Genomic DNA, 72,089 nt, shown 5'->3' with positions numbered 1-72,089 from the left:
CCTAATAAAACATTAAGCCCGCTAATCGAATCGGATGCAGATGACCCGTACTTCCAGCGCAGTCCTTACTCCACATGAAGACATATTGAAGCTCGACAACACGCGCACACAACTTGCACATTGTCCAAACAGCCATACCCCATCAGCCATCAGATGAATTAGAGGCAAGAATCAACAAACAGCTCGTTTTCAGACATGAGCAGAAACTAGATTAAAACCATCAGTCATTTTAAATATAAACCATCTGGCTATGCTTGATAGACATTTCATACTTTTTATGGCTTCTGCCTGGATGAGTCATTATACAAACACAACAAACACAAGTCTCAGCTTTTTCACAGTTCTCACATTAAAACGCTCTTACAAACAGCTCCACTCTACTTTTTTCTTTCTTTTTTTTTCAAAACCAGTTTCAGATTCTTAGATATTCCACATGCATTCGTGATACTGTGACCACGAGTGGCAGTGTGACAGGTGTGTTTTTTGCTCCATGCCGTTGTGCCACAGTAGTTATGAGAGTAAAGCAAGCACGGCGGAACCTGCTAGACTGAACTGCTAAATGTATTCTGCTCTCAATAACCGGTCCGAGTTGAAATTCATGTAAAATGCCCGCAACTCCCGATGCTTTTAAAAGCCACATCTGATAGTAGATAATGACAGAGATTTCAGAGCCATTATAGAAGGCTATCAAATATTCCATTCTTTTTTTTTATCCACGTTCAGATTTGTAAAACATCCACAGAGAGGCTGCCACTGCTCAGTATCTGCACAACACAGAGAAAGATAAGAATGGTACCAACTGAGACCGCGACAAAGAAATAAGAAAGTGTTTTTCAAAATGAAATGCACAAAATGTATGACTTACCATGACTGAGACTTGTGAGTTTGCACCGAGCTAAAGGTCAGCATATTAAATAAACCAATGCAAAAACCATGAGCACGTTTCCATCACGGGGAAGAAAAAGTACCAAAAACTGAAAATTGGTCATCTATTAGTTATGTCGACAATACAGGTAAAGTAAGAGACCGAACGTATAGCAGCACAGTGACGGCGCTGATATAGCAGTATCAGAGTGTGTTGTTCCTGTTCCTGTTGTTTCCTGGATTAAAAACAGTTAGCTAATCAAAAATGTCTGCTAACTGCAGTCATGTTATCAAAAATTTTATTCTAAAAAATTACTTAATTAAAAAAACTTAAAGTTAAAGAAATGTGCAGTGCTACTTAAATTACTTAAAATAATAAATTGAAATGAATTCAATATTTGTATTATATATATATATATATATATATATATATATATATATATATATATATATATATATATTATACAAATGTAAAAATAAATATCCGAATATATATAATATAATATACATGTAATTTGTTCATTTTAATGAATTTATTTATTTATCTATCTATTTTTTATATTTGGCTTGAAGATAGGGAGCTATAAAAAAATCCAGCTAACAACAGTCCTGTGTATGAAAATATAATTTTTGGGTTTATTTAAATAAAAGGGCAAAATACAGATATGCGGAAACAAGAATCATTCTGACCACCGAACAACATGAAGAACAAGAGAAGAAGAAAACGAGAGGTTCAGCAGACACACATCAAAAACTTGTCTGTAATGTGCAAGCATTCACCCACTGGACCAACAGCTTTCAATTTATTAGCATGACAAAAGACACAATCATTTTGGATATGCCTGAATGCTATTTTCATTAACTTTGCAATGATTTATTAACAAAAGTGTCAGGAATGTAATAAAAGCAGCAGGACCTGGCAATATACTAAAACAGGAAAATAGAAAGAATTAAACAACATAAAACAAAAAAAGAACGCAATCAAAATCAGGTGGGGAAAAAGGAAATAAGAAAAGAAAAGACGAGAAAAGGAATGCTGGGTTTTGTATCATCAGGTGAAGAATATTTCCTAACTCCTGCTTGTCTCTTCCATCGTAGTAACCAAACTGTACAATTAGCAGAGAAACATCTTATTTTAGTGTAATTACCCTGCAGAGCAAGTGAGACAGAGGAGGCAATACCATCATCATCCAGGCCTGTATTAGCCATGACATACATGCACACACCCTGACATGTACACACACACACACACACACACACACACACACACACACACACACACACACACACACACACACACACACACACACACAGTGTATTGCATGGTATAAACTCATGCCTTGAGTGAGGAAACAGGAGGCTGTACTGGCCTTATTGACAGTTACTTCCACTTATCATGTGGCTTGTCTGCTGTTTTTGTTGGAGGGACAATTTTTTTTCCCCCTGCGCACAGTTCACATTTTTCTTTCTCAAAAGTTGCAAAAGCACAATAGCACCATTCTTCTACCACCACGGTGAAAATGATCAAGTCTGTATTATTCTCCTCTTCAGTCCTGGAGATTGGCCGTACTCACACAGATTTTCATCATTTACTTCAACTCCTACTCTTGACTAAATATTTCTGTAGCTCCTTTTCTTCCACACAAAAGCAGGAATTACTGAGTGAACTCTATGCAAAGACCTTATTTTGAATTAGAAAGAAAGAGGAATAGATAACAATACAGTAGGAAAGAAAATATAAGCCTAGTCCTGAGTGGGTTAAAACAGTTAAACTCACAAAGAGAAAGATCCTCTACAGATCCACTACAGATCCTCCACTTCACTGAGATTTTATCAATTAATATCTCAGCTGACAAAATGAATACTAGAGAGCAGAGAAAGTATCCGTTCAAAAGGCAGCACCTGTTGTGTTTGCAGGCTGCTTTAACAAATGATCATAAAGCCACTTCATTCCTGAATGCTGCCATTTGAGTAATAATAATGGAGGACCTGGCAACCATATACAGCCCTCTGTAATTCTTTACAACAGTTGGTACTGCACAGAGCCTGGCATGATGGAGAGCATCATACTGTGTGTACACTAACATTCTGTTATGTTTTTGGACAGTGTCCACCCTCAGGGCTGACGTTCAAAATAAATAAATAAATAAATAAATAAATAAAATGTACTTCTCTCATATTCTTAACACACCACTTTGTATTTTTTTCAGCATAATCTATGATGCATCTGTAGTGTAATTCTCATTATCATGGTCAGGAATATCAACATGTTTTCCTGAACTGAGAACAAAACAGCAAATTCGCTTCTAATGGAAGTCTGTAAACACTTCATGAAACATAACAGAAACATAACGGAGAGAATGTCCTATTGAAATAGTGCAAAATCTGGAGCAGTAAAATTAAAACGTACTTACAATATGTGCCGTGTAGAATTTTACACACACACACACACACACACACACACACACACACACACACACACACACATATAAGTATATATCTTTACTGATAACACATAAGCACAAAGTCTTCCATCTGAGTGCAATCTCTAAAAGAACAAATAAAGCAGAAGTCAGGCTCTTGATTTGCAAGTACCTTTGAAAAGCATTCCACAGACATATATATATATATATATGTATATATATATATATATATATATATATATATATATATATATATATATATATATATATATATATATGTGTGTGTGTGTGTGTGTGTGTGTGTATGTGTGTGTGAGGGTGTTTGTGTGTTTGCTCACACTGTCTAACACACAAACACTCCTGTGTGTGAGAGAGACAGTGTGTGTGACTATGACTGAATTAAAAAAAATAAAAATAAAAATAAAGGACAGTTTATTTGGTGCTTTTATTATTATTGTTATTATTATTATTATTATTATTTCTATAAATAAGCAATAATAATAAACGAGGCCTCTGTGATCAAAGCTGTGCTGATACAACAGTACGATTATGAGTGTGATGTTGTTCTTATACTAGAGATATATCAGACACACTATGGTCAACAATTTTGTCAATTTTTGCTCCATGAATGAAAATAGTTCCCGAAGATGTATAGAACATAAACATAGCATTAGGATATTTATGTAGTGAACACAGATAAACGACATGATCTGAACAGTACTGTAGCAGTGTTATTATATTATATTAAATATCAGCATTCTTAGAATGCCGCAAGTCCAATCAGATTTGTGGACCAGAACTAACCGTTATAAAATATATTTTTAAACCATAAGTGAACCATAAATATATTTCAACTTGACAACAGGGAAATGCGTTTATTTTGCTTTTTTATCTTGTCTAGCTTTTCGACAGAGTTCACACTGGCTACACAAATACAGTAGTAAAAACAGTCTACATAAATATGTTTATAAACTGGACACCACATTTAGTCCAACAAAGACACCACATTTAGTCCAACAAAGAATTCCAACTATATGAGACCAGTTGTTCAGAATGTGAGGATTTTTTTTTTCTTTTCAAAATGATGTCTGTAAATTGTTTATGAGAAAATCATTTTGCTAAACTATTAAATTATTATTCGATTATTTACACCTCACACAATTCAGATTTAAAAATATGAATGATTTTTTTTTGAAAACATCACTTTCACATCAGTCAATTTTCATCCACAATCATTTATAATCAGTTATATAACAATTTATGATTGTTATATCGATTCATTTCATTCAGTCCAAATCATCCGAACATTACAAATAAAAAGTCTCATATCCTTCTGTTCTGCAGTCCATATGGAATCTGTAAATGCTCCAATTTCACTTTCGGGGGAAATGTGTTAACTTTCCTTGTGGTTGTGATGCAGGAAAAAGAGAAAGATTTTTTAGTTTTACTTCAACAAAGCTTTAAACATGTCAAAATCCCACCATGTGATAGGTTTTTCCAGGCCACCACATGTTTGGAAATCTTCACTGCCCAAAAAACTACCGTTTATTATATCTGAGTGGAGTAAACATCAGCAAACATAGTTTTTCTTTTCAGTACACCAAAACATGTTGAAATTCTTGCCTGTTGCAATCACACACGCAACATTTAGTGATTAGTCTGAAAATCTGCTACAACTACACAATGATATAGAAGACTAAAATCCAAAATCTAAACATGTCTCGCAAGGTCCGTATGTCAGAAATGAATCTGGTCCTGCAGCAGTCCTCATCTATACTGCATAGCCTTCAATTTTATGTAAAATAATCACTGAGGGAATGACAGAGGGAGCAGTATGATTATCTGAACATTAGTCTAATTTATGTTTGAAAGATAAAAATTCACCTGCCTTCCCCAAGGACAAATGTCACAGTGGTTCAGCTCGGCTTGGAAAAGAAAGAAAGGAAGAAAAAACATGTACTTCTTATATGTAGTCAATTTTTAGAGAAGCTTATTCTGGCAAAGGTGCCTGATGAATGAGGTTCCTTTCTCCAGCTCTTTCAGGGAAAGAAAATAAGCTCAACAATTTACCAAGCTGTATAAATCAGTTCGTGACCACAAATAATCCTGCACAGAGAGAATTTATATGTTTAATTACAGCATGCAGGTGCCAGGCTTGTCTTCCTCATTATTCTAAGATATATGAAACACGCTTAATAACATGTACAACAGCAGGACAAAAGGAAGACAAAGCAATTAGCTGAGCATTATTTAATAAGCTACTTCTACAAGATGCTCCACTTTGGCCTGGTACTTCATAACCTACATCTCATTGCACAATGAGAGTGTTCCAGATTACCTTAGAATGGTTGGCTGTGTTAATTGGTATTTACATCATCATTATAATAGTAATTACAAGAGGTAGAGGTGGATTTTTTCTGCGTGTTATTCTTCCTTGAATACAGTAGGAATACAGGAGGGGAGTGGATATTGTGGCCAAACAGTGGCAACCTTCACACGGAGGGTGAATTTTCACAGCCGTTGTGTTTGGAATGGGACGACCGTTCGGCTCACACCTCCTCACAGCATCGAACAAGTAACAAGCAAAAAATAATAATACTAAAAAAAAAAAAAAATGCAGACTGAAGACACTGCCCTTCCATGTAGGAGCCTGGAAGCGAATCAACATGCCAGTGCAGGTGGCAGGAGGTTCAAATACCAAGCAGATAATGGTCACGAGAGAGCGAGAGCAAGTTAAAAAGCAGTGATGTGAAAGCCACATGTGTGCTGGGCTTCTCTTTCTTTTCACCACAGGCCACATGGCCTTACTGCACTTCTAGCCTAGAGATATTTAACCTGCCAGCACAGCCAGGCCCAGATCCTTGGTGTTCTCAAACTTTTCCTCTCTCTCTCTCTCTCTCTCTCTCTCTCTCTCTCTCTCTCTCTCTCTTTTTTCTTCTTCTGGAGTTGTTCAGTGATCCCTTCACATGAGGCAGGACCTCACCTCGCTGCCAGCTTCCCTACAGCTGCTTGTACTTATACACATTCTGTATTAAGCTTGGCCTGTGCTGGTTTGGCACTGTTTGGAAAGCAGGCACAAGTGAACCATGGGAATATCTTGGCTAGGCTGACCATATGACCATGCCCAGAATGACATGGGCTGCCTGGCCTGAGCCGGTCTCACCGGACCCATCTGGGCATCGCGCCGGACACAAGCTATTGACTAAAATATCATGTTTCACTCCAATATTGCCAGAACAAGCACGGCTTTGCTATACTGCTGGTGAAAACCAAAGGTCTGTTCAGACTACACACATACCGAAGCTGTGATACGGTGTCTGTATCACAACTATTGTTTATACAGGTGCACTGTTTCACTACAGTAGAAAGATTAAAGGACATTTACACCCTAAACCACATTAAAGATGTTTATATTGAAATATTAACATGTGCTTAGCAATTCAGATGATTTTTGGTTGGTGCTGGATTTTGTTTTTCTCCTGAGAAATACTGATGTCACAGGTGGACTCTGGGAGAAACAAGCAATCAGCAGTACTCATTTGAGAAATCTCAAATATAATAATAAGGGTCAGGTTTGAACCTAAAAACAAGCAGGCAGTGCATTTACACATCACAGTTCTGAGTTATGACAGAGACTCAGTTCAGCTTGTTCACTGAGGAGATAACGTTGGCATTGACAGCAGTATCAGCATGAAGCTTTGAAGCTGACTAAAAGACTAAAGTGCTGCTGCATCAGTCCACATATAGAGATAAAGAAAGGCCTAATTCCTACTATACCAGTATCAGCAAGTAGACACACTGCCTTATGCGAAGGAAACAGTTAACCAAAAGAAAAAGACCATGTTGTGTGGGTACAAAAAGTGAGAGCTGTACAGAATCATATGTGCACTATGGCTTCAGAGGCTGAAATCTTTTGAGATTGTGCTTTTATTAATGCAATACATTAATTCTTTCCATGTCACACCTTTTATAACTAAATCAAAATCACCCAGCTTTCTCTTATCTATCTATCTATCTATCTATCTATCTATCTATCTATCTATCTATCTATACACACACATATATATACACATATATATATATATATATATATATACATATATATTCATTCATTTATTTATTTACTTATTTATTTATGATTTCATTTTATTTATTTATTTCACCTATTATTTCTTTACTATTATGATAATTTATTGTTTTTTTTTATTGTTTTTTCGCTTTTTCTACCTTCTTTTTCTCTATGTTTTGCATTATCAAATATTCATGGATGTTTTCATTTATTGTATAATGTACCTGATATTCCCAAAACTGCAACGCTGTCTATGCAGCCAGAATAGGCTGGAATACTGTACTGGCAATATTAATTTAAAAATATAAAATAAGTTTAAAAAAAAAAAGGTTACATGTTACTAATAAAACGTAAGATGTAAGTTGTTCATGAGTGATTTAACCTTAATGGAAAGAGAAAACAGTTTTAATAGAGAGGAAAAATGAGGCGTTTAAAAAGAGTCGACTTCAACTGCAATTGAAGCAAATATACAAATCCCATACAGAAATCATGTAGTGTTTTTCCTTATAAATCTCTGTATATTAGATGGGATTACTAATGATTTCAAGCAACTTCCCTTTACTGAAAATAAAAAGGCACTTTGCTCTCGAACATATGCATAATAAAAAGTATAAGGGAAGCGACATGGAATGGATTATTATTATTATTATTTTTATTATTATTATTATTATTATTATTATTATTATTATTATTATTATTATTATTTCTATCAACAATGATTAAAATTAAAAAAAATTAAAAACTATCAATACAGATGTTAAGATAAAATTTATCCTGCATTTATTTTACAGAAGAAATACAGTATATAGTTACTGGGATTGTACACTAAATGTGATGCTGGTCCAGTGCAGGACTCACACACAAACACACACTTTTAAACATTGGGAAAATTTAGGTTAGCCAATTCACCTATCTGTGATGATAGGAACCAGGAGAACCAAACAGACAAGTACTCCAAGGTAACAAAAAGCCATTCAATTTACTTACTGTAACTGCTGAGGTTTTGTGCTATCCATGAGCAGACAGGCAGAAACTGAAGCACTTCTCACAGAAAAAAAATCTCTGAAATGATTAATTATACCCATTTAGAGCTGAATTTATGAATAGCTTTGACTGAAGAATTCATGAAAGTGCTTCACATAAAGGTTTATTCACTAGCAGAACAACTGCCCTTAGACTTCCATTATGAGTGAGTTCCAGGGAAGCAGGTTTTCTTTTCACTCGTCAGTACAGAGAAATATGTTGAAATTTGTATTAATCCATATAATTTGAGTTGAATACAGATGCAGTGGATAAAAATTAAGTTGAAAACACAAGTGTTCCTTTAAGTCCTTTATAGTGTATGAGAGCAGTACAAGAACCTGTTATGGCACTAGAAATCTGTAAATGGCTGGACAAAAGTTCACGGACAAGAAGAGAAAAACACAGAATACACTCAGCCTGACTGAACAAGTTGAAGCCCTGTGTTTTCACCACCAGAACACTGTCCTCCCTTCACCCAACCAGCTTTACCTTGAATTCCACTTTTCCACCAGAGTGATTAGCTTTTATGTGGTGAAAAGTGCTTTTGCATGAGGCCAAATCAAATTTGCTCTATTCGGGAGAGGAAGAGAAGGAGCCGTAACAGAAGCTAACAGGCGCTGGTGTGTCACCGAGAGCAGGATGGATGGTCGACGAACGGCCTTGGCGTAGCTCCTACCTGTCTGAGCTCCACTGGAACCCTTCCAACCGCTTAACCGTCCATCAGCCTGTTGTTCCAGTGACTGGCTGGCCTCAGCCACCGCTCCTGGGGATACACACACCCACCCACACACACACATAACCATACGAGCATTAGAAAGAGAAAAACACAAGAGCTGGGTAAGTACAGCTACTGAACTCCTACCGAATCAAGCGCCACTCTTTCTGGCAAGAGATGCAAAGCTTGAAGGGCATGCAAACCACACATCCACACCAGTAATTCCAGCCCGGGAGAACACGGCTCAGCGAGCGGGAGCAAATTATACTTTTAAGCATCTTTCTTTGTTCCTTGTTTTGTCACATCCTGGAAGGAACTTGAATCATCTCCTCCGCAACATGGCAGGAGAGGTAGCTGTCGCACCTGTTTTCTGGCTGGGAGAAGGCTTGGGCTTAGGGTTATTTTATAATGAGTAGAGGCAACGCTCACAGGGACTGTCAGATGTACCGCAGCCCACCAGCGAGATCAGCCGGGAAGAGAAAGCGAAAGAGTGAGAGAGAGAGAGAGAGAGAGAGAGAGAGAGAGAGAGAGAGAGAGAGAGAGAGAGAGAGAGAGGAAAGCAGGAAGGAGAGTGATAAGAGACAGAGGGGAAGAGAGGAAGGCAGCAGATGAGGAGAGACAGGAGGGAGGATGACAGTGCCAGGAGCCAGCTGCTGCACGATCTGCACTCTTTTACAGCATTGCATGATGGGAGATGAGCTGACATGGGCTATGAGGTCACTCTGAGATGGCTGGATTGGATTGATATAATAGTAGTGTCTCTCCAATACCTTCCTGAATACCAAAAAAGCACGTGTGTCAACCCCGAGTTGGATTTTTGCACATCGCTAAATACAGACATACTTTAAAAGAGAAAATAAATAAATAAATAAATAAATAAATAAACAGAATAGAGGTAGCGCCATTTGGATGGTGGGCTGCGCAATCACCTTGTAAAGTGTATTTTATGGCCCATTGTTTATGGGCAATTATGAAGGCAGGTGTAGGAACGAGACGCTCACACACACGGTTTAAAGCATGCGACCGTTTAGGGTGCTGAGAACAAAGGCGCTTAATATCCATCTGTGTGTATTAATAAGTCTGTAAAGAGATGTGTGTCCCCATGTGTGTGTGTGAGAGACGGCGGGCGAGTTATTCATTTCCACATTCCGCATCCTACGCCCGTGCCTCATCATTCTACACTCGTCTACATCTTCCTCATGCCTCATGTACAGGCCCTGACACACTCCTGACCCACTTCCACACATCTGGGTCATCTCTCATGTATTTCACATACATACCCACCTACTATATATCTTCACCATGTCTTTAGATCTTATAGTAAAAGGTACGCTGCATGGCATACAAACACTTCTATAACCTGAACATTTTCCTTGCACTTGCCTTTTTTTCTTTTTTTTTTGAAAATGCCTCTGGGCTCCATTTGCCCAAGAGGACTTTAAATGCGATCAAAGAGGAGATTAGAAGAGCACCACAGAAGGTATTTAAAAACAAAGGCCGTTGTTGTTGCTGTGCCGTGGTGTCCTAGCGTGAGAGTCCGTGCATTTAGAGTGCTCGAATTCAACTCAGCCCTTCAACACACTCAGGCTTAGTAGAGCACGGGGGAAATGATTAAAAACCTTCAGCGTTTTTAGCCGCTTCCAAAAATAAGTTAGCTTTGATGTGTGTTTGTGTCGAAGGCAAGACCAGGGTTGTTGTTATTTATTTATTTCTTTTTTTCCTGCCCCAAGTGGTATGAGAGAACACAGGTAAATGACACAGTTGTCCTATGCTCTTCTGCCTAGGGCCTTGTGTATCCTTTTTTCTGTAAAAATGACCCCTTACAAAAGAAGAAATACAAAAAATGAGAGAGAGAGAGAGAGAGAGAGAGAGAGAGAGAGAGAGAGAGAGAGAGAGAGAAAGTGTGTAGGAGACTAAAGCAGGGAAGGAGAGTGTGTGGGTATGTGTGTAGCCCAGTTAGAGCCCATTTCTGCAAGGGCCCCTGGCTACAGTGTTCAAACAGCCATGATATTAAAATAAAAAGTGTGCAGGAGCGGTGGGGTTTGGAGCGATCCATAGTGAGGTATTGATCAAGGTTAGGGCTCATCCTGATCGTGCCGCTGGCTGGAGGGTCTCTCTCTCTCTCTCTCTCTCTCTCTCTCTCTCTCTCTCTCTCTCTCTCTCTCTCTCTCTCTCTCTCTCTCTCTCTCTCTCTCTCTCTCTCTCTCTCTCTCTCTCTCTCTCTCTCTCTCTCTCTCTCTCTCTCTCTCTCTCACACACTTACAAATAGGTGTGTACTCTAAAAACGGGATTCCACATCTGAGCTAACAAGGAAATCTCAGGGGTTCTGTGAAGCTCTGAGGAAAGCAAAAAATTTTTTTTTTTATTTTTTTATTTTTCTTTTTTTCCCCAAAACCCAACTTCTCTCAAGATAGCAACACTGAACAGCTCAGCATGTGCTCAAAACATCCCTGAACCAGCAATCTCATCCAAGAAAAAAAAAAAAGATTAAAAAAAACACTTCAGGCCTATAGGAGAACTCTTCTTTTGCTCAATTTGCTTGTTTGTGCAGACACGCTGACTGTGACAGACATGAATCTCTACCTTGTACTACAGGAAACACCGATGTGAGAAATGAACTTTTACAGGAAACATGGAGGATTTATAAGCGCTTTCATAGACAACCTGGGACTACTCAAGGTTTCATGTGTAGCTTTTTAAAACTGGTCTGCAGGTTTACTCACTGTGGGCTACAGCAGGACTGAACACATGCTGCTGTATGAGGAAGTCGTAACTACACCTCTGGCAAGTGCTCCGCTCTCTGAGAAGGAGAGAAGGCAACCTGAACAAATGGCAATGAAAATAAGGTTTCTGTCTTCTTTGTAAACAACCATATAAGCATATATACAGTATATGCAACTCCCTGAAACTGTTCATAGTGTACTGTGAGATAAGGACAAGCACTTGGGTATGATCATAAAAGACAAAGAAGTGATCGGTGAAATAGTTGCTGTCTGTCATCTAATTAGTAAACATTCCTATTTTTCCAAGCACTTTTCACCAGTCACTAAAAAGGTGAAAAAAGCAAACTGACTTGTATCTATGTGCATTTATACTTGTATTAATTACCAATTTTTTTAACAAAGATTTTATGGGAAATGATATCCATAAACTCAGGCCTAATTGTCTGAGGATGTGGTTTCCATGGAGACCATAGGGCTGGAAATGTGTCTGTATTGTTTATCAAATTACTCTTATGTCTGTTTAGATTTAGAATAGAAGTACTATTGCATCAGAGACTGCATTGTGTGTGTGTGTGTGTGTGTGTGTGTGTGCTTTTGTGTGTTTATTTGGTGATATTCTATTCTCTACTACTGTTTTATTTGCATCCTTTAATATCCTATATTATCATATTGCATTCCCATCGCTTCTATTATCTTTTATTCAATTCTATTTTGTCCTTTTAAATTCTATTCTCTTCTATTTTTGATTATTACATCCAATTTTATCATATTGTACTCCAGGCTGTTATATTATCTACAGTTAAATTCCATTCCATGTTCAATTCAATTCTTTTGCCATTTGTTTCTATTCCAGCATGTTGTATTATCTACCTTTTATTACATTTTATTATTTTCTATTCTGTCATTTATTATTCTTTAATCTTACACACCATTGTGTCACCCGGCTTTATATATGAAATAACTTTTATCAAAACTAATCCTATTCTATTTTTTATGCAAACAAACAGTATGCCCAGCATGAACAGCATATAAGCAAATACATATAAGCAAATACCCAGTGGCAGCACCAGTGCTGGACAGCAGCAATTTTAGAGCATGATCAAATGTGGCAAAAGCCATCTGAAGCTTGTCCCCTCGATTCAGAACCTCAGCCACAGTGCGGCGTTCAGCACTGGCAAATGTCACCAGCAAGGAGAAGTGATTCTATATTGTTTCTCTCTCTTCAGCTTCTCGTCAGCTTGTCAGGGAGCAGTCTGGTCACTCTAAATGGAGAAATTCCCTGCTTACTCATGCATACCACTGGCAAATTGTCCCTCTCAGATCCTGGCCCTGGCGTGTGATTTGCGCTAGACAGCGTGACACAGAGAGTCTCTGCCTCATTGGAAAAGGGCAACACAGAAATAGACAAACTAGTCCGAGAGGTGCATTTGAAGAAAATTGTATCTTTCAGAGCTAGGCAGCATGCCGGAGCAGGGAGGAAGACACCGGCAGAGGAGTGAGATGCCTTTTACTGCTGACCTTGGCAAGGGAGTGGGTGGCCGGCAGCATTTGGAAAGGTCTCACTGAGGCTGTCGTGCATGTTATTGTCATCATACCACGAATTAGGAGGTGAGAAGGAGAGAAAAGGGAGCTGTGGAGAGAAAAAGACCCAGCAAAATTTCAAACAACCTTTACAGGGTGGCCTATAAATGCTATCTGATGAGATGTTTCACCAGACTCCAGATAACGTGTGTGCCATCCTGTCTCTCACAGACTGGACACCATATTCAAATAAACTGTAGCTGAATGGCTACTAAGCAAAAGAGTGAATCACATATATCATTTTAGTCCATGTGGAGTGTGTGGCGGAGAAATGCATGATAAAGCATTAATGGGATACCCACCAACAGCCTCTCATTTACACTAGGTGAGTGACTGTACGCTGAACAATCATCTTTAATATTAATAATGGCTTCATGCGCCCCCTATGGACCGTGCGAGTTCCGTCTCTGCGTGTTCAGCCATGCTGCGCTGCTGCACAACACGCTCAGATTATTAATGCTTTTACCAACTTTGCCTTCAAGATCATCTGTAATAACAGAGAACACCCGTTAGCTGGGAATTAGATCAATTAGACAGCACTCTTAAAAGAGGTTATGGAGCAATTCATAAATGGATCTATGAGGGAAGGGGAGACGATTGAAAAAAAAAAACACTCAGATATGTTATAGTCCATGAATAACAATGAGAAGGTATCAGCCAGCATAACAGCATGGGATCACATAGAGGCCTGTTGAGAGCTTCAGCTTTAGTGCTAAGATAAACTTCTCGCTCGGTTACTGATGGGAGAAATGCAAAATGCAAAAACAAAAGGACACACAGATACATGCAATGGCGTGTCCACACACACGCACACACACGCACACACACGCACGCACGCACGCACGCACGCACACGCACACACACACACACACACACACACACACACACACACACACACACACATCTTCAGAAAAAGCTGTTATATTTTTTGGTTCCTTCTCTTTCCTGGCTATCTCCTTCCTGGTTCTTATGTCTCAACGCAGCCTTCACACGCTATACTTCCAAGAATAACAGACTTAAAAAATAAAAACTATTCAGATAGATACAAAAGCATGGTTTTACCAAGATTCAAAACAATTGATCGTTTACAAAACAATTGATCAATTTAAACATTTACCATAATGGATAACTGTCTCTTCTTTTGAGAGTGCAATGCTTTCTAGCCATAAATACCAAACAGAGAGATCACTAAATCACAACCCACATAACTTTGAGAAGAACTGTGGCCTAGAGTGGCCAAACTTTTTATTTCTTCCCCGATCCTTAATCTCTTAGCCAGCGTCTGGTATACAAATTATCACAACGGTTACTGACAACTGGACAACATTTTACTGTGATTCACACTCTTATTACAGCACAGTTGGATGTCTATAACTCTCTGTATGCTGGTCTAACTCAAACTGCCTTATCTCTTTCGCAGCTTGTACAAAATGGAGCAACTAGCGTTTTACTAGGGAACAAAAATTCGCCTTGTCTGTGAATCTCTTCACTGGCTTCCTATTTTGAATTGAATTAATTACAATTATTATTTATCTATATAAAGCTTTCTTGTCTTGCTCTCCTACCAAAAAGCAAAGACCTAAACTTGTACTAAACTTCTTCTATCTTCTATCTCCTATTATTATACAAAGACAAATAGCAATCAAGACTTTTCTGTGACTGGTCCTAAACTCTGGACCGGTCTCCTGTTTCATGTAAGTTTTATTCCATCTTCAGCCATTTTCTTCTCAACACTTCTTTTAAAACTTTTTTTCTATTCGTTGTTATTTAATATGGTGCCATTTGGTTATGTCTGGTATTTCTGATCAACCAAATGTGCTTCATAAATCAGATTTGTCTTGACTTGATCAGCAATAAAATTAGAGAATAACAGAGAACAAACCTCCAAAGGGAAAATATTTTATTAACAGATGCTTTGAGGAAAGCTTTTTCCTAGCCTCGTTACCATACCAAAGAGACCGACGGAAAATGTTCCTCTCCGTTAGTGCAGAAACACCAAAATATAATCACTAAAGACTTACCTACCAGCCACTGAAACCTTTCAGGACTTACAGATGTCTAACAATAAAGAAAATCTTTACTCTTTGTGATTAGTGTAAAACCAAATCCATTCACCAAATCAAAACTCTTAAAGATACACTCTTGGGGTATAAAGGGATACCAAACTGTACCTTTGCTTCTCAGTGGGGTTTTAATTCTTTTTAAATGTACATTCTAAACATAATCCAAGTAAAAGTTACAAATGAACGGTATACGTTTGAGTCTAGCACTTCAGTTTGTTAGCAAATATTCATTACACAATAGACTGTCTTGCAGTATCCTTCTACTGTTATGGTAAAACTTTAAATAGTTCATTTTGAGTTCAACTCTGAAGCCTATAAGTATAAACTAATTGCTACCCATAAGTTAAATACTGTAAATATCTCTTCCGGTCTATGTGTCCACTCACTGTAGTGTCATAGCAAGTGCATTATATCCGAAAGCAAAGCAAAATAAAGCTGAACAGAAAGTGTGATGCCTCTGCCACTGTGCTGCCTGCTTAGTCCACTTAACACACACTGCAGGCTGACTAATTACCATGGGGTTCTGTGTACTCCTCCACACCTCCCCAAACCCCCTACCACCCCACCCCAACACACAACACCTAACACTATCTCCTCCTGAGCTCAGAACACCCCCACAGTCCCCCGCGGCCACCGTACACGCTGACAGTAATCTCGCAGTGACAGCGTTTGGACGTGCCGTCATTAAGCCGCCCGTGTTATTGAGATGATAGCCCTGAGAACATGGCCACTGTGCCAAACGCAATGAAGCTTCGAGCTCTCCCTCTCCCAAAGACAATGAGATAGAAAAAGAAAAGGAGAAGAAGACAGAGAGCACCCTTTACTGTGAGCCACACCGTCTACACACAAGCTCTGACTCTGTGCCTTGAAATGCAATGTTGCCAAGGGATATGCTACCGTCTGCACGTTGGATTTAATTAATTATAAAACAGAGTTAAATATATCTCTTTCTGGATTTATTTAATTTTATTTTTATTTTTTTTTTTATCTGGCACCAAGACGTGGAACGAGCTTGGACAAGCCAGAACAATTTAAGCATGTAGCAGAGCTCGCTGTGTCCCCTCTACATAAATTAAAAAAATTCACATCCTCCCTGTGCAAAACAAAAAATATGTATAATCATAAAGAGAGAGAGAGAGAGAGACAGAAAGAGAGAGAGAGGCAGCAAAAAGAAAGGAGAAAAACTTTCCTACCCCCCTCCTCCCTATCTCAGAGTGGCCTGACAGGGGAACAGATGGCAATTTAAGCGGAGAATTTATGAGCGCCACAATCTTAATGTTGCATAAAGAAAAGAAAAAGACTCGCATCAAACCCACTGACAAATGTACTTGCTAATATTAATGCGTTCCTCATTCATCCAATATGCTTCCTAATTGCTTTTCTGTACACAGTAATATGGCACCTGCTGCTCAGCCCGTGCTCCGGCGTTCGGGAACGAGGCATGGCGGCCGGCGCCACCGGCCCTCTCGCCGTGATGAATGCAGGGCCGTGCATCACGCACTGTGCCTGTCAGGCAGCGTAATTAAAATTTTAGACTTACAGCCGAGAGAGAGAGAGAGAGAGAGCGAGAGAGAGAGAGAGAGAGAGAGAGAGAGAGAGAGAGAAAGAGAGAGAGAGAGAGAGAGAGAGAGAGAGTGAGAGTGAGTGAGGGAGGGGGCTAAGCAGCGGTAAACAATCAACACACAAACACGGCCACTGCTCAGAACCATCTTTACAATTAGACCACTCACTCTGTATGTCTCAAGAGCAAAGACACAAAGAGAGAGACAGAGCGAGAAAGAGAGAGATAAAAAAGGTATCCTGTGAATTACTTAAAATTGCACTGAAGGTGTGCAAACCACAGAAATGAAGACATTCTAAAAGTAAACTTGTGAGTGGTTCATGTGTCATTTTTTTTTGTCATGGCTGTGTCAGTTATAAAGCTGTTACACTTCAGCTTCACTCACCTGCACCACTTTCTAACCTACTGCAAAGAAATACGTCCATTTAACCCCTGAAGCTATTCATAGTGATTGCAATAATTAAGATTACGCATCCAATGAAGAAATAAAAAAAAAAAAAAAAAAAAAAAGGATATTTTACTATTCATGCCATTTTACAGTGGAAACCCAGTCCTTTGACATTTCCTGAATTAGGCCTCATAGTTAATATGTGGAATTACACCTTGTGCAGAGTCATTTGGGATCATGTGAGCGACTCCCTATAGCTCCTGTCATTAACTCTATAACAGCTGGTGTTAAATGCACTAAATTGTAATATAATGAGCATGTGAATTGCAGGCAATTACAGAGTTAAATTGAATAAATCCTTAGAGCAATAAAGTGTCTTTTTCCTTTAACATCAGGCCTAATTGATGCACATTCTTATATGCATTCTGCTCTCAGGCATATAAGATAACCCATAGTATATGTGTAAAGTCAAAGACATCATATTAACATGCTTTTTCAAAGTGTAAAGATGTACTAGATATTCATTTATAAGTGCTCTTTATTATTACTGCTCTCCAAAAGTGTTTGTATGTTTTAACGGGTGCATGACGCTAATATATATTGATAATTATACATGGATATTTTCTTTTTGAGATTTCTCAAATGCTAACTCAGCTTAGCATCTTGAATGCGAATGAAAGCATATATTTGCGAAGGTATTCATTTAGCCTATAAAACGTTATAAGTATAAAAATCGTATTATTCTCTTCTATTCTGTATAATATATTAATACATACTGCATACATACTTCTATATTCAAACATCACACAGCAAATTTATCATTGTTAAATTTTCACATGGCATTAATTATTTAGCATACGTCTGATTAACGTGTTTTTCCCTATGATTCCATACCTAATTTAGCTTCTTCATTGTAGCAGCAGTGTGAGAATGTGAGAGAGTGAGTGAGTGAGGCTTGTATGCTGTATGTTGTAAGGGAGGAATTGTGTTCGACGTGTAATGGGGGTGTTGTGCACCTGAAGGCACATGTCAACATAGGATCCCAGGAGCTGGCAGCAGCCGAGGGCCTCAGCACCACACATCTGCTGTGCCTAGTTCCAGTGGGCAAACTGCACATGCGCACACTAACACACACACACAATCTGTATGACAAATAGCACTTACTAATGGTTGTCTTGTTAACATATAGGTCAGACAAATGTCTAAAGTTTCAATGCTGGCTATACCGCACCCTGTGTGTAATGTGTTTCTGAGCGCCGGAAATGTTCAGTAGTTTGTTAAAGTGCCCTGTTAATGCGCATGTAGTCAGCGTTTGCTTGGTTGCAGTTCTTTCTTCACCACCTGAAAAGCCCGGCACACAGCAATTATGCATGCAAGGAGTCAGAAAACCTCATGTGCAGCGTATTCAAACCAGCGTTCAGACAGCATTTAACACAGCATGAGAGCGCACACGCAAGCCTCAACACCATCCATTACTGCACTCATCCGCGTGATCCACGTCGCGAGACAGCTGCGAGTTCCTCCCTGCTTTTGCCTTGTTTTTGCTCATCAAATGTAGCTCTTCTCGTTCAATGTCACTGTGAATCCATCGCACACGCGCGTGGACCTGCCCAGGGCCTGCTGCAGCCACGTAATAATTGGGCTGTATTTTATGGTTTGTGTATTTTAAGATTGTGAGAAATGGCTCCACTGAATAAATCATTCATACATTTAGAGTGATTACCGGAGCGGGAAGTGGGAAGCTGGATCGCCCAAGATAGATTACCCATAATGCATTTCAAGAAGGCAACTAATTAGCAGAAGAAAGGTCAAGTAAAACCAGAAAGTGATTAGAGAGAGGAGAGAAAAAGGAGAGAGAGAGAGAGAGAATTAGAGAGTGCCAGGGAGAGAGAAAGAGCACGCTCACATACATTTAGTCACTTTTTGGAAGGATGCCAAATGTCTTTTTTTCCGCCACTGTAACTGAAAGCGCTTGCTTCAATATTTAATGAAATGCTTATGTTGCGGCACCTGGACACATCCGCAGCTACACTGAACTGTTGCCTCCCAAGTGGGTCATTACTGTAGCCATTTGCAAAGGGCGCGGGCCTCTCTCTGCCCGCAATGATGCCAGGCTTCAGGAATCTGCTGCAAAACAGCAGGGGACAGTGTGAGGGAGGAGGTGCTGCTGCTCACCTACAGGGAGGACAGAGTGCAGGGTGAAAAACAAGCTGCAGAAAAAAAGAAAGAAAAAAAAAAAACACAACATCATAACGTAGGCATAAGCTACTCCCACCGAGGCCTAGGACATCAGTGCCTGCAGCCAGACCCCTGCTAGCGGGGACATCCAGGGACTACAATTCTTTCTACAGAAAGTCTGTTCTATGCAGATTTTTTTGTTTGTATCTTAGACTTTCATTTTGTTCCTCCCCACCCCACACACACACACCCCCGACACACACTCCCTGTTAATGATTGAATGCATCAATACCATCAGCCATCAACGGGGAGCAGATGTCCTGTGTTAGCGTACGTTTCTCCAGGGCTGCAAGCGGCGCTTTAAAAAGCATTAGCGTGTGGAGTCCTGGCTGTCTCGCTCACTATGGCCTGCCGCACGCTTCCACACACAGGTAATCCCAGGGCCTAATGGAATTTAATTACTTCAGCCACATTAATCATGCCTACAGTGAAGCACCCACTATTTTATCACCGCTCTAAGGGGTTATTAGTACAAATACACTGTCAAACTGCATTATGTGGCCAGCGTTTTAGGTGCCATCTCTCACACACTTATTAAAACCTATATCAATATCTATCAGCAGACACTTTCTTCAATTGTGCATTAAGGCTTGTGAGAAAGTTTCCTGCCAGCAGGTGACTGTGGCCTGTGAAAGTTTCGGTTTATTAGTTTTTTTTCTTCTTCTTTTTTCTGTTCCTTTTGCCCATTGCCAGCTCGACTGATGGGACGAGACTGGCAAGGACGGCCATGGCAGAGCTTAAAGGCAACACTCTGAAATGCATTAGCACAGAGGAGTCCAGAGCATTAGTCAGTACATGCCATTAGAGACGATATAAAGGTGAACAGTTTTTCCGGTTGCCATTTAACTCTGCCGACGGAGCACAGGTAATGTTTCACAGATAGAAGTTAAAAACCACAGCAGCAGCTTGACAACTCTTATGAAGCAATCATTTACTATTTTTTATAGAATTTTACAGAAATATGACGTGAAAATTATAGGCAGAAAAATACCACGCGATGCGTCATTAATCCATTAAATGTTTCAGATTACAGCGCGGTTTGAGTTCAGCTGAGAGGGATCAGATTCACACTTCTGTATTGCCCTTCCATATGAACCTCTGTTAATTTACACACCAAACACATGTCCACTCCAAGAGAGCAACGAAAGATGAAATATATAACTTTAACAACTTTATATTCATTCCCAAAGTCACTAACCTAAGAACCAGGTGCTGGTTTCTTCAGTTTTAATTATTATTTCAGGCCATGAAATGAAAATCAATAAGTGGATTCTCCAGTCCCTCGTTATCCTTGTGCACATATTTTATAGTAAAATAAAACGGCACAATAATAAAGTGTGGAATTTGAGCCCCGCTGCTCTGGATACTCAAAGGTCAGGGAAATTAATTTTACAGGATATAAGGGAAGGGGAAAAAAGAATGCAGTGAAGCCACAATAAAACTTGTGTAATAGGAAACATTTCAAGCAGCAGGTATTTCACTACTCACTCCGTCGCATGTAATCTTCCTTTTCAGCGAATGCAGCAGCCAGGGTTTAGATTTTTAGATCAAATAAATGAATGAATTCTTCAAGTGAATTTCGTCCCCAGGCTTCATCTTACAATCACTGCTTTATCTTTGACTTTGACAAGTATGAAGTTGTGCTCTGTAATTATGTAAATTTTACTAAAGTGGACTGGATTTAACATAAGGCATTCCCAAAAGACACCAATAAGGATTCAAATCAATCTTTTTGGTTTGTGGGCAAGTATGTAAGATGTACTATTCCAAAGCACAAAGGATTATTGAGCTTGACATTAAATCTGACTGCGTTCAAAACGTTATAGACGTTTAAAAAAAAACAAGCATCAATGCAAAGGCCTTCAGCTCTGCTTTGATCTGGATACAGCTATCAATGAAAACAAATAGTGTAATCTGGATCTGAAGCCTAGTTAGCCATCTTGCAATCAGTAAACACTGCGGCAGGCTTCGCCGAAGGCATGTGCAGAAATAAGATGGGTGCTTTTAACAGAAGTGGATGAAGAAAAAGACATGAAGAGTCAAGCTCAAGGCTATATAGCTGAGATTATTGGTGCATGTATGAGGGAGTGTGTTGGGTGGGTGGAGGGTGACAAACATAGTTGGGCTGTTGCACAAGCAGAGGATTCTGAGTGTGAGAATGTGAGGCGCTGTGAGTGGTGGAACCCTCTGGATCTCTGCCACTCATCTGGCCACCTTCCTAACCAGGGCAGAAAATCAAACAAGTAGGAAAGAATTAAATAAAAGCAAGAAGAAAAATGATTTCTTATAAATAGCCCAGTTGGCCAGAAGGCATAGGAAATGAGAGCAGCGAGACGCGGGAGACGAGTCTGAGCTTGACACGGGTCTTAAAATTGAGAGGGGGCGGAATCAGGGACCTACTGTGCAAAATGGCTCCAACCAAAGTGAGGATTAGTGTTTCTGCTTCCATGGCCAAGATTCTCCAGAACAACTAATCACCAAGTTCTCTCCTGTTTCTCTCTCTCTCTCTCTCTCTCTCTCTCTCTCTCTCTCTCTCTCTCTGTATGCTTGTCTACCCCCTCTTTTAAAGTATCATTTCTCCCTTCTCAGTCATTATGGCTAAAATTAAGCAGGGAATGTTCTGCCAGCGTCGATTAGACCAGTCTCTGGCTCGGAGCTTGAGTGTCGGCTGTTGTGTCAGTTACAGTGCCGAGCAGCAAATTCGCTCACCGGCATCAATGCAGGCAGGCGGGTAAAAAGTGAGCACATCTGTGCCATGTCTCACTCTCCTCTTCCTACTTACTTACTGGTGAGTGAAAAAAAAAAAACGTTTTGATGGGATGGAGAACAAATAACCAGCAGCCATTAGAAGTAGAGACCGACTCACTAGACAAAAGCGCACAGGCTTCCTTTGAGTGAATGTGGTAACAGATGCCTAGCAGTTCGGCTGACTGCAATGCAAGTCGAGTTATAAATATCAAATGAAACTTTGCGTACAAGCGAACATAAGACAATTAGAGACACGGCGTGTGAAATCAGATCATGTTTACAGACATAAGAATGTTCTACAAATAAAACTGAGTCGGAATTCATTTAAAGCAAAACAGCAGATTTCTGTATCAGTCATGGTGGGAACTAATCAATTAGCTCAGTGAAACACTGAAAACATGCAGTTCTTTGTTGTTGCTATTTAGAACAACAAGAAATGTCCGGATCAGCAAATCTCTGCAACAAATATTTACACTGTAACCCAGTTATTGGAGAAAAAAAGGAAAAAGTGAAGAAAGAAAAATGAGCTGGTAATGGGTTACTGCAGAGACGCATTAAAGTCGAGTAGTTTGCATCCGTAAACACATCAGAGGATAAACACACACCTGTTTAATGCAACATTTAGCTAAACAAAAACTGCACCTAAAAATCAGCATTTAATCTTCACTGCTCAAAATCTGACTGCTTCAGAGAATCTAACACCAATACGTTTGTATATTAATCACCGAACATCAGCCCTCTCTCTAACACTGAGAGCTGGGAGTCAAATGAATCAGACCACACTCACAAATGACTGGCAAATATGCAAGTAATTTACCGTTAAATTCTGTAACAGGAAAGCCTAATTGTACAGCATGTCCAGCCTAATTGAATTGTGCTACATTGTGCACTGCTGTTATGGAAGTAAAAGTGACAGGAGTGATACAAGATTAAAAGCCAAGCAAGACACAATCAAAAACAATAACTATATAATATCACATTTATCAAGGCAAACAAAAATTATATATATATATATGATAGATAGATAGATAGATAGATAGATAGATAGATAGATAGATAGAGATATTTATTTTAGAATATTATTAATATTGATGTTCAGTGTTTTAGTCGCATATATATATATATATATATATATATATATATATATATATATATATATATATATATACATATATGTGTGTGTGTGTGTGTGTGTGTGTGTGTGTGTGTGTGTGTGTGTGTGTGTGTGTGTATGAGACTAAAACACTGAACATCAATATTATTAATATTCTAAAAAATCAGCAATCAAATCAGCAATTGTGTAATAATCTCATATATCTTTCTTGGATATAAATGAAGAAATTAGTTAATATCATCCAAAGTCAATGTATCAGATTAATTGATTTGGTCTAAAATGATATTATTAATAATAAAACTAATAACAACAATAACAGACTATGGTTTACTGTGAAGTAGAAAAAGCTCTGGCATGTAGATTTAGCTTCATGGGTGCGTGTCTGAGGAGGCTTCCCTCTATCGGCTACTAGCTGAAGTGCACAAGATCCTCCAGCACTCACTGATCCTGCAGCAGCTTCTGCCATATCAGACCAGCATCTCGGTAACAGGTAGGTTTAAGACACACAGAGCGACACACAGACACAAACTCATTTGCCTTGGCCTTTGGAGGCCATTCCAGTGATATAACCTACACCTAATCCAACCCTAAGTAACCAAAGTTTTGGTAAAAGAAAGAAAGTTTTCCTTATTGGGACTAGACAAATGTCTGAAGATAGAAGGTATTCCTATCCTATTGTGGACATTATGGCTCTGTCAACACATACAAGCATGTACACACGCATGACAAAATGCACTTGAGATTGTCTGTGCTAATTCATCCTAAATCTGCACCTTTATGATCATATCTATCACCCCATTGTCATGCAGTAATATGAGCAACACAGAAATGCTGCACTTTTATGACATTCTTAGGATCCTCCTCAGCTGTTAGGATGATTTCTCATTTATTAAGTTGGGTTACAATTCAAATTATTAAGACTATTTCCAGCAATCTTTGCCACTCACTGAAGCGATTTAAATTCAATTAACTCCACCAAAAAAAAAACTGTTTTTCTTTCTTTTTCTTCATCCTTCTTTATTTATTTATTTTTTTGTCGGAATACATCTTATAATCTCATCGTCAGGATCTCTAGCAGCAGCATGATGAGTGAAGATGTCTGTTTTCTAGGAGACAGGCACATTTAATGTCTCCTTTGTTTTTATTTAGCTGCCACCAGGGCAAAGTCCTTTCATGGACACCTTGACTGCAGAGAACTTTATTTCAGCACAAGAGATCTCACACATGTGACAATAGCCTCCTTTGTTGCCAAGCGTGCGGACCTGCTTTGAACCTCTGACTGACGGCACAGGCGAGCTGTTCCGAGTGCAAATGTAAATTATTGTTACTTACACGTTTAACCTGCCATCCACAAGAGTGCTCAAGTAAATGGAGGAATTCTGCAATCATGTTGCCCTCTTTTGGCTGGTATGTGAGACTGCAGCCAGATATTGTGGCAGTTTTTTTCTTGCAATATTAAAATTTTAAAATGTGTGAGTTTAAAATGTGTGAGTATAAATATTGTAATCTAGTAAAATTATACCCTACATATAACATATACGGTTGCTTTATTTATTTATTTATTTTACAAATACACAACAAACCTCAAGGGTATTGTGGAAATGCAATCCCAGTTCGATAAATTCAGCAGAACAAATGGCGCATGTCCTAAAAAATAATCTAAGCATATAAATCAGCCAATAAAAAAAAATGCAGCAGAATCTGACGCGTACAGAGACGAAGAATAAACACTGCTAAAAGTACACATCAGTGATAGACAGCATCGCGTCCAAAAGCAGTACAATTATATGTGGCTTATCAAGTTGACCTGAACCTTTTGACAGCTGCTTCTCGACTGGCCTCAGCTCCGTCATAAAGCAATCATACTGTGTGGAATATTCCCCTCTCCCTCTCACTCCCCTCCTGTACCCATACTTTCCCTTTGTTACTTCATACTCACTCTCTCTCTCTCACGCTCTCTCTCTCTCCCTCTCCCTCGCTCTGTCTCTCGCTCCTCCTCAGACCTGCGGGTCACTCCAGCAGGAACAGGAAGTAGCCGTCACTCCATTGCAGCGCTCACCTCTCCATCCGTTCCTTCTCGGAGCCCTCGCTGCGTTGATTTCCCCCTTCTTCTGCAAGGAGAACACACAAAGCCTGGCAATGTAACTCGCACTGTACATCCCTTTTCAGCCTCCACACCTATCTGCTTTGCTTTCTCTTTTTTCTCCCTTTTTTCTCCTCTCGGAGCTCGGCAAAGAGAAGAGGTGGGTAGTTTATTCAGTAATCTCCAGAATGGCTGTTCTAAATAAAGATGCTCTTCAAATTCCATTATATGTCTAATGGTCTATCACTGAGGGAGTACTACAGATCTGATTTAGGCTGGGAACAATGCAGAAAGGAAAGGAGGGGAGAAAAAGACAAAGCTTTCTTGGGTGACAGGTTTCAGTGGTGAGAATTATACTCTCATATTTCATGCTGGTTGGAAAAAAAAAGACTCTCTAAAAAGGCCTGTACTATATAACAGGCAACAACAAATTATTACAAATATCATCTCTGCAATAAACCGAATTAAGCAAATCTTCATCTTCATAGGACCTTGGAGTGAAATCGAGACTGCCTATGCAGCATATTGTTAATCTGTAATAATCACTTGTGCTATTAATCTCATCTTAATATGAACGTAATGTGATGGGTATTCATCTTAGCTGAAAATAAGCAAAAAGAATATAATAATAACTGCATTTCTCAAAAAAATCAATCGGAAGAGATGAGCAGACTCTGATTTCTGTATATATTTACAAAGCTCTAATACCATCGCACAACAACCAATATTCCTCTCTACTCATCTGACCGGCATATAAATACATAAATGGCATCTCATGCTCTTTTTTTCTCTACAGAACAATATGGATTTTTATTTCCTTGCAAACAATTTTAATAAAAAGGTATTGATGGGCTATTGATTGGTTAGCCCACAGGCATTGCTCAGAGCTCATAGACCCAGTTCACTGCAATCATTATGTCCTGAACTCTTGCATTCCTTTTCGCACTGTTGGTCAATACAAGCTGCACACGCTCCAGGCCTTTTTACTGCATCACTACACTGTTTTTCCCTTTTCCCTGCCCAAAAAAAATCAAAACCCATCATCAAGAACTGCAGCAGGCTTCACTGCTGACTGCTCACAACACTACAGTGTACCGGACTTAGGTAAAGGTCATGAGGATCACAGGTTAGACGATGTACACAGTGGAACACAGTGTAGTGAAGATATGATGTCCAGTATAAAGGCTTGTTAATAAATCCTCAACATGTCTCTCGCATTGAATGTGCTTTATAAGGTTATTTATCTCTCTGTCACTTTGTAAAATCTTTATTCCTGTAAACATATCTTTTAAATGTGAGAGCCTCTGGAGTAATGACAATAAAAGGTTGGAGGGAGATCAATGCAGAACGCATTACTCTACACCACAGAGGCTTGGCTTTAATAATCAAAAAATTGATCCATTAAGTTGAACCTAATTCTTTGACAAAATGACAGAGGTGCTGCGTTTCTACATGCGATCATGTGAAGAATAGCAATATGTCTCTCTGCTGCTCATAGAAACATTATTCCGAAGGTGGATTGGTCACATTACATCAATAAACATATCTCTGCTTTACTTCAAGCTGTCTTTAAGGTGCTGCTTACAATGAACTGAGGGGTATTGCTTGTGTTTTTATATTAAAATGAAATTTATCCGCGATCTGAGACGGTTTCCTCTCAGTTCTCAGGTTTATATCCACCTCCCAAAAACAAACCAGTATATAAACTGGTGCCTATAATTTTATTTTTAGGTGCGAATTTGTGTGTGTGTGTGTGTGTGTTCAAGTCAAAATAATAACAACAACAATATAACAATAATAACAATAATAATAATAACAATAATAATAATAATAATAATAATAATAATTATAATTATTATTATTATTATTATTGTTATTATTATTATTATATCAGAAGAGTGTCTAATTGTAAATTTAAAAAAAAATCTTTAAATGATATATAAATACAATACAATTAAAAAACACACAAACACACACACACAAATATAAGCAGGTTGTGTGTATGCGTACTCACAGAGAAGTCGCTAAAAATCATAATCAAAAGCAAGAACTGAAACATAACAAGAACTCACTCTTCACAATATAATTAGATAAAGTGCACTCTGAGGCAGCCCTGTGCAGTCTTTAATCAGCTCTCATTCTCATTTATGGCTGATAAATCAATTAGAAAATACACTTAATGTAATTAATAAAATCAACACATATTTGATCTTTGTCAATGCAGATGAGACAAAAGCGTGTGTGTAATTGCACATGCTTTTGTGATAATCTTATATAACCCAATGTCTAAATGTGTTCAAAGATTTATGGGAAACAAATTCATTTTCCGCTCAGTCACATATACAGTATTGCTGTCGAGCAAAATCCAACAAAAACAAAATAGCAAAGATCTCTTTTCCTTTTGAGGAATTTCTAACAGTGATGCAGTGTTTTCTTCCATCTAGTGGCCATGTGTCAGTGTAAAGCTTACTGAGTAGGATATGAAGTTTGACTCCCATGTTTTTATATTAAAATGAAATTCATCTGTAATCAGTGTTGCTCAGTTCTCAGGTTTCTTCTCACCTCCCAAAAACAAGCCAGTGGTGAGAACTGATGTTCCAAAATTTTCATTGTGAATTTCATACTTGAATTTGTGTGTGTGTGTGTGTGTGTGTGTGTGTGTGTGTGTGTGTGTGTGTGTGTGCATTGTCATAGACTAGCATCCAATCCTGGCCTCAAACCAAAGATGAATGAATGAATGAATGAATGAATGAATGAATGAATGAATGATGCTTGGCTATTGTGAGAGAGCGTAGACAGAAACTGATTTTTGAACGAGGAATGTTTGCAGTGTATTCTATGAAAATACATCATTTATGCAAGAAAGAGAATAAAAATGGAAGAATTTCTCACTACATAATACTGCTGTCACTCTTAACTGTTACTGTTAGAAAAGCACTGGCAGTAACAGCAATACCTTTGAAAAGTGTATAAAATTATCTCTATTGCAATATTGCATCAACCTTATTGACCCAGCCATACTATAGATTACACACAAGTTATAGCGTGACAAGCAGAAAGCTTGAGAAAATGAAATGAAACCGAGTCGGTGTCACTCTGATGAGCTGCTCTTGGAGTGTTTGTTCCTGTTGCACTCGACAGAGGCACACAACCCTTCTGCAGATAAGCAAGAGGATCCGAATCACAATCAGATTTACCAGCCAACTACGATATCACTTACAAGGAATGTGACTTGGCGGTTTCTCACTTCGGCACATACACAGTAACAACGTTTTGATCAAAAATGAAGGACCAGGGGGTACAAAGGAAAAAAGTTAAATAAATATATACTGAATAGTTGAGGGATTGAGAGCTGAAATGGGAAAACAATAAAAAGCTTCATCTGGCACAAAGGCCTGTATAACCACCAGATGTCTGTGGCAGACACAGCAATGTTGAGAAACACATCCACATTCTCACTACGTGCTTTATCCATAAGCTGGAGCTACAACTCAACACTACCATATTGATCCTTAAGCCTTTGCCAGTCTGACCAAACCTTGGCCCTTTCTGAGGCCTTCACATTGCCCACAAGTCATATAGGGGGGGAAAAGTCAATTATATACAACTCGCATGCTTCCCCCTCAGGGAAGGAATCCACACGCTGTAATCCGATCAATTCGTGTTAGACAGGAAGCTGGGTTCAGTGCTATCTCTGAGGTCCTGTAATCCAGGCTAAGTCTTCACACCACCTGCTTTAGTTAGGAGGAAAGTGTTTGGTCTGGAGCATGACACAGAGAATTTGCTACGTTTGTACTCTCACACTCAGTGCTACGAGAGTCAGTGCAGTAACAGCTGAGGGTAACAAGATGAAATGCAGTTACTTTTCTCCTATGACACACAGTCCTGTAAGTCCTGATGTCTGTTGTCTGTAGCACTATACAGCATAAATACTGAACTGAAACCTGCTGTGATGAATTCCTTGGAAGCTCTGGACAATTAGCCACAGTTTAAATCCATTTTCAGTAATCACTTTACCCTGATCAGGAATGAGGTGCATCCAGAGGCCAACTTGGGAACCCAAGCCGTGAGGTGGGAATACACCAGTCTGTTACACATGCGCATTTACAGTTAGGCAGACCTAATCCTAATCCCCATTACAAATCTGTGTGCTTTTGGGAGCTCAAGATCAAATCAGGAACCCTGAAGCTGTGAGGAAGCAATGCTACCTACTGTTTGTGCCACTGTGATATTATTATTATTATTATTATTACTATTATTATTATTATTATTATTATTATTATTATTATAATAATAATAATAATAATAATAATAATAATAATAATAATAATAATAATAATAATAATAATAATAAACCAGACTCAAAAGTGAACTCATCTTCATTTGGGAGACATGAGAGAATGTGATTATTATAAACACCAAAGAATGTGAATCACCATAAACCTATGATTATAGATTTTTTTTTGTTATGTTTTTTAAATGCAAAAGACCATGGCATAATTCCATCAATGAAACGAACATAATGTGATCATCATAACGGAGAATTTGATCCACAAGCTGCCGGCCAGTCGATTCACAGCACATGCTGTCGATGATGGGGAACGAAGTGAATGGCCTGGGACACGTTAACGTCCTCTGACATATTGTGCTCCGTGTACAGTGCCAATGACTCCATAAAAAGAGCTGTATCCAGCCAAATTTCTGGCATGCCTGGCATCTTTAGTCAGCTCTGGACAAGATTTGATCCATTTCATTACACAAGGCATTCAAATCATATGAACAAAGGGGTGGAATAATGCATATTTCAGAGTTTGTGTAGCAAGACTACACACACAGCCAATAATGCCAATAATGACAGAACAGAATATCTATTTTATATAATATAAAACTTTGAAACATAATAAAATAAAGTTTATATTGCATAAGTCATACAAGGAAAATATTGATCCAGCTATAAAACCCGGCTAATAAACTGTAACAGTTAAAAAGAGTTTCATATATAGAAAACTCAAATATACATGAGCAATAACATCATTCTTATAAGAAATAAACTAAACTCGATTAGCTTTACATAGTTGGTCCAATCTGACATGAACAATGGTCCCCTATTCTTATTCACATGCATGAAGAGGAGAGCGGGAGAAAGAGACACGATAAACCAGGCACCCCTGCTCTTGTCTCGCTTCAAAGGAATCTCTTAGGGAGAGAGAGAGAGAGAGAGAGAGAGAGAGAGAGAGAGAGAGAGAGAGAGAGAGAGAGAGAGAGAGAGGAGGAGGAGGAGGAAAAAAAGCAGGGAGCAAGACCCACACGATGTAGTTCCAGCCAATTGCATTCCAGAGAAGTGACCATGGCTAGCGATAAACAAGACACAATAGATCACACCGCTTAAACGCTATAAAAGCAAGCTAGACATCAAGACAGAAGCAGAGCACAGAGAATAGAAACAGTGCACGCTGTTCCGAAAAGCAGAACTGCGTAAACCTTTAACTCCAAAATGCCTTCAGACTTACACAGTGCACGGCTGTAACAATCTGCCAAGGTGAAAAAAAAGCATTGCTGTGTGATCCAGGCTTACCCTCCCAAAACCAGAGCCCAAGTCGCCTTAAATTGTTCCTCGCTGTAGCAAACAAAAAAGGCATTTAACACTCACCCATCACGCAGGGACCGAAATCTCTCAACCGTTCTGGCACTACATCAGCACAAGCCCACATATCCCTCCACTGATATGTAAACAGCCCACTAAGATTTCTTTGTTTGGATTTGGAAGCCGGGTAGGTTTGCCTTTGCTGCAGCTGCTTTTACAGCTTTGAAGCAGGTGGATGACAAAACATCAATCTCTCCAGGCACAATGTGTAGCATGCACAGCTGACACACTCCTCGAGCAAAAGCATATATAACAGCACACTGTTCACTGCTTGTTTTTTAAGGCAATTAGATATACTATGGATTCAATATTGCCATGAGATTTGAAGACAATGCTGCAAAGCTGAGCAATTGGAAACCCAGGACAAATAATAATAATAATAATAATAATAATAATAATAATAATAATAATAATAATAATAATAATATTTTGCTGTTGTTGTTGTATGTTGTAATGCAGTATACAGTAATTTGTACATCAGTACTGTGTTCCAATCCAAGCAGCTGGTATTCTCAATCAATGCTGTAATTAAAATTGGTTTAATTAAAAGAGAAATTAAAAAGAAAAAGAGAAGAGAACAACATGCCATAGCCACTAATGTACACATATAATTTTTTTATATATATTAACAAAAATATATATTAGAAACACATCAGCATAATGCATTGCATGTTGCCATATTGTATGTTGTCATGTGCATATTTGTATAGTCTGCGTTGTGCAGCATTTCTGATTATCTGGTCAATATATTCAATCATACTGGTTAAATAAAAGATCAGACAAACCAACAAACCAACAAACAGTTAATAGAGTTACCGTTAATATACAAATAACCATAATTAACCATGATAAATATCATTGTGACTTCTAAATTATATATATATATATATATATATATATATATATATATATATATATATACACAGTATAGTGTATATATATATATATATATATATATATATATATATATATATATATATATATATATATATATATATAAATTAAGAAGTAGAAGTAGAAGAAGAAGAAGTCTTCTTCTTCTTCTACTTCTACTTCTTAATTTATATATATATATATATATATATATATATATATATATATATATATATATATATATATATATATAAATTAAGAAGTAGAAGTAGTAGAAGAAGAAGAAGAAGAAAAGGAAAAAAGAAGAAGAAGGCAATATATTTGTGGTGTAATGCGGTCTAAGTAGCAGGTAGCTTGTAATGTCTTCACAGAAATATTACTATTTAATTTTTATATTTAAAAAACATTTTAATCGGATATTGCTGTGTAGTACATTGTGGGCTCTGATTTTTATCAGTAGCAGCAGGTATATTTGTGTCCGTACAATTTTTTTTTATTAAACCATACTTAAAAAGAAGAGTAATGATAATGGCTACATTTAAATATTAATAATAAAATAATAAATAAATAAATAATAAATACATAAATAATAATAACAATAATACTACTAGTATTACTACTACTACTACTACTACTACTAATAATAATAATAATAATAATAATAATGATGATGATGATGATGATGATGATAACAACAACAACAATAAAATAATAATAATAATAATAATAATAATAATAATAATAATAATACATTTTAAAGTGGTAAACAAACATGTTCAGACCTGCCATCAATGCTCGACCATCTCCTCCTTGTGTGTTTAACATAGATTTATAGTTTTTATATGCAGGTCACTACGTGTTTATATATTTTAAGTATTTTCTTCTTCGTCACAGTGATAAAACTTCTAAAGCCTTTTGAAGAATTAAAAACGTTTAACAAAGGTGATGAGCTTTTCTTTTGGGGCACGTATCATTTTTTTTACCTTCGCACTTTCAAATAAAGTTTTGCGAGTGAGTGAGTGCGTGATGACGTGGCGCTGGTTTGATTCCGTTTTGCGGGAAACAGCTGCAGTGACTTTTGGTTTCACGCACACAAGAGGAAAGCAACTTTAAACGTGTACAACATCGGAACAGAACGATATTTACGTGTCACAGTCTCTATTTGCTTCATTAAACACTAGTACTAGGTGTAAACACCGGAGTAGAAGTGACCGGATTAGCTGCAGCGGTTACTATAGCAATAGCAGTAAAGTGACAGGGTTTAGCATGCTAGCGTTTATACACACGGTATGTAACGTAACACACGGTATGTAACGTAACACACGGTACTGTACTGTATGTAACACGCGGTACTGTACTGTATGTAACACACGGTACTGTACTGTATGTAACACGCGGTACTGTACTGTATGTAACACGCGGTACTGTACTGTATGTAACACGCGGTACTGTACTGTATGTAACACGCGGTACTGTACTGTATGTAACACGCGGTACTGTACTGTATGTAACACGCGGTACTGTACTGTATGTAACACGCGGTACTGTACTGTATGTAACACGCGGTACTGTATGTAACACACGGTCTGTAATGTCTGTTTGTTTACTTAAAGAGTGTCCTTTATTGGTTGCGCTGAATAAAGACAAAACTATTTACGATGGTTTTATCTCAGTAAAGGTAAGTCAAGATTTAAAGACGAATACAGGTTTTATATCTATAATAATAATAATAAGAAGAAGAAGAATGTGTATTCAGTGCTAAAGTGCTATTTGTTTTGACAGGAAAGAGACTTCAGGTTAAGAATAACGCTGCCTCCAGACCAGCACCTGAAACAGGCAAAGTGTGTGTGTAATGTGTGTGTGTGTGTGTGTTGTTTGTTTGTTTGTTTATTTATTTATTTATTTATTTTATTTTCTAAAGTGATCCAAATTGGTGCTTCAGGGCTTTTGCACCCATCTCTTAACATATTGCGATTCATAAATAATACTATGTGCTTAGAAAATAAATACAAAGAAAGAATGTTATGTATTTTTTAGTCAGGGAAAATAAAGAAGAAAAAAGATCACTCATTCTTTACTAGACTTGTGTTCAATGTACAATGAAATTCTGTCTATATTGTACATGGTCCTACAGTTTGTGGACACCTGATCATCACACCTGTATGTGGTTCTACCCCAATCTGTCATCACAAATAGAAGTAGAAGTGTACAGTTGTGTTTGATGTTTTTGTATGCTGTAGACTTACAATAACCTTTCACTAGATTCACAAACCTGTTCCGGTGGCATTATGTAACTGGTGTGGCGTGGTGTGGTGTGGCGTGGTGAGGTGAGAGGCCTGCACAAGTCCTGACCTCAACCCCACTGAATGAACACAAGCTCCCATAGCCACACTCCAGAATCTAGTGGAAAGTCTACTCAGAACAGTGAAAGCAATCACATAATGTTTAACAGTCACATATGAGTGTGATGGCCAGGGGTTCACAATCCTATGTCGTGAAATATGTTCTGCCCCCGGAAGCAGGTCTTGCTGAATAGTAGCAGCTTGTTAGCAGCAAACATACTTCATCTGTGTGTTTCTGGCTGGGTATCTTCCCATACGCTGTTCCTTTTCCTAAGCTTCCTGAGGTTGAGGAGAATATTGTAGCAGTGTAGCAGAATATTGTAGAAGGGGAAATTTGCACCTTTACCAACTTGCAACTGTTCAGTGGTGAAATGCCACCTTACATGGATTAAGAAAGTAAATGTATCTGTATGTGCTTTCAGGGCTTTTCCCTGAAGAGTAAATAATAGAATTTTATCTACCACGTGTAAGTGTCAGAGGTCCCTGATGCCCAGGTGATTAACCTGTGCAGCCGATGCTCAGCCTCAGCACACATGCATGTCAATCTTGTTCATGCAGATATTGTTGTGCATCGTTTTTGGCTGTCGGTCACACCATGACTAACTTCTTGTTTCAGAAGAATCAACATATAGGATCAGATCAAATCTCAAGCCATTTCAAGGGCTCTTTTAACAGAAGATTTATTAATATGATTTTGTTGAATAGCTGGATGTTAATGTTGATCTGTGAAAATGAACCATGGTTGCTGCTTTGCAGATTGCACTGCTGCTGGGAACTGAAACTGCTGCTAAAAGACCATCAGCACATCCTTAAACAGGTCAGTAGAGTCACAAGGCTTAACACTGTTGTTAGATTAACATCATTAGATTGGTTGATGGTTTAATTACTTTCCCATATTCAATAGTTTTTTTCTGTATCCTCCAAGTTCATTGATAAGCTGCATTTTATTCTTAGGAAAACTTTGAATCGGTTCATTCATTAACACTGAGCAGAACGCTCATTAATCATATGCCAGCATCAGAGTTGCTGTTGGATTAGAGCAATAATAATGATAGATAATGATTTTTATTCTGTTTACACAGAGGTTACAACATTCTTCAGATTTGGTCGGGTTTCTTCTGGAGCTGAGGACTGTGTTGGTAATTTATAGTTTGTAATTTTATCTTGTTTCTACTTGCCATGTTTTTGTTGCATATTCATATATCTCGTTGTGAATGCACGTAGGACTGGATATGTAATAATAAGTATTTGGTCTTATTCTTAAGGTTTCTTTGTTTTTATCACTTTGATCAGGAAGCAGCATTGAAAAGGCAGCCAGGCTGGCAGTCCATCCCACCACCGCAGTACTATTCACAGCTCATCACAGAGATCGAGAGTTTAGGATGGGATAAGTACGACATGCTTACACCTTACTGTTTTGGACCCTTTTTATATCTGGGTGCATCTTGTACGTTGGTAAGGTTCTAACCCAGGGGTGTAGAACTCAATATGTGTCTGGGCCACTTCGGCATTTTTGTGAGCCCTTGCAGGGCCGTAAACTAAGGTCATTATGTGTGCATCTATTCCCAAAGCTTCTTTACTGTAGCAGTAAAAAAGGGAAATCAGTCAGGCTTATTGTTTCTAAAGAACATGCATGTCCTTGTCTAGGTTTTAACATTTTGAATTTTAACATTTGGAGTTCAACATTATAAAAAAAATAAGACCAGATGTGTTTCTGAAATGTTTTTAGATCAGCTTTTCAGTATGCACAACATAAAACACAAGCATATCCACCCAGCTGTGTTTGTTTTACACTTTATCTCAACTCTGCATGTCTTTCAACTTTACGTTTCACACATTTATACAAATTAAACTTAAATCCAGAATATATAGTGATGGTTAGTGCTGATAAAGCAGCAGGCTGCGTTGCCGCCTCAGGGTTCCCTGAGTTTAGGATACAGGGTGTTTGGAGTTTTACATGTTCTTGCTGTGTTTCTATGGGTTTTTTTTACAGGTTCTCTGGTTTCTTCCTGTCTCCCAGAACATCCATTTTTGTCACATTTTTTTTTAGTGAACTGTGTGTATAGTAAATGCAGCTGGTCCAACATCAGCTCACCACGTTGTTCCTGACACATGGATGTGGTTGTATGTTTGGGCATTTTGTATTTTTAAAACGAAACACAGTGTCAGACAGAACATGTGTAGAGAAGATTAGATGTATGGCGTGTGGCAGCTATATGCTTACGCAACAAGTCTACAGTGACTTCTGTGCAAAACTTGTGACAATGTTGGGTAGGAACTCTAGACAGATTCAGTATGTTTTTATTTGCTCTATTTGGCTCACAGATGAGTCTGACATCTGTGTTTTAACCACACGCCTTTACAGTTGTAGTCAAATGCAGACACGGTAACAGTGTAATATGCAAATTAGCTCATTATGTTTGACCACCAACTTCTTGAGCTTTTTTTCGGTTGCTTTATGCAAAACATGATTTTTGCATCAGAAATCACAACGTTTCATGAATATAGACAATGTGTTAGGATGCAAAGTATCAGAAAGTTTTGGTTGTTTTTCAAGGCTTGGAGAGACCGCCGCATGAAGATTTCAGTATTTTAAAACAGAAATGTTATGTATTAACAAGATGCATGAAACAGCTGCATGTAAACAGAAGCTTATACTGAATGCTACTAGTTCATATTTAAAACGTTTTTGTATTTCATTTCTGTTATTGAATTATCCTGATTGGAGCCATAGAACAGATACATTGATGACCTCTATCATCTTTATTGGCATACAGCTTACATACAGCTGTGTACAGACGTGTCATTCAGCCATGTTCTCCCTACAGCGAGGGCCATTTGAAGCTTGTGGACCATGTATCATGTTTTGATTCTTTTCATTAATGGCCAGAGATATAATTATGATATTAGCCCATGCAAATTGGTCTATTTGGGAGCACACCTTTAAGCTTAATGGGGAATTGTAGAAGTCATAAGAGAGAGAGATGAGACAAGGTGCACATTTTCATTTTTCCACTGCTGAATTGTGGTCAGAAGTATTATACGGCAGCTCTATCTGTAAATGTACTGGAGATTAATTAAGATCCTTAATTTGTATTAGTGGTTATAGCCTCAAGTCTGACATGGAAGTGAACTCTGATTGGTTTAGGCAAGGGGGGTATGCTGCAGAACCTGGTCATTTTAATGAGTTTTAGTTGCCTTGAACAAGGCACACTTAGTGTTAATTGCTCTAAAGATGGGGTCACTTTTTTACTCTGGTCTTATCCTCAAAAATAGCTTAAAATGTCAGGCTTTATATTAAAAAAAAATAAACGATAACTCAATTGATCACTACTCAGCTAGATTTGTTTGAAGATGTGTTGCAGGGTTTGTAATAAGGTGTGTTACTTTTTTTTGTGTGGGGTTGAGTTTGGATCTGATATGAGCTTTGTAATTTTTGGGGGGTGGGTTTGTTTGCATTCATTTTGCATTCTTTCTGTTGTTGTTGGGGACAGGCTTTGCACCAGGGCCTTGGTGGGAGGATGTCACAGCTTGCACATACACCCAGGAGAGAATCTGAGCCTCTCTCTATAGTCTTTTAACACCCCACTAGGATAATGACACCTGAAAATGCATCCTATTGGAATTCCATATCAAGCTGGCACTTTGTATTTTAAAACACATGATCTCTGGTGGCATCGCACAATGCAAAACCATTCACTATTTTTAGCAGCTAGTTCCAAAAATCCTTACTTCTTGACAGTATTACAGCTTATATTTTTATGTTATATTTCTTTCAGCCTAATGTTTTATACCGTTGGAGCTTCGTCTATGGCCTGTTTGTATGCATACACGCCAAATGTTCCCTCCAACGTTTATGAGCGCCACTGATTTTGTAGTTGCAAATGTAATGTTCTCATCAATCCTCCCAGCAAGACATCAAGCTGTCAAGCTGTTTCAATCATCTGAAGTGAATGCCAGCAAGCCCCGATACTTCGCTCAGTGATCTTGCGGAAATGCAGAACGGCATACTGGCTTGGAAAAAGATTTTCTGTTTGGAGAAAATAAGCGAACCATATGTTTCGCGGCATCAGTTTCATGTAACTGAATGTGATATTTATCCTATTGCTTGATGGAGCGTAAAAGATGGTACCTAAATGATAAAGAAGACTATTCAGAAAATAAAGAAATTCTGATTACATAGTATTACAAGATGAGTGCTGATTACGGGTATAGTTAATGAATGAGGTTGTGATAAAGAACGGTGAAACAACTGCAGGGTCTGGGCTGTGACGAGGGGAAATTATGTAGTCGAAGACGTTCTATATTTGAGTCTGTGTAAAGCTCAAGTTTCAGTAACAGAAACACGATGACGATCTAAATTCTGTTCTGTAACTAACTTTATCTGAAACTCTGTCCTGCACATGGTGACAAAATAGTTTGTTATAGATTCTGTGGAAGTTGTGTAGTCACTGCAGATGTCCTGGAGGGATGAACACCATTCATCTAAAAGATTCCTACCTTTTCCTAATGATGGTAGTAGAGAGCCTTGTCTAGCACATCACTCCAAAATCTCCTATAGGTGCTCAATTCACTTGGGATTTGCTGACTGTAAAGGCTATAGCATACGAGTTACACCATTTCCATTCTCATTAATCGTTCAGTGAGCCCTCATGCCCTGTAGATACAGGTGGATAGAAATGTTTTACTAATAGAATAAGTGTGATCAGACATGGAGCCAAACTATGCCATCATCACTAAGCTCATCATGACTGAAAGACACGACTGTTTACAATGAAATGGCAAATCATGTAGAGAATGTTTTGTGATTAAAATTAATGTCTGCTAAAAAGTGTTAATTTCCCCTGTGCATGAAGATTACTTACATAATTGGAAGCATAATACAGGATAGACCACTTTTCAGACATTACTCAGGTATGCCGTCAAGTCTCCAGAAGAACAGTGGCAGATGCTCCAGCATGCTTGGAAAAACTTCCCAGCCTATACGCACATAAAACTGCGCAAAATGTGCCGATGCATTTTAAGAGTGGCACCAAATATTGACTTTGTTTAATTTAGCACAGTTTACTGCTTTTTTTTTTATTGTAATTGTAAATTTCTGCATTACTTCTGAAGGAATCTTTGTTTTATAGCATTTCTTTTACATTTTTCCCAGTACTTTGCCCTACATTTAATTAACTAATTGTTTAATTTTAAGCTGAATTATGGATAAATGTGACCATATGATTGTGTTCCCACTCACACCTGTCTTATTTTGCAGGCTGATCTTCATTGACACCGACTTCCACATTCTTAAGTTGAAGGCAGAGGACTCGTCTCATCGTCAGCATGTCTTTACGGTCAAGCTTAAATCAAAGGTGAGGCTGCAGTACAACCAGGATCACATGCATTTCTTCTTCACTTGTATTTCCTAAACCTTGGTTTACTGATTTGTTTGAAAATGAAATCTTTTGATATCTAAGCTACACCTATGAGTACTATAGTAGTCATTTTTGTTGTTTATATACGTTACATTGGATTACGTTTGTGTTGTCCTGTGACTGTAAAACTCAAAATTGTGACGTGAACCATTCCTAGCGGAGACAGGAGAAGGTGAGATGTGCAGGGAGAGAGATAAGGCCATAAATGATCTCTATAAAATGATTACAGGGGCCACAGCAGAAGCAGAAAATTGAGCTGTGTGAGATCATTTCAGCGAGAGAAGCCGTGCATGGACAAGGCAACTCCAGATTTGCAGCGATAGTGGGTCAGAAATGCCAGCGGCGGGTCGCTGGCTCAGTGCAGGGTTCTGATGAGATTCAGCATGGCGTGAGGAACGCTCCATGCCAACCTGCCTGCTGAGGGTTAAAAATAGCAGCAATGCCCCTGCCTCATATGCTCACCCACCCATGGGAAGGTGTCTCTCTGTCAGGACCTCCAGAAGTTGCAGCTATGCTGTTGACATGGAGACAGTTAGATAACCTCTAGTTTAACTTTAATGGCGAGGGAGTTGCATGAAAGTGCTCGTGTTTTCCAACACATTCAACCAAGTGTCTGGATTACAGTTTTCCCTTTCTAGAGTGTGTAAAGAATATTTTAAGTGCATGCAGTATTTCTTATGTCGGCTGCCTCTCTTCTCTGTAGACTGTAGGAAAAAAAAATCAATGCTAAATATATACTTTCGCAAAATGGCTCTTTCAAAATCTTCCAATACAGGAAGTCTGTTTATATTAGAAGCAGCATTGTGACTAGTATCGCCGGTGACCCCATTGTCCCTAAATTACAGGAGAGAGAGAATGGCAGTTTTTACATAAAACTCAAGAGACAAAAAAGGAATGAATAAAGGAGTGTGTGAGAGATTGCTCATATGGTGCTGTATGAGATCACATTACAGTGTTCATTCATTCATATTCATTCATTCATTCATCAGTCAAACTCAGCTGTGGTTTGAGTAGGATTTAATTGATGTTGGGGTGTTTTTTTTTTCTTCTCCCTCTTCTCTTTTTTTCTCTCAACCCACCATTATCACATTTATTGTAATTATGACCATGTACATTGAATTATCTCTTTTTTTTTTCTGGTCACTCGAATTGAAAGGGTTTAATGCAGATTTCAGTAGAACAAACAAGTTAGACTATGTGTGTTTTGAGATCTACCAAACATTATTGTAAACATTTAAATAATGGATAGTGGTGTGTTTCATTTAAATAGAGGAATGCATTGTATAGTTCAAGTCTTCTCTAGCTATGAGTTTTGAAAACCCCTTAAAATAGAACAGAAATTAGTTCATTAAAAATATTGCAGGCGGGTGTGAACAAAAATAATAACCGTAGGAGTAGGTGGAGTATCGATCATACTTTCCGTGGGTGAGATTGTGGTTTAAAAAAAAATGCTCCAAAATGCACCTCTAATTTATTTGCCTGTCAGTCATAGAAAATAAGATTGTTGGAGTAATGTTATTTTTCTATGTTCTGGTCTTCTCAGTACCCAGCAGAAGCTCCAGAATGTTCTGCAGACCTGCCTGTCCCATTGGTCATTACATGGAACCCACAGGTACAATGTTTTGGTCACACACACACACACACACATACACGGGATACTTAAAATGCTTTGGTTTTTTTATTTGATGTTTGAGACACTGGCACTGCAGCTCATCCACACCCTTCTGAATTCTGCTCAGATTTTTTAATTGGCCTCTTTTTACTCAACAATGCAAGCACAATGGTGCTAATTACTTCAAGGTTGGCAGTTGAAGACATGTTTGTGTTGATGATGAAAGGTGTTTTTGTACAGCATTGTTACTTTTTTCCTGGAGTTTGCAGCTCCTCAGAGGCTTCAGGTTTGCCAGATGAACTGAGAGGACAGTGATGAGACAGTGTGATAAAGGGAAAAACACTAATAAGACAACTCCCTTTATGTCTCTAAAAGTAGAGAAGTTTGCAACCCCATGCATCAAGCTAAAGAAGAATCAGATCACAGTCGTGTTTCATTATCAGTCCCCATACAAGAGTGTTCTACAGTAGTGTTGAAGGTGAACGTTTTTTTTTTTCTAGTTGGATTGTTCTGTTCCATGTGTATCGTGGCAGTAGTACACGGCTCTCTGGCGGTGAACGCCAGCTCAGCACCTTCTGCTTCCTGCCGCCCTGCTGGGATGCTGATATCTTCATGTATCTTCTCTGTTCTGAGAAAGATCTGCCCCCTTCCTTTCCAGCTGATTTAAATGAATAATTATACTGCATGTCATTGCAAGACCATAATTCATGCTAGATATACAGTCCTGATAGGAGGCTTTTGCTCTTCTGGGCTCTCTGTATGACGGCACATGAAGCAGTGCAGGTGTGGCTCTGCAGGAACACAGCTCAGTCAGTCACCCAGCCAGCGTCCTGCGGACTCGTTCATCAAACTCATCAAGCCTGAGTGCACACGAAATGTGCCATAATTGTGCATATGGTAATAAAGCCTGATATTAAAAGTGAAGCTTGTGCTTTTGCTTCAAATCTGAGGCCACGCACAGACACGTTCTTTCCTCTAGAACAGCTTAATCAAGCACACCCTTGGATAAATAACATAACTATGTCAAATATTAAAGGGAATGGTTAGGTAAAACTTGTGTTTATGTCTAGCGGTTTTAATTCTAAGTGCTCACACCCAGTCTACGAGTTAAATGATGCACTGAGCTACAACTAATAAGGAAGGAAAATATACCCAAGCTGTGACACATAAAAGAACTTAATTGGCCACTACTAAGAACATGGAGATTGACAAGATTACATAATTACTGTTTGGATTTGCTTCTATCCATAAAGCTTAATCATCAAACACTGTGCTGACTGCTTTTTTAAAAACATACCATTAGGGTCGCTATGGCATAATTTAAAATTTGTATCTTCCATCATGGCTCATCAGCTATTTGCCACTTTCTTTCATTTCTTTCACTTGAGAAGTCTTTCTATATGAATTTGTGTCTTTCACTCCTCACATGCGTTTGCCACTAACAGTCATTTTATTATTATTATTTATCCATGTTGAAAATATCTATGGTAAACATTTAACCATGTGGGTGCAGGGCAGGTGATGTCAGTGGGGGTGAGGACACATTTTCATTTTAAGCTGTTTCTTAACTTTTTTATTTAAATTCAAATTGTCAGAATACCACTTTACAAACATTACAAATGATTTGTTTTCACTTTACGCAATGGTTCATTTAATTGAAATTGTTTCACTCACAAGCAGGGGTAAAGGAAACATGTCTCAATGCCCAGTGCTCGCAGAACTGAAGAGCTCTCACATCTGATAGCTTCTCTGCATGCTAACTTCACTGCTCCATGATCCTTTGTTTACAATTCACAGCACCTTGTACTCATTTTTAATACACACTCGTGCCTACTGTTCTGTAAATCTCATGGGAAAGCTGCCAAATGACAATTATTTATGACATGCAGATACAGTATCTTTTGATTTAATGGAGCAGTTTACAAAATGTGATTTTTTTTTTTTTTTTTTTTTCTTTCTTTCTTTTTTTTTTTTTTACTAGTAAAGTTCTAAATAACCTTGACTTGGTGTCAATGCTATTTATTTTTTCATGTTGATGATTGCAAGTTAATTTGGAAAACAGATTACATTGTCATCATTATTATGAAAATGATCACACCACGTGATTAGCACAGTCAGTGGATGAAAACAATTAAATGTTACTTGGATGCTTGCCCGAATGCTAGAAATTGTTCGGCATCATTTTGTGTCAAATACAGAAATATTACACCTTTTTGTCCATTTGTATCTATCTGGAGATACTTGAAGAATGAACTAGTTGACACGTCTCAGTACTACGCAACAATTTTTCTTTGTGGTACTAGGGCATCGATGTTTCTCATCACATATTATAATGTGTGTTATTTACATAGTACACACATTTGCAGAGTAGCACTAACTGGTGTAGATCTGACAATTTGGCCATCCTAAATACAAAAACATCTGGATTAATATTGGTGATCTTTCCAAAAACTGTTCAAGCCAATTAAAAGAAGACGTCTGAAGATGTTGTTTTTGAACTTCTCTTTCTGTTACTCTGCTCATTCTAGTCTGTGACGTACCCAGTCATCACAACTATGGCAGAAAATACTGAAAACATCATAACCCTAAAAAGACCAACTCTGCCTTCTTGATATTTAAGTGTAGCCTTGCTTTTACACTATACATAATTCTCCATCATTAACTTGCATGAGAAAACTCATTAAGGGGTTTAAGATACATCATGAGGTTCCCTGCTTGTATTTATTTATTCGCCTCATACTCATTCTCTTTCCAAGCAAATTTAGGAATATGCATTGTTGACCATTATGAAGTGAGACTTAATTAGAATAGTTAACAATGTGGAGAATCGGCTCACACTATGAAGCATGGATCTTTGTGCCACTCTGCATTTTACGCTTATTTCCCGTCAGAATTCAATTACAAAGACATTTCCTTTGGACCATATATTGATATAAAAGTGTAACTGTAGTCGCACAACTGGCATTAATTGGAAAGTAATTGTAGAGTTTGTGCACCTGTGCAATGTTAAATTGTGTGCACTCTGCTGGCACAGTGACCCATCGTTTCTGGTTCATTTTCTCTCCATGTCAGGATGCTTTTCTTTTCTTAGGTGGCTCGCTCACATTAATGCTTTCCACCCTATGCTGTCTTCTTCACCTAAATTCACATCACATCTTATGCCTTTCTTTTAGACTGCAATCTCTGTATTTTTCTCTCCTTCTTTATTCAGTCCCCTGATTTGTGATGGATGGATGGATGGATAGATGGATGGATAGATAGATAGATATCTCTCATCATATGGAATAGAAGCCTTTATATGTCACATATACTGTACATTACAGCACAGTAAAAATCTGGTGGTCAGAGAGGATACAGCAGCCCTGGAGCAGTCAGGGTGAAGGGCCTTGCTTAAGGGCCCAACAATGGCAGCTTGGCAGTGCTGGGGCTTGAACCCCACTGCTCAACCACTGCATATGTGGATGGAGGTGGGGTGTTTTAATCTGTCTTGCTCAACATGAAGTCAATGAGCCATCAATTTTTGTTGTGGCCAATTACAGGTTTGTGTGGGTCGTGTGCACGTTCTGTTCCTTCAGTTTAACATGTATAGAAATGTATGAGGGAATCAAGCACATAATCAACAGCAGCTCAAATACTCAAATTATGTAACAAAAGAAAAGATGCACAAAATTACATCCCTTATATGGCTGTACTTCTCCTTAAAGTCTTTCTAAATTGGCAGCTTTATGTGGTCAGAGGTATTACAATGGAGCAAAATGAGGCTACTGATGACGAGGGTGATTTAACATTTACCCTTGTGCCTAGGTTTATACGTAAGTCGGTATGCTTTTGTGCAGGGTGGTGGTATAGTTTTTGTTTAAAATACCTTGGTTGCATATTTCCTTGTGAGATTTATGCCTTAAACATCATAACTGCTTCCCTGGCATGACGTCAAAAAGTCCAGTTACAACGCAGGTTTAGCTCAGCGCACATTGTCATTCATTCATGCATTCATCTTTTCGTCTTTTATTACCATTTATCCTGGTCAGTGTCTCAGTATTCTAACATATTCTAATAGCTTTTAGCAAAGTCATGGAAAAATATGCAGAAAATAAATAAACATGCACAAGTGTTAAGTCTATGTTGGATACCTATCGCATATAGCCAAAGTTTTTAAATAGCATTGAGGAGTAACACATAAACATATACAGCCTCAGACGGCTGAACATCTACCACCAAATACGGACACTGAAAAAGTCCAACATTAGAACTTTGTTACAAAACAATTGTTAACTGTTACAGCCTCAAGACATCAATGAGATCTTTAGGGCATTGTGATTTTTCTGCATTATGGTTTATTATGCATTATGGGCCAGTTTTTGGCCCATTCTATTTCCCAAGGTTACAGGGTTTCTGATTGACTCACAATTTTGTTATTTGTTAGTGTTATTTGCAGGGAAGAAGCCCTGCACTTTGCTTCCATCTCTGTACTTCACTGTAGAGTGTTCTTGGGATCATGCATACCATGCTTCTTTCTCCAAACATGGTTTAATTGTTTTGCTTGTTGGTTTCATCCTTTTGCTCCGAGTTTCTGATTTTCCTAAATGTGTGGGTGCAACTTTTAGACTCGCACATACTTCTCTTTTTAGCTGAGGTGTTTTATGTGAGGTTTAGGAACAGATGATTCTGCAGTGCACTTAACTGCCTCTTGTTCTGTTCTACCTGTTGTTTTCAGGTTATCCTGCAACTCTTTTTTTTTTTTTTTTTTTTTTTAAGGGACTTTATTGATGGGAGGGTAATAAGTATTCAGACACTTTAATGATAGTGTGTGTGTAAGCCTGAAGTTAGTGGATATTCACACTAGAAATATATAAACTAACAAAGGTAATTTCATCATCAAGCCATGATTGGCAGGAGATTGAGTCACCTCCACTGATGAATATGATCAGTAAGTAAAGTGGCATCTTCATTTAAGACTGTGATGTAAAAGTGAACAGCATGTAGAGGAAAAACTGGCTTGCACTGCAGAAACCTCACCTCGTCATTGCTATATAAATACTGGTTTAGTGGAGCTGTGCTAAAAGCAATCTGGTTATATGAAAAGTAAGCGAGTGGATGTGTGGGGTACAATGAGAGAACGGCGCAGTTTATCTGGATACCTTGTGTACTACTACTAATATTTTACCCTTAATGTGTTTAGTGTGGCTCAAATAAAGTGTGGCCTGTTACAAGGGATAAACCCAGTGGTCTTGCTTTTCTTGCAAAGAGGATCTGGTGTCCAGACAAAATCTTTCTGTGGGTTAAGATTAAAGACCGTGCACTGGAACGATTCTTAGAGCAGATCGCCACGCTCAACCTGCGTTTACTCACATTGACAGCACAGAGTGAAGCACAGCCAACCACCATCAGTTATCAATCAGCAGCTATGATTTATGAGCTGCCGTCTTTAAACTGTAACTTCTGCCTCACAGCTGAGCAAGCTCCACAGGAACGAGATCCCCTAGTGTTTTTGTGTATGTTAGAATGCAGAAAACTGTAATGTAGAACCCTATATGAGCTGTCTGGGGTGTGCGGTAATTAAACACTATTGCTCGGTTTCACTTGTTTGCTATTGCATGGGATGTGTTCTTCCTTTCTCAGTCAGTATTTTTATTAGTGTGTTTCTCATTTTGTTCTCTCATCACTAGTTTGCTGATGGGTTGATGGAAATCCAGTGACTTCAGAGCCTTGTTTTTTGTTTGGTTCTTCTAAATATGATAGCTGGTCTTGGCTAAGTGTTCTTTGAAAGCTCTTAACCAGACATTTTGGGTTGTATTTATGATGGAAATTACAGAACTGTAGATGTGTTAGCTAAAAGACTAATGCATAGTTTACCTTTATAGTGCTACCTGAAAGCAACTTGCTAAAGAACCTACCAGAAGCTATAAACTACCTAAACATTTTAGCCAAATATTAAAGTGGCAGGAGAGTTGAACAGCCAACGGTGCAGTTAGCAACACTATATGGCCAAAAGTATGTGGATGCCTGACCATCTCCTCTATATGTTCCTCCCCAAATGTTTGAAATACACAATTATATAAAATGTTCACTATTTAGCATTGAGATCGCTATTCTCACTTTGACCAATTTTGACCAATTTTCAAGGTTACAAAACTTCCATTTAATAATTTGTTCATTTAGAGAGAGTAAAAGGGTCTGGGTTTTATTTATTTATTTATTTATTTTTAGTTTTGTTTGTTTGTTTGTTTATTTATTTATTTCATTTATAAATGACAGCTAATCCACATTAGAATTTTCACCCTACTGGCACATTCTGCAAAAACCCAAATCTTAAGCAAAAAATGATACACCACAGATAACAAAGGATTAATTGTATTTATCCAGCAAACATACTGAAGGCAGACAGAGAATCATGTTTAACCTGTAACTACAGACAGATGGACAGACTGATCCTCCACCTCCACTCTCTCCCACTCTGTTGGCATCTGTGTAAGGGAAAAGCGTTTTCTTGTTCTGTTATGTAAGATTTTATTTCCTTTGTGCTTCTTCTTGGGTGATCTACAGAAACAATATCTAAAACATGATCGTGTCTGTTTATTCATTTATTGTAAATGATACAGAGCTTTAGCCAAGTGGATTTTTGTGCTGAGAATGCTTTTCCAACACAATTCAGTTTCAGATTTCATATGTGACGCTATGAGGCTTTAACATCTTTAACTCTGCACTTGTGTATACTCAATAAATTGAGGTTTGAGCTGTAGCTGTGTCTTGTACGATCAGGTATTCGGTGTCGGATGTGCGGTTGTTTTTGTGACTGAGGCCGTAATGCATGCACGCAATTTAACATATAAAGCAATGTATTTGATTACACAATAAACATAAATATCCCATCCTTTGTTACACACAGAGCAATTTAGCCCACATGCATAGCCAGTTCCTGCTGATTGTGGAGGCTTTGGCTGAATTCTGGGCAGTGATGGATGAGATTGATGAGCACACCTGGGTGCTGGAACCTGAAAAACCCAGCAGAGCAGACACTATGAGAAGGATCGCTATTGGTAATCTGCTGCCATCCTCATTGTGGTTTTAATAAATCTACCATCTTATTACAGCAACTGACCTCAACCTTGTTGTGCCTAGGAAACAACATCTCCATAAAGGTTGAGATCGACCCCAGGCACCCAAAGATGTTGCCAGAATGCTGCCTGCTTGGAGCTGAGCATGGTGGGTATTTTTAATATCTGCAAATCTGCCCAAGATTTGCTCATCCAGTTAAAATGACCTGTTTGTTCTTGAATGGCATTTCCCATATGAACAGTCCATATCCATCAATTTCATTTATCACCTTGGTTTTCCAATTACCTCTGTTCTTAAGTGTACATCACATGAAGGTTTTATTACATTTAACACAGGATTGCTACAGCATGATTGGCTGACAAGCTACAATATGTAACGTCCTTCTAGATTTAGAGAGAGATTTTGCTAGAATGGAGGTCAGTTTGCACTATTTAAGCCTCTGTGATTGTTTCTTTAAATCCAAGGTCATGCTTGGCTGACAGTGGCGCACAGAACATATTGTTGGTTGCCTAGCAATGTTATTCATTGATATTAAATCCACACTTCGATAGTCAAGACAGTGGCAGACGCGGACCCTCCGAGCTAGGGGTCAGACAGAAATATTGCTTTTTGCATTTACAAATGACAAACAGAGCGAGCGACTCACCTTCCTCACAGATTGATCTCTCAGGGTGGAGCAGCCATGATGAGCACGTTTTATGTGAATTATTTGAATATTTCCCTCCCTGTCAGAATGTTTGTCACAGTAGGAAGTGCCCGGCTCTACCGTGGCATTTCTAAGAGAAAGGAGAGATTAGTGGTAAGAAATGGCACGGCTGTGCATTGTCTGTCAGCGCACTACAATCAGGGTGACGGGCATTGAATGAAAGATGAGGTGCAGTTAATTGAAACTGCTCTGGTGTACTACAAAGCGAGCCCTTTCATATAGAACATTCCCTCAGGCTTGTTTTGCTACTTTGTTTGAGTGGGACATTTTTTTTTTTTTTCTTTTTTCAAGCTCATTTCTTTACAATATACAAGTATTTAGTATTAATTTAAAGTGCTATAGCTGTTTGGTGCATGTCATTGTTGTTATTTTGCAGTGGTAACCCCCCTGAGGAGTAAGCTGAACGCGAACATGCATTTATGGTAAGGAGACAGTAATTAATTGCTTCTTTGTCCTGATCTCCTCAGACATTACACTACCACAGCCGTGTTTTTGTGTTCTATGAGTGAATATAGGTCTCTCATTCTCTCAGGAACCCTGACTGCAGCGTCCTGCAGAACATGAAGGATGTTATGGAGATAGAATTCCCGTCACCTGCCACCCACGAAAAATCTGTACGTTGCATTTTCATGTCACACCACCACTTATAATTAGTCGCACATCTCGGTAACATTTTGGGTTTGCAAGATTTTTTTATTTATTTTTTAATCTGTAGAGGTGGCTCCCGAATTCCTTTAATTGGGTTGTTTACAGATAAGATCATTACAATAACAAAGGTGGCAGAATCCTCAGCACTATCAAGAGCTGTTTAATCATAGATTCACAAATTATTCCCCCCCCTCCACCTCAGTGTGTGTGACTGCTGGTGGGTTGAAAGGGCGCTGTGTTTATTCACAGTCTGCACCACTGATTAATGCTTGGCCATCATTAACATTCGAAAGAGTGAAAAGTTTACTTGACCAGATGTTTAAATTTTACCTGCCATCCTTTTAATGGATTGCTTGCAGGGGAAAAACTCTAATTATCAGAAAAGCAGTATGCAAACACAGAGTGGAGCGGAGAGGAGTGGAGGAGAACAGAAAAATGAGGGAATAAGGGGAAAGATGTATGAAGGCTCTCCAGACTCAGTTTGGCATCTTGCAAAAGAGGAGGATTCTGTGAAGTGGAGGTCAAGTATACACAGGGTTGATAAGCCCACCTGAGTCTTCTCACCCTAGTGGAAACAAATATGAACCTCCATGCATTACAGCCTCTCAGCCAGCAGAGAAAGAAGGAAAAAGAGGGAGGGGGATAAGTAGATGCAGATTTGAGATGGGAGGTGGTGTTCTTTTGATCATGCCCAAACCAGATATGAGCAAGAAAAAAAAAAAGATTATTATTTGTTTTAAGATGCTGTTCTGTTTGGGGGTGTAGCTGGATGTGAAATCTCTCACCATGGCCTTAAATCATCATCTAAACAATATACTTGTGTTTTTATGTTCAGAGTTTTAGTGCAGAGTGCGGCATCTGCTATTCATATCGCCTGGACTCTGCCATTCCAGATCAGGTGTGCAACGATCCACGCTGCGGGCAGCCTTTTCATCAGGCCTGTCTCTATGAGGTGAATACACTGATTGATCACTCGTACACCTTTTTAACCTACCATTACTCATCACATACCATTACCAATGAGCATGATTAGGACGCAGTTGTTTCTATCTCACATTATCGACTGGATTTGCTTTATTTTCATCGCAGTGGCTGAGAGGTTTGCCCACCAGTCGGCAGAGCTTCAACATTGTGTTTGGAGAATGCCCTTACTGCAGCAAGGTATTATTGTCATTATTTTAAACTGAATTAGTTATTTAACTCTTGGGTTCTTTTTGGGTCACAATGACTGTTTAAAATTTTTTTACTTCAAGAGGAACCATAATAATAATTTTTTTTTTTCCCTCCAGCTTGTTTGCCTTATTTTTACTTTTTGAATACTACACCATTATATTCAGGCTTTATTTTAACCTAGGAATAAAATCTGGTTTAAAATAAAAAGTGGTAAATGGAAAAATAAAACGAATAGCTGAAATCACTGTGCTGCATTTCCTCTGTGTGTTTTTTTCCATTCATCTACTGGACTGAGCATCCCACAGAAGTGGTCTTCTGTCTTTACTTTGACCCATAAAGAGAACATCAATGTGAAATAACGTTTTAGCATAACATGCTATTTGTTTAAAATTTATTTTCATGTACTATAAATTGATGATTAACAATGAGTTACTAAGACATTAATATTCAGTTTTTTTCCCCTCAGCCCATCACCGTGAAAATGGCCATTCAAAAACCGTGACCAGTCTGTAAAATGGATGCCAAGTTTCAGAAGGACAAGTAATTTTGTTACACTGGAATTAAAAACTGAACACCATGTGCTTAAAAGACAATAAAAGCAACCAGAAAAAGGAAGAGTGCAACAGTAATGATGCATGCATACATTTTACAACTCCACTGTATTAAAGGCTTGTCTTCTGAGTTCTGTCTATCCTTCCTGTTACTGTGTGTGTCATAGTGCACATTAGCATTCAACTGATGTCCATTATAATCATTTTCCTCCCAGCGGTTATCTTTTGGTTTATCCCAGAAGTCTTCCTGCTGGTGGTAAGATCTTCTCCAGTGGTCAGTATCATCAGGGTGGAAATCCTGACGCTCTGGCTTACTGTGCCATTTCCCCGTTTGCAGCCCATCTTCGTTTCTTCTCCTCAGTCCAACTGCCGGAGAGAATGCCAAAATATAAATAGTAAAGAGCGCATTGCATTTTTTTTTTTAATGTCAGACATAGTGGGAAGTGTAATAGTTATTGTCCTTGATTTCACTGAACCAACCTCAGGCATGCAATATAGATTTCTTTTCTTTATGCAGATGCATATTATTAAAATGTATTTGTTCACTGATGCATCCATTAAACTTTGTTTATTATGTGTTGGTGAGAGGCATGAATTACTTGTTCACGTCTCTGCTTTTGCTTTGTGCCCTCTCGTGTTTTGGGGTGGACTCTTGGTGGCAAAGGATCGCATTCATCATCCTGGTCTTCATCACTGTCCTTGGCTACACATCTAGACCGTGCACGTGTGGCAGCTGCAGAATTGGCCTTGTAAGGTTTCTATGGCGAAAAATTGGTATCAGGCTTTGTCTTTTTTGTATTTCAGGAAAATATGGAATTTATCCCTTACCTGTTCTTCAGTCATTACTTTCTCTTTGGTTCTGTAGCTAGGTTTAGTGTAGTCTTCATCATGAGTCACAGGCTTTGGTTTAGTTGGTCTTACTGCAGGCTGGGCCTGACTTGAGCTCTTTAAGAAGAAACAGTGAAAAACATCATTTGGAGAATTTCAAAAAGTTAGTAAGCTGCTTCAGAGAAAAGGGCTGACTGGAATGCTTGGTAACACAGCGGGAGCATAAGCCCTTGAGTTTGGCTGTACGCTCTCTCCTCTGTGCTCTCAACCTGACCTGGTTCCTGAGAGTAAAGCGCCTCTCCTGATTAATGACACCCAATGCTCTCCCTGAGGTGGCAACACTCCAAACTAAATTTGGCCACAGATCACTGCTGAGGTCAGGTGTAGGCAAAATAAACTCCAGGAGTGTTGGAGCGGTGTTAGAAGAGGTATACCTCTCTTGGCCTGATGCTGTTAGAGAAGAGGTGAGACACAAGGTTGACCTTGATAATGATGTTTTTACATTTTATTTAAAGAAATCAGAGCTTGACCCTGCAGCACGAGATGAACAGTAATCACAGAGAAAATATTACCACAAAGAAAAAGAGGGATTCAAAGCTTAATGCCTGTAGAGTTGACACTGAACTTTTCCATCTGTGCAGGAGGTTTGGCCAAGGTCAGAGACACTAAAGCTCATTCACCACCTCTGTATTCCTCTGAGCATTCTGAATGTGCACTGTATACTGTATGCAAACAATGCAGTGCATTTAAGAAGCCACATATTACAGAAGAAGAAAATATCAAAATTTCAAAAGGACAAGAATATTTGATATCAGAACACAAAAAGACAGTAAATTACATCCAAAATGTTATGACTTTACTGACTTCTACACTGACACCTACTCTTTAACCATAGATCAGACTGCTGGCCAGTTTCACATGGAAATGAGAGGCAAAGCAAATCCACTGTAATTTTAAGTGGTGATCTTTTGGCCTCAGCAAAATGTGTGCATTCAATAGCCTTAAATTGCCCTGCTTGGCCTTTCATCAAGTTCAGCAGTTCAAGTTAGCAATGAGGGGTGGTAAAGTGATTCTTACGGAATGAACGCCTCCACGCCGTTGCCTCTTGACAGGGTTAGTAGAGGTTAACCTATGACACCAAGTCAAGATTCCCTGCATCATTTAGCCATACAATGTGGAGAGAAGAAACGTAGTTCCTATTTCTTTTCACTATAATTCTTTATCTTAAAGAGCTGTGTGGAGAATAGTAATTTGGGTCAGTTGTGCAAAGCACATACATCTGTTGAAATACTATCTCCAACGTGTATATGATTCCTATAAATAAGAGGGATTTAATGAAATTGCTCCCTTACGTTCTGGAAGCCGTTTTAAGCTGTAGCTTCAAGCTGGAGGCTTTAGACAGGTCCGAGACTGTCACCACTCTGTAAATCTCCACTCCGCCCTCCTCTGCACTACCTCCAATAAGAGTGGGAGTGAGCATTCATGAAAAGAGGTCAGCAGAGGTTCTCTCAAACCTGAGCATCTTCTGCTCTCTCCCAGACAGATAAATCTACCGCAGCCCACAGGCTGCTCTCTGCTCATATGGTACCTATTAAGACAGGAACTCTTGCGGGCCAAGGCATTTCATGCTCACCCTTTTTGCTGTTGGCCTGGATGACTCTGCTGCTCTCGGTCTGGAGAGGTCCAGTGGGCCCCGGGGTCTGACATGTGATAGTACCTTCCTCAAAGCATCATAGTCTGGTTTTTCTTTGTAGCCAATTGTTCTCACAGCAAGCAGGAACTGGGCTACCTCAGCTGCGAAAAACAGAGGAAACAAGGCTAGTTAATCCCTTAAAGTAATTGGCAGACAATTAAGGTGGTCATGAATCAGCATTTAAATGCATTACTGCAATTTTAAATGACTGGCAGCTCAGCTAGTTGCATGACATATATGGATCACAATCCAGTGTGTTAACAAAATGCTGCATACAAATCATGAACCCATGACCCTGAACACCAGATCAACCAGAGCCAAGTGTCACGAGTGCATAAGTGCACCACATTTTAATTCTAAAGGAACAAAACAGGGCATCATACCCGTACATGGAGCCTGACAATAACACAACAGGGAACGATCCTCAATATTCAAACATGCACACAAAGGTGTGTCTAATATGGCTGCTTTCCATTCTTCAGTGTAATAAATAAGCTGCCATCAGCACTAGGCCAGTATGCAGCATCTCTCTAACGGAATGTATATCGCATGCATGGCAGTGATGCATGTTGGAGGCCTTATCTCTCTGGTCCAGCTGCAGCGAGTCTCTTAGGGTTGGGCAGAATAAGACCTCATCATAATCATAGATCACAAAGCCTCTTTTCAGGAGACATGCTTGCCCTTTTGCTCTGTGCTGCAAATAAAGATAATGCATGGCTGGTATGGACTGCTGATGGAGAAAAAGCAGGGTGGCACAGTCACTTAACCACACCTTGGTGATCACTGGATGTAGTCCTTCTCTCTTACCTAGACTGTTACCAGAGGTAGACAGCTGGATCACAGAGTCTGGCAGGTTATCCATGAGCCTAAAGTCAACAGAGGTTAAATTTTTAAAAAAAAAAGAATTTACAGGAAATTGTTATTCAAACCCTACCAATAATAGTTTAGATCAGGGGTGTCCAAACTATTCTGGATAGAGTGGGTGCAAGTTTTCATTCTAACCAAGTAGAAGCCACACCTGAGTTTACTCAAAGCCAAGATCAACTGATTAAGATAATCAGTTGATCCGGGTGTGTGTTCACGGTGTGTGTGTGTGTGTGTTCACTGTTGTGCGTGTGCACTTTGGATGGGTTAAATGCAGAGAACGAATTTTGAGTGGGTCACCATACTTAGCTGTATGTCACGTCACTCACTCACTATTAAACAGGTGGAGTCTGGTGTGGCTCCTGCTTGATTGGTATAAAAACTTACACCCACACCAGCCCTTTGTAGTTAATATTGGACACCCCAGTTTTAAACTTAGAACTGTATTTTAGCTTGAATTTATAGATATATAAAGTAGAAAACTGTACCCTTGTGTTTATTGTTTATATAACATTCATGTTTATATAAAATATGAATGGCTGTCAAAAGTTATGTCTCAAAGAAATCAGAGAAAAAGGCTTTTCTAGGCAATGAAGTCGTCCACATATTTTGTCAGTTACAAATTTCAACACTTTTACAAAGCTGTTCAGAGAACACTGGACAATGAATAACCGCAGCGGCTATGAGCCTGTGATCAACGGCCACCACATACACGGCTCTGTGCTGTTTCTGGACCTGTGAAAGAAGAAGGAAGAGGGAAGCGTGCGTACTTGGCCTTGGCCTCCTGGACCTGTACTGGATTCCTGAGCAGTGACAGCCAGGGGAGAGTTCCACACTGCCAGTGGAGCAGGCAGTAGCCCAGCACCTCCAGGTCCCCTCGTCTGGATGGGGCTGCCACAGAGAATATGCCAGAGAAAGAGAGAAGCACTGATCATACACACGGTATGGGGTGAGAAAAGAGGGAAAAGAGAGAGAGCTAAAGAAGAATATGAGAGAGATGAATACCTGGAATGATTTCATCTAAAAAAAAAAAAAAAAAAAAGGAATCCTTTGATTAAATGGTCTGTCGTTAGCCACTGAAATATGCCCTTATGAAAAAGACAGAAAGGGGGATAGCTATGAAGAGGAGTATTTTGTTTTTTCAGCTGGTGCTCTTGCCTAGCTAACAGACAAGCAGGGCCTGTCGAAAAGAGGTATAGATTGAAAAGAGTGGGTCAGTTTCCTCTCGTCTGTCCAGCAACCCCCCACGCACACACACTCGTCTGGTCTGAAGGCTCGTCCCAGGAACCTGATACTTGCGGCCTCTGACACGATCCAGACGGCCCATGGCCCGGACCGACACTTTCTCCACCACAGAGCCAGGCAGTAAAACAAAGAAATAAATGTCTGAGACCAAATTGTTCCCACATGTTACTGGATTCCGTAGGCTCTGTGCTGGCCATAAGAGAAGACCCAGAGATCAGCGTGTGTGTGTGTGTGTGTGTGTGTGTAGGACCTCCTCTACACCTTAACATCAGCTAGACCACATTACACAACTGCCATCTAGTGTAAACACATTTCTTCAGACATGCACTAGAAATATTTTAACCAGTCTTCTTTCTCGCTCTGCAAAGAGGCATTGAGATGACATTTCCTTCATCGCCCTCTCTTTAATTTCATCTCTCAGAACTGGCCATGTTTAGTCTGACCATATTTTATTCACTAGAGCATGCTAAAAACTTGCAGGATCAACACACTGCCTCTGAACTTTGAGAAGAGATGAGAACTGCAGTAAAGTCTTCTATAAAAAAATAAGGGCAAAAAAACAAAAGTACCAAATAATACTGGCTAGCATGAAGGATTTGAGAGAGCATAAATTTGGCAAATATTAAAGGCCGACCCACAGTGTTAAATATAAAATAAATACATGTGACTACAACTAAAATTGACAACATCACCTACCTTGGTTAAATATGTGGGTTAACATAACATTAAGTGGGTCCCTTCATGGAAAATCTCCAGTTCCATTTTGTCAATAAGGGTAAATTAAAGCACACGGCCTGTTCGTGCCTGGAGAGTTTATCAACTCAATACTGTAACTGCAGTCCATCTCCAGACAAATTACCTATTGACTGCATTCATCAAAGAGAAAAATCTCGGCCTAGATCCATGGCTGCCATTGATCTTGCCATGCCCATTAGGTGATCTTGCCTGCTAGCTAATCTCACAGCCAGGCCCAACAGGCCACACCATTTTAGTTTTCCCCTTTAATAAACCTGTAATTTAACCAATACAAAATTGTTTTTGATCTCAAAAAGACCTTATACATTATGATGACTTTAGACATAATATTAATTTTTTTCTGAACATGCTGGCCTTTGTACTGAGTCACTGACATTCAGTGCATAAATAACATTGCTTACTTTATTAGCACCGTGGTATGATTTTTGAAAGAGGAGAAAATCGGCTGCCTGGGTGGGACTGAAACTGAATCGGTTTTTAAACGAGCATCCGTGAGAACAAGGCGTTCCAAGCCAGACACAACACCTTCCATCAGTGCCAGGCTGTTGTTCATAATTATGGCCCATTGTTATTCAAATTACCTAAAGTGCTGTGTCAAACTCTTGAACCTCTCCTTCTGAATTTCAGCCATTTCTCTTCAGCCCTACAGGTGATAATTAGGCCTTTAGCACGGAGTTCAGCGGGAAGCAGAGTGCCTGTCTCCTCACTCCTCACCATGGTAACACATCAACATCTACGCAGGGTGCCAGGGGCCATGAGCAAAGGAACACTCCACAATCTGCATTCATCTACGGGGGCGACTCGACGCTAACGACCTACACAACAGCTGTCAGCTCATGATGAGAAGTCCACTACTGTGACACCAAAATCAGGTTCGTCACTTCTGTAAGGTTTGGAGTCGAGCTCAGCCAGGGAGCTATATGTTTTTCTCTAGTTCTCATTATTTTGTCCATCCTACGATTATAATACTCTGCTTTATACAATACAATTTATGTACCGTGACCACCTATGAATCCAAGGAGCAGAACATGGAATGAAGACCATATGTAAAACCATGAACCTGTGCAAATTACTAAGTCATGTAGAAAGAATATGGGTTTGTTCCAAAGAGTACAGACCCCTGTCTGTCTGAAGCTAAATGTGACTTTCATTCTTATAAAATATCTTGCACTTACAGTCTACATCATAACCATAGAAGTATTCCATGGTTATACAATTATTCAGCAGGACTCAGTTAATATCTTAAAAATTGGCACTCTTAAACTTATATTTTCTGCCGAGTCAGCATCATATCAATTATTTTCATATATTGAAACTCTGGGAACTGACAGAAACATAGCTATTAGGAAGCTTTACCTCAACATGGATTTAGTATTGAACTTCTCTACTACCTGTGCTCCTTTCCAGGCAAAGATATTGGCTTTGAGTCCCAGTCTAACAAAACATCAAAGCTTTAATTAATGGTAAATGCAAACAAGATGCAGGTTATCACTTGGACTATTTAGGGAATTGTTGAATTAAATCTGGCCAGGTACACACAACCAAGTCAATCAATATCCCGTAAAAAGACTGTATGCAATTTACGACTTAATGTGTTTCCAATATCTCGACCTAGAATTAAAGAGTGTGATATTCTGAACACAGTATGTGTACACTGTGCTTGATATTGAGAGTATAACACACACACTGTAAATACACAATCTGTACTAAAAACGTATGCAGAACATATTTATCATCATTTATTGACATTTTTAACTAAGTACATCTGGTTACTATCGGAAGTGAAAATAATAAATTCATTTCATTTAATCATTATATATTGCAATTCTAACCTAATTTCCTTATGGGAACCAACATCACTAAAAGTAAATTAGTATATATTTGCAACAGGAAATGAGTTGTCACTTATAATAGATAATCAGGATCCTCCACCTCAGTCTTTGCATCATAACCGGAGGTAAAAAGTGACTTGTGGCACAAATTGTCTTCTCTTCACTCGAGTGATCACTGTTCACTCTTGAATCGATTCTGAAATAATAGCTAAATAATTCATTCGGTTCTGTTCGATACATTTCTTGTTATTAACGTTAAGGTCATAAGGTCAAAACTATAAAAATGTTATGTTGTATATATTATTGACAGAAATGCAAAATTTTGGTCAAAACAAGATTATATTGGCTCCCTCTCCCACAAATTTCAGCTTTGGTGATATCCAATTGTAGGCCACCACAAATGTGTACTGATAATAATGAACAACAGTCTGAAATCAGTAGATTAAAATGAATGAATATATCAGCTTTACCTACACCTCTATGAGCATCAGTACTTGTATACTCAATCGTGCCATTGTGTCCTTTCTTTGGGTTTTCTTTGTAGTCTTTATGCTCTCCGTTAGGACAGTATCTATATGACAGACCATAGTCGGCCAAGTACACCTGCAAGGGATAATGAAATGACAGGTCAAATGTGAGATTCTTCTCCAGATGATGAAGCTTGGCCATGCCATTTTGGTGCTTAACAATTTAAAAACAATTACCTGTGCACTAAAATCCATACAGTGCAACATTGCTTTTTATTAGTCACATGCTAATATAGGCAGAAATTCACTTACATTGCCTGGGTCTCTGTGGCCCAGTAAGAGATTGGCAGCCTTAATGTCAGCATGGACATATTCGTTGTCATGAATATATTCCAGGATGTCCACCTGTTGCGTACAAAGTGACAAAGGGTAAGGTTAACAAATGAATAATTTAACCTATTCATAATGACCCGCCATAATGACTGCTGACAACATTCGACTCGTGTGGGTGAACTCGAGGGCTGTTCACTAAAATCATCTTCAAAACTGTTACAGTGACAGTGTTAATAGTATCCAGTTCAAACTGCCTGAACATAACCATAATAATGTTCATTATGATGGGGCTTAGATGCTAAGATCATGTTGCTGTAATTTATAATTCTATTTTCTTGCTATTAGACACAGTCAATCCACATACTAATGGTTACTTACCATGAGGCAGCCCAACTGCAACACTGTCTGCTTCTTCAGCCGTTCACTGTTTTCTACAAACACCTTCTGCAGGTCAGTGCCGAGGCGGTCCATCACCATGAACCTGTACCTGCTCAGAAAAACCAAAAGGTACATCTAGATAGCTAGAGTAAAGGCCAGAATTACTATTTTCATTGCCATCATCATGAATAGCACAGACCAAATCATACCTTTTTCCATTATGTTCAGAGAGTCCAGACCCCCAGTAGGTTGGGATCCCCAAAAAATGAAGCCTTTTGTCTCTCTTCCATTTGCTGACTAAAATATTCAAATAAATAACCATTAAATATTAATAGATCACATATCAAGTGTATTAATTATGTTTTACAGACACACAGGCACTCATTTCTGTGATAGAAATTTTGACTGGTGATGCACCAGACTGACAGCTGGCTATAAACTCTTTTGGAGAAATCATTGTCTGCAATTGGGTCACTCCACAACAAGGAAGGGCTTACGCTAACAACCGCAGAGGTGCATGTTTGCTTTGGCTTATTAATTCGTCCAGTGAGGCTAATTTACATCCACAGCCTCTTCATCAGTGACATGTACTCCAAGTGTGAGAACTCTCAGATGAAGTGGTCTGTAGCACTTTCATTTCACTACGCTCTCAAGAGTGCGTCTCTTCATTCTTTTACTTCACCATCGTTAACCCAAGTCTTTGAATGGATTTTGTGTGATAATACAACTGACTTGATTTAAAAGATTCGAAATGTGGAATACAAACGTGAATGCCAGCACTTTATGTATACAACCCCATATTATTTAGAGCTTGTCAATGCACTTACTGCTTTCAGGCTTTGCTGCTCTTTGATAAAACTTCAGCTCTGAGAACAGAGGTCCATTTTCATGATATTCCTGACAAGAAAAGACCAGTTATTATAAGCAAAACAGTTATGTGCAATATGCTAAAGGTTTTAAGACAAAAAAAAAATTCTGTGGTGAATGAAACCTTTAGGCTATATTTTAAAGAAGCATGCCAAAAAACAAGAAGAAACAGAAATGCCAAAGTGAGGGAAATCGAGATGGGATTATAAGATACAGTTTGTGTATGAACTTTGTGACATTTACTATATGCAGGAAAACTTCAAGTCCAGCACACTTGTTTTATCATTTTACATATTAGAGTAATATTGGGTTTCTGATAGTAATCCCATACTGACATTCTCATTGTAACTCATTCCATCATGATGGAGACTTCAAGATAATTTGCATCCTATGTTCACATGATCTATGTTCTATCTGTAATATTTCAGATCCGGAAATAATATTGCTGGAACATTAAAACTGTACTTACAACTTTAATCACATAATCAGTATCGTCTGTGACCGGTGACTCCACATCGTCTGAAGCTGGAACAAAAGACAAAGACCAGAAATAATCCAACGTATGGGACTGGTTTCTTACCAGATTATGAAAATTATACAACATCCAGGTCCTGATTTCTGATAATCCAACAATCAAAGTTAACTCTGTGGCACATCGTCATCCCAATAACATGCATGCTATCTAATCACATTTTCATATTTGACATATTATTTATATATATATATATTTATTTAATTTATTTTCACGTTTCATTATTTTTAAAAAGATACAACTGGCAACCCAATTACAGAACCACTGAACTCTTTTATTTAAGAATTAAATACTGACCAGATTTCAATCAGTCTGTCAATCATTCTGTAAATCAACCAGTCTGTCTGTGTGTCCGTCAATCAGTCTATCTGTCAATCAGTCAGTAGTCAGACCAGATTAAAGGCCTGTTTATTAAGTTACACAAATATAATTGTGTTACTAACTACATTTCGGGTGGTGAAGCCTTTTCCTCTACACAGAAGCATATTAAGATCTAAAGTTACCAAAGTAAATGAGTCCAAATCCTCCTTTTCCAATCATTTTGCCGAGACGCCACTTTCTCTTTTCTGTGTCCGTTAGTATCCATCCCTCAGGCAGCGGACAGGGCAGTGTTGTTTTCTTAGGAGCCATTGATGTCAGCCAGCTATATTTAAATGTAGTTTTAACTAAAACAGCGAAAGACAATGGGAATCTGGGGATTTTCACACGCGAAAAAATCCCCAAACTCCTCCGACTCTACACACAAATCGAAAGTGACCAAAACTAAAAGTGATACCGAAACCATAAGAAACTAGCCGGGTTACTCATACTTGCTAACTATGCTAATAAGTCGATATCTCGATTATTTTGGTACACAGCTAAAGTCTGAACGAACAATTTATGTTAGACAAACTTAACTTGTGAAATACAATCGATGGAAAATATCTAAAGTCGTTTTTTGGCCATCATTTCTATCTGACACATACCTGCAGTACATGTATTAACTTCCTGGCGGTTGGGGATTAGTCACTCCCGCTAAACTGTTTGTATTAATACAACCAATCGGAATCGAGGAGACGCGCGCGTTTATACCTCAACTACCAATCATTTGCGTCTGAAGGCGGGCGGTGACTGACACGTAAAGCACCATTGCTTGGGATCGACGTCAATCGATCATCCCTTTAAACTTGCACAGCTGTTTAAGCTGATTTCTCTGACATTGCTTTGCTCACTCAGAGCATATAGTATATGATAACGAAACTTTTAAGTTCATTAGGGTACTTTTGACCAATAGTTGGAGAAGTTCTAGAAATTGTTTCTGATATAAATACAATATTAAATACATTCTATAAACCACCTCAGCACAGATTTACTTTTTTTTATTTAATTTTGGGACAAAGGGAACAGAGGGAAACTGATGATGATGATGACGATGATGATGACTGTTATTTATTTATTTATTTATTTATTTATTTATTTATTAATTATTATTATTATTATTATTATTATTATTATTATTATTATTATTTATTACATTTGCCATTAGATCAAATATACAATTATTTGTCTGCAGGTTTTGAGTTTTTAAAGCTTTTATAATGGTTGTGAGTTGTGATTTCCACCACTATACTTTAATTATAAAATCACTGAACCTTTCCATATTCCTCATGGACCCCTGGGGCTCCCTGGCTCTCACTTTGAATGTACACTTGTGGTCCTGAGAGGGACTGGTATCTTGTACACAGTATATTCCCACCTCACTCTTAGTGTTCCTGGGATAGGCTCAGAATCCTGTAATCCTGATCAAGATAAAACACCTTAAAAAAGAATAAAGGCATTAAAGCACTTTCACTCTAAATAACAACAGCAAAAACATTAAAACGAATAAAATGTGATTTCTTAATGGCTTGTGTATCTAATATGGCTCCAGCAAACTATCATTGCCAGATATATGCGCAGGAATAACTGGGAAAAAACTAACAGGTTTGGGTTTTGTACAGGTCATAATGCTGATATCTCTAACTCCTTGCTAGTTCAGAGATCAGTGACACCAATCTTGATGGGCCATGCCACCATTTTCCATAAATGCCCCTTATGATGGAGATGCTGTAATTGTTGTAATTAGGGTGAGCAGCTCAGGGTGGCATTGCAGTGACCCACCCCAGCCCAGGTCCATATGGTCTGAAATAGATAATGAGTCTGTTAATGTGCTATGTCCATCAGTAATACATGCTCAATATGGATTACGAGCTGTTATTTTCACCATAGCCATCTAGTGCTGACAGATTATCTCTGGTACGACTGTCTTGACAGCCCAGTATGCTCTCTCTCTCTCTCTCTCTCTCTCTCTCTCTCTCTCTCTCTCTCTCTCTCTCTCTCTCTCTCTCTAGCTCTCACTTTCTCTCATGCGCACACTGTCTGTGTCATCTTATTTCGTCTCTGTCACACTTACATGCAAATATATTTGACTACCCATAAAATAAACTGTCTAGATGTGCATATGCAAGATAATATCACTTCCTTTCTCCCCATAGAAATGAGATGTTTTTCTCTACCCAATATCTTTAGCTGTTAAGCAATGAGTATTCAGAATCCAGCACAGTAGAATCAGGTGTCTTTAAACATGGGGAATCATTACACTGTACTAGACAGGTATTGGATCTGGGTAAGTCTGCACTTCCTTTTGTATAAATGTTTCCTCTAAAGAATAAGGTGCTTTCTGGAAGTCTTTCCCTTCCGCTGAACATGAGAATCTAAATGCAGAATTTAGATTGCAGTGTTATTTCGGTCTGCACGTATATTTGCTGATTATATAAGTAATTTTACAAAAGTAGGACATTAGTACTCCATTCTCTAGCCTCGACACTACACTCCAATTACAAATCATTTTGCTCAGAGGATGTTCTGTCTTCACTACATTATTGTGCTTTCCGACCAGTTATTGTCATAAGATAGATGAATTGCTGTTCCAAATATGCATAATGTGAATCTAATGACTTGTAATAAGTGACTTTTTGGCCTTCATAGGGAGACCAGAAAAATTCTAATAAAGCTTGTGTCTGCTCTAGGGAGAATACACTGACCACGGCTTGCATTACGGCCTTAAGCCATAAATTGAAATTTCAGACCCGGTTCTAAACGTTATTTGGTGCTCCCCTGTATCTACTCAAAAAGCATCCCTGTGCAGCTCGGTACCAATATTACTAAAGTTGTTCACTGATGCTCTCTGGCCTTGAAGCACACAGAGCACAGAATCTGCTCGGTTTGCAAGATGGATAAAAAGTGTATGTATATTAAAATGGCTCTTTTGTTTTTGTTAAATTATCATTCTAAATATTACTGCTGTAAATGAACTTCAACCCCACAGTAAAATGCTGTAAGAAGTTTATTTTGCGCATAAAACTAACATAAACAGCAATTAATTAAAAGCTACAAAGCTGCTAGCTACTGGGTTTTAAATTCATACTGTGTGGGGGTTTTATGGAGAACAGTTAAAGATAGTGTTTATTAGAGTATCTATCTAAACTAAGAGAAAAACCTACAAACAACGACATAGTAAAAAAAGCTATAGCAATGTTCCCTAGTCCCAAATTCCATCCTGAGCTCAGCTTAATGTTTAGATTTTGCATGGGTTTAGCATGGTCTTCCTGTGTCTGTGGGTTTCCTCTTTCCTCTGAGTTCTCAGGTTTCCTCCCACCTGTAATTAATGTATGTATAGTGCCCTGTGATAGACTTTATTCCATCCAGGCAGTTTTCTTACCTCACAAGCATCAAGCATTATTACTTTATAAGCTGATACAGAAGCATAAGGCATAAAAGAGCTAATATCTGTAGATATATAAGCCCTGAAAACTGTAAAATTCTAGTTGAATTCCATTCTATTTTGGCTTAGATCTAGCATGTTTGCTTCACACCCCTAGGTTCAGTTCTGGTCTCTGGCCTGTGTGTGCAGACTTTGAATGCTCAAGTGATGGTTTGGCAGCCTGTCCAAGGTGTCTCTTGCCTAGTGCCCTGCGTCCCCTGAGATAGACTCCAGGTTCCCCATGACCCTGTGTATGTTAATGGTTATGGATAGATGGATCGATGATCACCTCATTGGATTGACAGGACAATTTATCTCCAGATCTGTACATCTCTGCTGAAAATCTGCCCGCCCTACTTTCTGCTAACATTTCATTATTATATGATTTACTCTAGAAAAGAGGACAAATCTTAATCATGTTTAGTAATCGTATTAATTTAACAGCTAAATCATAACTAAAACCTAAAAGAAGCAGGAAAAGGAAGAGGATTAGGGAGGACTATACTATAAAATTGTTGTTTTTTATCCTCAGCATTTTCTTATATGAATAATCTAGAACAGCAACCTATTGTCCATTGTATTCTGTCGCCTTACTGAGCAGCATGAACAGGGAAGGAGGATAAATTAGAAAAAGTGATGTGAATTAGCACTCAAAGCCAGTTCTATGTCCGCTGACTCTTCCAGCAAACACAGTGAGGCCTTAACTCTGACCTGGAGTCAGTGCAACAGGCAGATGTAATGCTGAGTTAATTAAGCTGTCTGATACTGAGAGGTTGAAAGCGTATGCAGTGTGAGAGAGGAAGCGTTCAGCATTTTCAGCCCAGAAACAGCCATTATGCCCACATAACAGGGCCAGCCTCTTGCCCTGTTAGATTCATCCCCCAGATATAACACTTTATTTGGTTGAAGTGCTTTGCTCGTGGTATTTACAAGTAATTTGAAATAGTCCTGTAAATCATGAATGTTTATTAGTGTGTGAGTGAAAAAAAGACTTAATTTTATGCACTTTGTGTACTGATGATAACCTCACGTCATGTTTTTGTTACCTGTTATGTTCATGTCAAATTTATATTCAGTCAGTATGAAGATCCCCTGTGATTTGTGGAGGCTTGTCACTGCTCAGTGAGATGCAAACAATCACAGAGTGGGGTGACTCATTTAGCTGATCAGATCCTTTGTGTGCTGTGAAGGTTTCACCCCTCTTTCTACCCCCTTCCTTCTCTCTCTCTCTCTCTCTCTCTCTCTCTCTCTCTCTCTCTCTCTCTCTCTCTCTCTCTCTCTCTCTCTCTCTCTCTTTCTCTCTCCCTACATCAGTCTTAGCATTTCAGAGTTTTGTCTCTGATCACCTTGGTCTCAACTTTTTTTCTAGCCATTTCCAAAATAAAACTTGTACAATTTAATTCCATTAAGTCCATTAAGTCCATTAAGTTCTCATTTAAAAACCTGTTAGACAGCAAAGATGAAACTACACAGATCTGAGCTTAAATTAGACCTGTTTAGGTCCAAGATGACATAACTGGTCCTGAAGTACCATTAATCTTATCATTGTCATTTAGAGTGACACTAACCAATTACGAGCATCAAGAAGCTCATGTATACAGAAGAGGGTGATTAGTGATCTCCTATAAGCATGTTCAGTTGCCCCATTATAGAGTATGAACAACAGTTTTTAAAGTGGTGGTAACCGGCTATAAAAATACTGTAAGAAGTCTGTGTTAGTCTTTTCTTGGAAATTGGTTACAGATTGGGTAAACTGGTAGAGATTGGGATAAAATCAAACAGAGACAAAAAGTTTAGGAAACTTAAAAAAAAAGTGAACTTTTTTCCAAAGCTTCACATAGATTCATTTCTTGTTTCCCTAAAGTCTTTATACAAACCTAAACCTGTACTTAGATCTAAGAAATGAATTGTATTCCCTCTTAGCTTTCATCAAGAAACTTAACAAGCTTTGAGAATTGCACCAAAATACACATATGTCAATTCCAATAATATTATTTGTTCAAGATTACCTTTCTCTTTCATGTTCTGCCTTAATAACAATGAGTGTTTGGTCCCTGAGGTGTTATCTCCAGTTCCGTTAATTATATGAGCTATTATCATTTGCATTTGCTCATCCATGTCCACGGCATTCAAACACACAGTCTTATGGATAAACAAATACATTCATAGCTGTTCAAATATATTTCTTATCAATTAACCATTTTTTAAGATAACTATTAAGATCATTCCTGGTTTTTTAATCCAAAAATTATATCTATCATCTAAAAATATTTTTTAAATATTTTCTTTAAAGGAAAGTGAAATGTGTGCATTATGAAAATCATCACGGTTGTCGGAGGTGAAGCTGGATGATTGTGAGACTCCTTTGCTGTGCATTAATGCCCTCATAAATGCCTCTCAGTAGAAAGTCTATTTCAGCTTCATCCGTTTATAACAAGCCATTAGATACCATTACACATCAAGTGTGGTGTAGATTTGAACCTCATAAGTTAACAGTACCTTTTAATTCACTCTCCAGTGGCTTATTAAGAGCACGAATTGACTAAGAGAAAGAGAAGCCTATGGGTTATGGCATTCCCCTCCTCTCACTTTCTAACTCCAAACCCAAGTCTTACATTTTTCATCACAGTGGTGAATTCAAAGAAAACGAAAAACAGAATTTACTTTAGGCAATATTCAGATTCAACACACTACATTATTTAGGCATATTTATGCTTTTATTTATTTCTTTTTTTTTTCAATCACCTCCTTTCCAAGTCTCTACCTGAATGCTAAAATCAGTTTTGTATTCACGACAGTTCCTCAGCAAAAAAAAAAAAAAAAAAAAAATCAATCTCAATCAAAGCAGCTAAGTTTATCATAAATTATCATGAAAAGGGTTTCCACTGAGTAGATGCTTAATTACAATCTCATTTGAATAATTTTGCATATTAATGAGCGCGGGATGAAAATCATTTTTGGAGTTCTAACTTAAGCTCGGAAACCCACAGAGATAATGGCAGCCCTTTCAAACATATGTGATCTTATTACCAGGAGGAAGCTCTGTCGTCTCTCTCTGCCTGTACACTGTTGTGTTATAACTTCATTAATGGACTTGTATCTCTGACATTAATAAACCATAACCAAATTAAAGCCTCGGCTAGGCTCAACTTTGACCACATGTATAGCTGCATCCTGAGAGAAGCTCAGTGTGATATCCAAACCTCATAGCTGAAGAGAATTTGATGAAAAGTCAGAAGGTAGCCAATTTTAAGTATTTGTTTCCAGAGTAATTAAGGATGTTTACGTAAATTACTTTTAACTTCTCTCATATAGTGTAGTGTGCAGACATTTCTCTTGTATGTTGTGTATCATGCGTCATTACTTCACATTACTGTAAGACTCCGCTTTGTCTTTGTGACTTTGTATACAATCCAACGTGCAATACAGACGTACAATAAGCACAGATGGTGGAAAGATGGTTGTGTCCACTTATCCATGCATTGTTTTTCTGCTCTCAGCTCTGAACACAATGCTCTAGAAGTCCTGAGCTGCAGATTAGAAGATCATTGGTCTGAATAGCAGTTTAAACATCTCTCTGTATTGTATAACCACACAGTACATAGGAGGTATAATGGCAGAAATGGGAAAAGTGAAGCAACAGCAGAGACTAGTGGTGAGACCAGAGCGAGGTCCTAGAGTTCATTCGTCCTTTCCTCCAGCACATCTCTGTTCTCCTGGTTTTAAGCCTTGACCTTTCTCACTGTTTGCTCAATTATTAAAGATACAATAATGCCAGATTAAGTGTTCAGGGGAATTGTTTAGGGAGTTATAAAGGAAGTTTCTCTGTTAATGAAGACCTAAATCCCCATATTAAACTTCTTTAATGGACTGTATTGACTATTCCTCGTGTGATGATCTATATTTAGCATCGTAATATCGAGGTGAAGCTTTATACGTTTATCTCTGAATTAATGAAGGTGTATAATCATAATGCAGCATTAGAATGTTAATGCAATTAACATTCACTGATAGTTTTTGGCCATCAGTTTTTTTGAGACCGCATTTGATAGTGGTTTAGTACATAATGTCAGTTTATTAGTAAATTCACCTTTCAGGTTCCGGCATCATGGACGTAAAATCAACATTAAGGTCATTCAATCTGGTTAAAACAGTTAAAGAGTGTTTTTATAAGACACTGTGTCTCGTGGCACGTTTAATTCATTTGCTTAGAATCTGTTCACAGGACACACAGAACTCAGCAGTCGTCAGTCATTCTGTTGTTATATACATTTAAACAGAACAGAATAGAGTCACCTGTGATGACTTTTTTGAAAAACTTTTATTACATAGTCACAAAGTCGACATAATAGAATCTCTCCTTGCTCTCTTCATTCTCTCTGTCCTTTTAAGCAAACACATAAGATAAAGTAAGGCTTTAATTAGAGTTGTGTCATTAAAATATCCTCTTTTTTCAGAGGGGAGTAGGGGGAATCTTGTGGATGGTTGGCTGGGTATTAACAAGTTCATAGATCTTATTACTTCCCCCCTCCATCGCTTGCTGTCAGCTCCTAGGGATATGATATCCGATGGCTGGGCTCACATTTACAACAAGTTCATTACGTTGCGGCGGCGGCTCTGGCTGCTTGGACCCAGCTGGTTGGAGGGGTCTATGTTTTAATTAGTGCTGAGGGTGTGCATATTAATTACAACATGAATGATATTTACTGTACCTAAGGAAAGCAGGACGGGCTAAAGACACTGGCAAGCCTTAGCTAATAAAGCAAGCCATGCTAATGAGCAAAGAGAAGCCATAAAAATAGATGCCGGTGAGATAATTCATAAAGTTTATTGATCTCTGAGTAAAGACGTTAAGCTCCGATTAAGGCCACAAAAGTAGAGGCATCACACTTTATCAAATAAATAAGCCGTGTGGAGAAATGTGAGCTCAGAGACAGATTGTCATTAAGTAGGTCACGTGACTGCTCGCCTCCAGAGAATGGGCACATACGTTCAGGCAATAAAATAATAAAGAGAGGGTGAGCCAGAGGAAATGATAGAGAGAACGTCTTGAATAAATTCATTGAAGGCAAAACTCTTGGTGTTTTGACTGGAGGAAGACATAATGATTTATCTTTGTGGATTATGCATAGCAATAAGTCTACACTCTCTATAATAGTGCAGGGTCATATGTTCTAGATTCACGGCTAAGCACTTGATGCTATTTTTCACCTTGAGGTTTTTAATTTTCTGTTCTTCGTGCCTGAATCGTATGCACATCGTGTCACGTTTGTGGCGTCCTGACATTGTTCTGACGTGATCAATCACCAAAGGGGGTTCATGAACACAAACTAAGGCTAAAAATGTATAAGATGCTGTTTTCTGGTGTGAAATCTAACACGTCGCCCATGTCAGACGTGAAAGCTTGGTTTTACTCGTAAGGAAAACCTTAGGGCTGATTTTACGGATTGACAAAAAAGGAGCTGAAACAGATGCCATGTTAAATGGGAAGTGTGTGTAGGGCACACTTAAGCAGTTTGTGTGAGTGGGATTGCACTGGCAGCTCTCCAAATGAAGACTGTATTGCACACACCAGGGAGAGAGGAGGGAGCGAGAGGGTGCTAGATGCTTCATCTTGAGTCATGTCTGGTATTAAGGCAACACACTTAAAACAGCAATTTGTTTTCCTTGCATCCAATAAACAGCTCATTCCTTTTTCAATCAATCACCTCAAGCAGAAAGATTAAAAGTAGGGGGAAAAGACTCCAGGCTGCAGGTTGGTGTGTAAAATCAGCGGTGGATCCTGAAGGCAGTCTGCATCGCCCTCTCATAAAACAATAACAACAGAGTAGGAATTTACTCATTTTCACAGAGCTGGCTTTATTACTGCAGCAGTTATGAAGGGTTCCACAAAAGATATAAAAATAGCTTCATTTGAAAATCTCTTAAATAAAGTAGTCCACTGAACTACACGAGTGAATATTTGTGGCATTATGTAGTCCTGGTCCAATCTTTTGTACATTTTTGTGAAATTAGTGCTGCAGTGTCCCTCATTACTGATCATTCGAAAGGATTATTCAGGGAATGAGCAAATTTGGATCACATGTGCTATGTAATCACTTTTAGCATAGACAAAATGTTGACCTGTAAACATTTGATGAAAGTGTTAATTAAGTGGATTCTGTAAGTTTTAGCCGCTTTAACATTTGATCGCAGATTAAAGTTACTGGTTATAGTTATCGAGAGGAGACAATCCTCCTGGTTTGACTTCCTTGTCCCACAGTACATCCATGTCTACAGCACCACCCATATTATAGTGTTTACATGCTGTTTTTGCACATGCTGTCTTGCACACTCACTCAGTTGCAGTTTTGCACAACACATTTCAATATATCATCCAACTACTACTATTACACAAGTGTATAAAGGTTTACTAGAACCCTCTTTGTTTATAATCGTTTATTTTTGTACAATGTACTCTGTAATATACAGTACAGTATGCACACTGGTCAGTGCTATTTTGTGTATTTGTCTTGTAGGGTTTTGTATTGCCTTTTTGCACTAGTTAGCACACGATGCACTTTATGTGGCAAGGACAACAGCACCTTGTTTCATTTCACTTTGCACTGTGTCAGCTTTATATGGCTGAAATGACAATAAAAGCTTCATGACTAGACCTGACTTGAGTTGCATGGACTTCCATCTACAGTATTTTATACCAGGGCTTTTAGACAGCAGGTTGAATTCACACAAGCTCCCAATCAACACCTCTAACATTTGACACAGTTGCACAGCAGTGCTATTTTCTAGGAGGTTCTGCATGTTGAACCTCTGATGCAGTTGTTTAGCTGCTGTGATCACTGATTACTAACTACTGGCAAGGATTCTGGTGTAGAGGCTCATAAACTAGCCCGGG

General features: G+C 38.5%; 2 protein-coding genes and 1 long non-coding RNA gene across 4 annotated transcripts in view; 1 reads left to right on the top strand and 2 right to left on the bottom strand.

Annotated features, from left to right (window-relative positions):
* Positions 1-25,664, bottom strand: part of LOC132846708 (uncharacterized) — a 217,381-nt gene extending 191,717 nt beyond the window's left edge. Inside the window, exons 1-2 of the long non-coding RNA XR_009648541.1 lie at positions 25,450-25,664; positions 9,056-9,142 (exon numbers count right to left, since the gene is read on the bottom strand). This is a non-coding gene — a long non-coding RNA (uncharacterized LOC132846708). The remainder of the gene's footprint in view (positions 1-9,055; positions 9,143-25,449) is intronic.
* Positions 25,665-33,629: 7,965 nt separating this feature from the next.
* On the top strand, positions 33,630-51,748 carry fancl (FA complementation group L). Its single transcript, XM_060872619.1, has 14 exons — positions 33,630-33,788; positions 33,893-33,951; positions 35,209-35,269; positions 35,535-35,591; positions 35,746-35,843; positions 39,713-39,809; positions 41,416-41,484; positions 48,371-48,521; positions 48,604-48,687; positions 49,623-49,668; positions 49,779-49,860; positions 50,730-50,846; positions 50,984-51,055; positions 51,534-51,748. The coding sequence occupies exons 1-14, from the start codon at positions 33,702-33,704 to the stop codon at positions 51,567-51,569; spliced, it is 1,116 nt and encodes a 371-aa protein (XP_060728602.1). The 5' UTR covers positions 33,630-33,701; the 3' UTR covers positions 51,570-51,748.
* On the bottom strand, positions 51,445-62,433 carry vrk2 (VRK serine/threonine kinase 2). 2 transcript variants are annotated; one of them, XM_060872617.1, is made up of 14 exons: positions 62,379-62,433; positions 61,917-62,056; positions 61,351-61,406; positions 60,842-60,911; positions 60,224-60,311; positions 60,015-60,123; positions 59,616-59,708; positions 59,307-59,439; positions 55,774-55,894; positions 54,947-55,005; positions 54,080-54,240; positions 52,447-52,563; positions 52,219-52,376; positions 51,445-51,998 (listed from the first exon to the last, which is right to left on the bottom strand). In XM_060872617.1, exons 1-14 carry the CDS (start codon positions 62,387-62,389, stop codon positions 51,650-51,652), a joined length of 1,665 nt encoding a protein of 554 aa, XP_060728600.1. In that variant the 5' UTR covers positions 62,390-62,433; the 3' UTR covers positions 51,445-51,649. The 2 variants fall into 2 exon arrangements, with proteins under 2 accessions (XP_060728600.1, XP_060728601.1); XM_060872618.1 differs by having other exon boundaries at positions 51,844-51,984; positions 52,218-52,376.
* Between the last annotated feature and the right edge of the window lie 9,656 nt (positions 62,434-72,089).

The sequence above is a fragment of the Tachysurus vachellii genome, chromosome 6 (assembly GCF_030014155.1).
Source record: "Tachysurus vachellii isolate PV-2020 chromosome 6, HZAU_Pvac_v1, whole genome shotgun sequence".
In the NCBI taxonomy this organism is placed as follows: domain Eukaryota; kingdom Metazoa; phylum Chordata; class Actinopteri; order Siluriformes; family Bagridae; genus Tachysurus; species Tachysurus vachellii.
Note: the sequence above shows the minus strand (reverse complement) of the source record. Positions and strands in the feature narration are given on the sequence as shown.

Coding starts and splice junctions, on each gene's coding strand:
- fancl (XM_060872619.1), top strand. CDS start 33,702: ATGTCTGTTTGTTTACTTAAAGAGTGTCCTTTATTGGTTGCGCTGAAT. Junction 35,844..39,712: donor GAGAGTTTAGGATGGGATAA/GTACGACATGCT, acceptor CTTATTTTGCAG/GCTGATCTTCATTGACACCG. Junction 51,056..51,533: donor AATGCCCTTACTGCAGCAAG/GTATTATTGTCA, acceptor TTTTCCCCTCAG/CCCATCACCGTGAAAATGGC.
- vrk2 (XM_060872617.1), bottom strand. Junction 60,312..60,841: donor AGCAGCAAAGCCTGAAAGCA/GTAAGTGCATTG, acceptor TGAATATTTTAG/TCAGCAAATGGAAGAGAGAC. Junction 59,709..60,014: donor TGCAGTTGGGCTGCCTCATG/GTAAGTAACCAT, acceptor TGTACGCAACAG/GTGGACATCCTGGAATATAT.